At 41.0% G+C, this 65,427-nt stretch overlaps 3 protein-coding genes across 4 annotated transcripts; 1 reads left to right on the forward strand and 2 right to left on the reverse strand.

The window, feature by feature from the left end:
• Positions 1–5,425: 5,425 nt before the first annotated feature.
• On the reverse strand, positions 5,426–6,214 carry LOC108107182. The gene has a single exon (XM_017214600.2). The coding sequence runs from the start codon at positions 6,129–6,131 to the stop codon at positions 5,565–5,567; it is 567 nt and encodes a 188-aa protein (XP_017070089.2). The 5' UTR covers positions 6,132–6,214; the 3' UTR covers positions 5,426–5,564.
• LOC108107183 lies at positions 6,187–7,021 on the forward strand. Its single transcript, XM_017214601.2, has 2 exons — positions 6,187–6,291; positions 6,612–7,021. Exons 1-2 carry the CDS (start codon positions 6,282–6,284, stop codon positions 6,968–6,970), a joined length of 369 nt encoding a protein of 122 aa, XP_017070090.1. The 5' UTR covers positions 6,187–6,281; the 3' UTR covers positions 6,971–7,021.
• A 22,197-nt stretch (positions 7,022–29,218) lies between these two features.
• LOC108107041 (transcription factor hamlet) lies at positions 29,219–59,370 on the reverse strand. 2 transcript variants are annotated; one of them, XM_017214401.2, is made up of 8 exons: positions 58,655–59,370; positions 45,998–46,515; positions 42,655–42,786; positions 42,335–42,560; positions 37,514–37,658; positions 35,272–35,428; positions 31,024–31,965; positions 29,219–30,947 (listed from the first exon to the last, which is right to left on the reverse strand). In XM_017214401.2, the coding sequence occupies exons 1-8, from the start codon at positions 58,713–58,715 to the stop codon at positions 29,796–29,798; spliced, it is 3,333 nt and encodes a 1,110-aa protein (XP_017069890.2). In that variant the 5' UTR covers positions 58,716–59,370; the 3' UTR covers positions 29,219–29,795. The 2 variants fall into 2 exon arrangements, with proteins under 2 accessions (XP_017069890.2, XP_017069891.2); XM_017214402.2 differs by lacking the exon at positions 58,655–59,370 and adding an exon at positions 48,749–49,032.
• Between the last annotated feature and the right edge of the window lie 6,057 nt (positions 59,371–65,427).

Below are 65,427 nucleotides of genomic sequence, written 5' to 3' on the forward strand. Positions count from 1 at the left end.
TTACTAGTTATAGTTGCGGGATTAGTAGTTATCTTACGTTGTGGGAAGGAATAAAATCCTTAAATTATGTTTTATTCTTCCCTGTACCTGAATATTCTTAACTAAATAATAGGGCTTTTAAGTTATTTTATGTCTTAACATTTCTTAAATTCTGTAAAAGATCATAATGACACATAATTTTTCTCTATTTTACTAAACAAGACTACTTGATTTTGCCAAACATCCATTGCTTAGTTCTGAACCATTTTTCTATGTGCAATATCATTTGGGGAATGGGAAAGTTCAACGGGTTCTTTCACTGATCGCAGATTAACATACGGTCAGAGAAGGGTCTCTAGTCTTAAACTTGTGTGTCCTACTTGGCACGAGACTGGAATCGGGCATTTTCAATGTCCATGTCCATGTTCAAGACCATGTCATGTGCCTTCTTCTTGGCCACTTCACACAGCTGCAACTGCAGCAGCAACTGCAACTCTTGATGCTGCTGCAGTGCCTGGCTGTTGTTGGTGCTGCTGTTGTGCTTTTGCTGTTGCTGTTGCTGTTGCACGAAATCGATCAAATCAAAAATGACTTTGTGAAGTGACTAACTGCCTAACTGCCAGCTGCCGTTGCTAGTTGCTGATGTTGCTGGTGGTGCTGCCGCTTCTGCGCCTGTCTAACAGTAGCTTGGCTGCTTTGATTTTTTGGCGCAAGTCCAAGTCCAAGTCCATGGACATACAACACTTCAAAATGAAAGCACATTCCCTTGTAGAAATTTTACCGTTACAGGTACAGCGCACCCCATGCACATCAGGTCGTTTGTCCAACGTCCGATGTCCGCTGTCCATTTTCCACTGCCATCATGCTGATGATCGGCCTGGCCAACACTTGGCAGCTTTATGGCTCAGATATTTGCAAATCTCCAGGTTCCGCAGCGAGCGTCTTGAGCTGTTATTGTAGCTGTTCTCCTCTTGTTATTCTAGCTGATGATCTGCCATCATCTTCATCCCGGCAAGAGGAAGCGGCCGAGGAAGGCCGAGATCTCTTCAGCCGCGTGCCATGGTCGTTGGTTATTTATTTGAGTCAATGAGTTCACAACTATTTTTCTATTTTTCCTTAATGGCTTTTCCTTTTCCACCCGCTCCCGCTTTTCCTGCTTTCCTCGATGCCCCTGCCGCATGCATTTTCCATCCTCTCATTTTGCTTTGCTTTTTCTGGGGAAGGAAGCGCCTTGTTGTCTTCGCTTGATTGATGGTTTGATAATATGAAGTCGGTTGGGCTGTTTTTTGGCCTCTTCGGAGCAGAGGATTGTTATGATGGTCAGTGCTGCAAATGAGTTCAATTGAAGATTATCTTTTATTAATTAGCGTGGCGGGGGAATGTGGGTCAGCTTTGGAATTCAGTTGCTTGATTGGGGCATCCTTTGTCCGGTGATTGGGATTGGGTGGTGGAATGTGCAGGTGATTGACGGTGGTATGTTGTATCTTTCAGTTTGAGTGAGTGTTTGATTAGCAGAGATATGGATTAGGAGAGGAGGCTAGCAAAAAGGAGTTGTATTCACTAAAAGATATTTGGCGATCTCTCTAATTAAGAAATAAATTAAGTCTTATGTGTTACCTAATGATCTGTGATACCAAAGATCGTATAACAACTATGTTGTATGTGAAATTAAGTCCACACCTTGAATAAATACCTTAAGCTGATCTCCCCATAAGTTACTTTTTAATTGCTTAGTTTTTCAAACTAACTCCCATTGAATGTCTATTATTCGATCGATGATCGCCATGTTCGAAACCTTGTCAACACAAATCATGTTCTATGGAGTGAAGAATTTCCTGATTAACTTTGCCCGAGGAATCGGTATACCAATTGACAGCCAAGCAGGTACATAAATACCAACATATTTATAAACACCGCATAGGAACTATATATACATATAGGAAATTAGCATAAGGCCAGTCGATTCCCATAGATCAGACACGATGCCATAGAGATTATGCATAATTAAAATGTTCATATATAATAATTAGCCATAAGCGAATACACATGCAAAGTGCCGCTGTTAAATGGCTAAATAAACGTTTAGTTTATGGCTTATACCTTTTAACTAAACGAGACGACAGTAAAACAAAAATAAACAATTTTCGAAATTTATGCGAAGTGCGACAAGAAAAATAAACTGAAATAGTAGAAATAATAGAAGCGAAAATCGAGCAGCGAAATGAGCCAACCAAAAAGCAAAAACATTTAAGAGTGTTTAGGAGAGCTTTAACACCTCAGAGCCCCCATCGCTGTCCCCTGTTCGACCCCCTTTAACCCTTCAACGGCAGCTGCTGCACATAATTGGCCCGCCGCAACGGGGAAAAAAACAACAACATGAAGCGATCGTAAACAATAATTTTTCGTATACTTGTTGTGCAGGTGTGGCAGTGTGTGTGTGTGTGTGTGTGTGTATATGTGGAAGACCCGCCCGCCTTTGGCCCGCCGATGTTGTTGTTGTTGCTGCTGTTGCCGCTGGCGAGTTTTTGTTTAAACGTTTTCAAATCGCACAGCGAATGAAAACGAAAGAAAAAATGAAACACATCGAAAGTGAGCATATAACGAAGCGCTCCCCGGCAATGTTGTCGACGTATCAGAGCGCTCGTAATGCCCCGATCCGTTCCGATCCCCCATATACTCGCTACAGTACGTACTGACCCCCCTTCTCCCCGCCATCCGATCTACAATTTCCGAGAGACTTTGCATGGCCGGTCGAACGGCCGACGACCATCGCATGGCATGGGCACATCGAGCTAAGGCATCTTACACATGGCAAAAAAAATATCTTATGTATGCATAACAGCAAGAATTTGCAATATAAAAACATGAATTGTATTCAAACCTGGAAATAGGATTTTTTGACTTTTGAGTTTGTAATTCAATTCCCAGTAAAAGCGAATTCACGCTTTCAAGTGTAAAATTTTCACAATTTTTCTCAAAAATATAACTAAAGTTAAGTTCTCTCAAAAAATCCAAAATTTAGTCCACCCTTATTTTACGCCATAAATATCCGCATTTTTTCCATAGCAAGGCCAAAAATGGTAGGAATGTAATAATTCGTTGAAATTGTAATTTAATTTTTAATAAAGCTTATAATTTTTCGAAAAAAGAGCAACAATAGGACAAAAATTTGTATTTTCAAACTCATCATAGCTTTTTCCCCATGCATCCAGGTTGGCACTGTATGCCTTGGTGACCACCATCGTTGTGGGTTCCACATTGCTCTACTGGGCTTTTAAAGTGGAAAGGGGTGGAGATTCAGTTGGGTGGCTATCTGCTAGGAATTCGCAATGGAGGCGAGGAGACGAGCCGTAACGAACGTGGCTATCTTTATGGCTTCCAACACTTTTAACTTTAATGGAAACTCAACTTTACCTCTTTTAGGATATTATCGAAGTCATAATAATATTTTAAAAATATTTCGACTTTTCAACTTTAGATGACAATATATTTTTAGGGAGTTTTTCAAAAATTATAGTAAATATCTTGTGAAAGCTGAGATCATGCACACTCTGAATATTTTTAAAAGGATATTAAAAACAGATAACTTGCCCTTAAACTGAAATCAAAAAAAAAAAATAGGCAGCAGTAACTAAGGAACTATTTTTACTTCATAAACAATTCTACAAATAGTTAAAGTCTGACAAAACCATTCATAGCACGTATTATTCTATTCTTTTTGTTCAACACGAGCTATCTGTTTCTGCAGATCTGTGGCACTATTTGTGTACACAAAAACACTAGACAGACACTAGTACACGTGCAGAACAGCGAGCATTCCACAATTGGCTCATTTGCTGCGTATCCAGAGACCTTCCCCTGTTTTCCAGATACAGATACAGATACATTGAGAGCCATAGATACACAGATACAAAGGCGAACTGCGGCCGTTGTTTGTCGTCGTGTTGTCGTCGTTCGTTTCTAATTATACGATAGGAGCGCTATGAGCCATGAAACGTGCGGGGTCTGACCTTCTCGCAGAGCCTGCCTTCGAGTATATTGTATATACTCGTACATATATATATATATATATATATTGTATCTGGGCCTGGGCCAGCATCTGTATCTGTATACGAGCCTCCGAATGGATCTGGCTGCCTTATACTCGCAGGCGATTATTAAATTTTCAGCGTTTGGCCGGCCAAAAAGGCTTCTGTAGTAGCAGCTGCTATTAACTTGAGCGCTTACCTCTTACATATTTAATTATTTGGGGGCCAGGCCTTTGAATTCTTGGGCGGGCCGGGACACTTGGCCTAATGCTTTTGGCCACAGCCCAGCCCAATGACCAACCTATTGGCCTTAATATCCGATGACGAAGCCATCTTTCTTTGTATAATAAAACCTAATATGTTACATTTTGTTTTTAATGGTTTAAAATAAATTTTTTTATAATTATAAACTTTTACCTTCTCCTTTAATTTAAACATATTTTTTAGCTCTGACAATTTACCATTCAATTGCCTTCCCATCGATCCATCTTTACCCATGTCACCATTTGCCGTTCCCCCACAATCCTCCACTGAAGATTAACCAAAGTGCGCGAGACCAAAAAAAAAATCGAAATCTGATATATTTGTCTAACATCTTCGGCATTAAGCTCACCCCAGCATCAAAAAACGCTAGATTTCCGCATTAGAAACGATTTTTTAATTATTATTTTCAGACGCCTACACGCAAAACCGAAACTCGATGGCTTCGAGTGGATGCTCTGCTCAAATGTCAGGCTTATTAATACAACAGCCCCAACAGATCTCTCGACTCAAGTGCCAGGGGATTTGTGGATTGAGGTTTGAGATCGAGTTGAGGACGCTGTGCATCTTTATGTGGGAGTGCGGGCTCCATTGATGACACGTCATTTGCTGGCATAGACATAGACATCTTCGTCAAATGTGTTAAGTTGCGCTAAGAGGGAAAACAGGTCTTCCAGTTCAACGGGTCTAGAGTGTCAGTAAAATGTCATGGAAAGCCACTTAGCTGAGAGTTTTTCTTCTTAATATTTTTTCGAATTGGAAGCCTCCCAGCATCCGTTGAATGATATGTATGTGAAACAAGAAATCTAAGAGGTAGCGATCAAAACATTTGTCAATTTTCCTGCCCGGAGGTTGGTATTTGGTTTTTGGTGGTGCGATTGGTTCTTGCTCGCGGGCAATGCTCAATTATGGTTTTGATTTAAATCAGTCTACTGACCCCAAAAGTTCAGCTACGGAAATTGCAAATTTAATAATTGACTAGCTCAGAAAACTGTAAAACCCAAACCAGGGGGCTTATTAATGCGATAACCTTGGCTGATTTAATTTCTGCCGTCTGTTCGCCGGGCCTGTGATTATCCAGCAAACAGACAAAAAAAAAAAAAAAATGAGCAACTTCCATAACAACAAAAGGAAAATCAAAACTTGCACAATTTCGACACTAAACGACGATGTCTGGGCCACTCTTCGAGTGCCTCCGAGCTGCCAGTTAGTCGCATATTTAATTAAGAGATTGAGTAGCGCAAATAGTGTTGAACAATGGCCAGCACGAGTCGCATGTACACTGAGAAGAAATTACTAACTGGAATCATCGTCGGGCGTTGTTGTCTCAGAATCCAAGTTTTCGGATTCTATTGTAAAATCAGAATCAATCCACAATGCTGGATCATAGAAATCGGCATATTCCCCGAGTAATTTAAGAGATTCTTTGGTTTCTTCTTTTGGTTTCCCATCGAATTCGGATTTTTCGAAGCATTTCTCGTACATATCTCCAAGGAAGTTTTCATTCTTGGGTACAGCTCGTTTTTCATGAAACAATGCTCTGTCCGAGTTTAAGCTCAACTCGAGGGATGAGAAATGAACTCGGCGGACAAATGGTTCCGGAATGCAGGAAGCCAAGAGCCATTCCTTAACCATGATCAAACATTTCCTTTTTCCCTCCATCACCCCAAAGGCACGACGTGCTCTATCAAAATAAACTATAAAGCCGGTTATCCTTCTTCCGTGGCAAAATTTCAGTAAAAGAGTCTGGAATCCATGACCGGGCATTATATTGTACAACTTAAACTCGGTCCTTAGCACAGGGTTTTTAGATAGTAACAATTCCTCGGGAATATTATGCTCCTTCCTTGATTTTTCGTTCATTTTTAAGGTAATTTAATTTAAATCAGAATATAATGGAAAAAAATACATACAAAATATAAATATTTAAGTGTTTTAATTTTGGGTTCTAGAATTGTCGATCTGCTTGTTTAGTTTAATGTGACTGGCTTGTTATATAAGTGAGATTTATATATGGTGAAGGGTAAGGCAGTGTCTATGCTTCAAAAACTGAGATTTTTAAAGCTCGTTTTCTTCTTAAAAACAAAAGTGCCCTCTGAAATATATAAATGTTAGCTGACAAAATATTTAAACTAAAAAATAACTTTGAGTTTTTAAAGTTTATTATTATTATACAAAAGGTAGTTCCAACGAGTCAGTACAAAAAATATCTAAAACATTGAAAATTAAAAAAAAGTCGCCCTACATCAAGTTTTTTTCCGACATCTTAGAAATTGATCAAACATTTGCTAGAAACATCACAGAATCCATATCCATTTTATTTTCAAAACTTCCATTTTCAAGTCACAAACATGTCGCTGGCATTGGTGCCCCAAGCGGAACCTCAGAAGATCTACCTTGTTACCTATGAAATGAGGGTGTCGGAAGACTGCAGCGAAACTATCCGGACCATTGTGGCCCACAAAGCCACAGAGCTGATGGTATGTGGCTACATCGCTTATACGCACTGTGGCCGCAAAGTGGGCGGCGAACTGGAGGGCACTGAGGCTGTTCTTCAAGCTATGGTCGACTGGCTAGTGGCCAAGAGCCAGGAGAATGATCTAGGGGACGGGGAGAAGATCAAAAGCCAGATGACGGAGCCACGATTCTCGAAGTGGAAGCTGCAATCAGGGGCCAAATACGATGATTTCTTTTGCTGTTGAGTGCTGCCGAGAGGAGTTGATTAAAAATCGCAAATTGCATTGGCCCCAGAATATTGTTTCGAGTGCATTTTCATCTCATAAACCATAACAATCAGTGTCGGCTGCTGCCGCTGCTGCTGCTGCAGTTGGGCCATTGAACAATAGCCCGGCTGACTCGAAGCTGACTTTTCAAAGTCAAAAACGCGATTGTATCATCAGTATTTTTTCGGGGCGCGCTCTCTGCCTCTGATTTTTTCTTCTTTTTTTTGTTTTTTATCCATTTTTAGATTTTTTCCGCTCGGCACTCGCAGATAAAGTTGAGGAGCCCAAGTTGCGGCGAAAAACAATCGAATCAATTCATTTTTCTAGGGCGTACTGTGCCACTTGAACGTTGAACTGCAGACGCCCCAATGCTGACTACCGCTGAGGTTTCGCTTTTCGGTTTGGCTTTTCCATCTCCTCCGGAGTTGCCATTGTCTTCCAAGACGGCAGCACGGTCTTGATCGTGCCCCGGCACTAGTCATTTTAATTTTTCAAGATTTTCCGAGCGCTGTGCTTCTGCGCATTTCGCAATCTGAACTCTATAAATCTCTCGTGCCGGTGTGTTAGATTTATGGGTTATGGGCCAAATGGGAGCGGGCCAAGCCAAATGTTCTATGGAAACCCCACCAAAAAAACAAAAAAAAAGGCCGCCTCGAAAAATCCGCGATCCGGGCGATTCAATTAGATCGAAACGCTGTCAACATCCAGGCACTAATAACCCACAACAGTTCGGGAGAGGGGATATAAAAAAAAAAGTAGAAATAAAACCAAGAGTGTCGTCTGGCCTGTGTCTGTGGCATAATGTTGCATAATATTTTATGCATGCAGAGCTGGCAGATTGCAACATGTTGCCATGTTGCAGCTCCAGCTTCGACGCCGGCTCCGCTGATGATGATGATGATGCATAGCCCCAAGAATCGCTGAGACAGCCAAACGCTGTGGCGCCCCTCCCTGAATCTGAAAATCCTGAAAACCTTTGCGCCGACTTCCAGCTGTGTGCGCGCTGACTGTGTCCCGGGCTCAAAGTGTGTCGAATATTCAAGTGAAAATTTCGCCCCAGCCCCAAAGACCCGCTGCGATATATCGCCGAGTCCTCCAGAGTGCGGCGCTTCGATGACGTTGAGCTTGGATTTGAATTTGGATCCGATCGACCATGTGTTGGTGTCTTTCTGCCCATGCATGCATGCAATCTATCGACACGGAGAAAAATAATGAATGTTCTATAAGGAATTTAATATTGATAAGGTTGGTTATTGGGTATTTATATCAGCAGTTACTACTTAATAACTTAGATACTTAAACTAAAGAGGTTGCCAGATAATTTTGAAGTCAATATTATTTGCATTTCCAAACATTTTGTACATTAACCATTAGTAATTGATAGGATTTATTTTTATGATGAATTAACATTATTTTCTCTGCATATGCATCTCTCTGTTATGGGATATCTCTACGTCTCTACGAGGCTCTATAGGTGGGTAGCTCAGAGTCTCGGTCTCTGGCGTTTTTCGCTGGGTCTTGGTCTGGTATTTGATTAGACGGCAAAAGGCGACGGCGGCAAACTTGATCGCATTGTTGTTGTTGTTGGCCGATGTTGTTGCTCTGGCTCTTTAAGTCGAACAATTACATTTTAAGCGTAGCACAACCTTGGATACCGTTATATTTTTGCAGTTGGTTGGGCGTGTGTTCAGCGAATTACCCAACAAACATTCGCAGCTGGATTATTCGCAAAGGTTTCTGTAAGTTGAAAGGGGTTAGAAGTTGACTTGGTAAGATTGAATTGCATTATAAACATAAAAGTTGCTGAAATAAATATTTTTAAAAATGAATGTATTCTTTGAATACGATTTATCTTTATCATTATACTAAGCTAACATTAAGGCTTCGATTTATTATCTTCAGAATTGATGCCTTTTATCGTTAATTTTAAAAAGTATTACAAGTTATAACTCCTCAAATGCCTGAAACTGCTGATATAAATCATCTTCTTTTTAAGCCAAATATAATCTTAGTTTAAACTAATTTCAAATTTAACAACGGCTAATCGTTTGTGAGCCATATTCAAATTACTCTTCTTCAAGCTCACTTTTGCCAGCTTAGGCTGCCATTTTCTCCCCAAAAAGGGAGCCCCTGAATAAACCTTTACTCCCGCGAAATGTTGATTTGGTTATGGGCCGGAGACACCGCACCGCTGGGCTAAACACGACTCGGCAATCTGCAAACGTCCCAGCGTTCGACAGTCGACAGTCGCCCCGATCGGCCAGTCAGTCTCCGAATCGGGCTGAAATCCAGGCCCAGGTTCAGAGCAAAGAGCCACAACCGTAGACCGAAGACTGAAGACCAGACCTGGCCAAAAGCGAGTCGACCACACCCGCACACTTCATTATTTTTATGTCGCCTGTGGTGGTACGATTTAAACGACAAACGCGGCAGCCGGCGAGCAGACGTTGGCGAATGGATCGCAAGACTGTGGAGCCAGACTTTGGAGACCAAGACACGACATCCACCGAGAACGGCCCCCGCTCACCTGGCCAAAAGACAGAAATAAAGCCCCCCAGTCCCAGAAATACAAAAACAACAAAAAAAAATAGGCACAAAAAGAGCCAAAAGCAAGCCAAGAAATTAGACGCATTCGACGTTTTGGAACGAGCGACAAGTCAAAGTAGCAAAAGACCTGGGCACAAGCTAACTCCCTATACCTCCTGCTCTTCACCTTCCTCACTTCTAGCTCCTAGCCCATCTCTTTTCATTCCAGTATGGCCATCTCTTTCTGCATCTCCGGGCACGTTGCTCCTTTTTGGAGCCAGGGCACATCTCATGTTGATGTTACAATTGCTGCTCCGTTCATTGGATTTTCGGTTTTTTCGGTTTTTTTTTTTTAGCGATCGTGCGCCAGTTCAAATGTGCCTAGTGGGTTTGGAAATTTGTAGCGCCCAAAACAGCAAAAACAACAACAACAACAAGAGCCAGTACAACGGCAACAACAATTACCCACAATTACAACAATAACGAAACAGCAACAAAAACAACGCAGGCAAAAGGAAACTTCGTTAGTGGCCAAAAAGATATCCAATGTGGTACCTCAAAAGTGCACTAAGAAAAGCTGTTAGCTTCTCTTTAATTTTGTCTTTAAATTCGAATTCTTTGCCTTAATGTCATACCTTTTTGTTTTTCTCAGTGCACGATCTTCAGTTACAGCTATGAGCTTCAGCCAAAGTTCCTAAAGGTTCCAACGTGAGGGAGTATGAAGTGCGGGTGGCTCGGGGAGCCGGTGTAATTTATCTTGATGTTTAAATCAATAATAACGCCGTCAGTGTGCGTTTGCTTTTAGCGACTTTTGATAGCTTCACCGGCCAAACGGCCAGGCAGTCAAAAAAAAAAAAAGAAAAAAAAAAACCAAATAAAACCAAAAGCCGGCTAAGTCAGTCAGGGAGTCACAGAGTCAGTCAGTCAGTCAACTCCATCGATATTTTAATAGATGTTGCTGCCGCGCGATTATTGTTATTATTACTGTGGGGAATTTCAATATGCGGCCGCCGTTTGCGCAGATTATTAAGGCACGAACAGGAAAATTACATCGATGACGATGACGTCGACGAGGCGACTCGGAGTGTTTTCATAATTGTTGCCATAGGCTTTTGATCTGGTTTCGTTCTGGCCACATTCGGTGCGAGTGTGTGAGTGTTGCTGGCATGCCGCCGAAGTAGGCCGCTTTTTGGAGACACGGTTCTTGGTCTGGCGTCTACGCCTATTCGTCTGCTGATCTTTACGGGCTTTACTTCAGATTTTCCTACTATTTCCATTGTTCAGTCAGTTTTGGCTGAAGAGCTGCGATTGCCAGAGGTTTTCTGTATTTAGTTGTGGGCCGAATTGTTTCGTAATTGTAAAATATGTTGTTATGCTTTAACTTGTTGTTGCTGCTGCTGCTGCTGTTGCTGCCGCTTGCGATGCGACAAATGTGTGTACAGTTAGCCGAGGGCTGGCGGCATCTGCACAAAATGCGGGGGCGGCGTAATGGTGGGGGCGTGGTACATGCACTGGGAATTTTCACTTACAATTTGATCTGGGAAAGGCAATGTTCCGATTGTGCTCAGGAATTCAACGTCGTTTGGATGAGTAACGATTGGGAAAAACTTGAGATTCAAGTTGAAATCGTTGTAAGACATAAATTGCATTCGAACTAAATTGATTGGACTTAAAGAAATTCACTAGATTGAGGTAAGATAGTGAGGAAAATAATAAAAAAAGGCCTTTGATTCTACTCTTAAGTTTCAAGACTCTAACTTTTATTGAATCTAAGAATAAGCACTATAATTGAAGTAAAGACATTAGTAACTCAAAAGATTGATTAGTATTATAAACTAAATTCTGCTCCACTCCTATACAAGCTGATTCCTCCATCGCCGACGGTGCCACTGTGCGTATGCGCGTTGTCCGAGCTGATTCGTTGCGCATACGCCTCGCATGCCACACGACAGCCATTTCGGCTCGGATTACCGAGCTGTAAAAATGCCGAAAAAAAGCAAGCAAACGATGCAATACAACACACACACAGATGCACCTACACACATATACAGAGAGACACTTACACACGGACACTGGCACGTTTTAGTGCCCATTAACGAGCAATTGCAATTTAAACTGGATCGCTCAGTTAGCAATTTGGAGCGTTGCTTTTATGCAACACACAGCATCGCAGTTGCAGCCTCTCCTGGCTGCACCTCCTCTATCTCTCCTCCTCTCTATATATCTCCTCCACCCGCTCTACAACCCCTCGCAGCTGGCATTTTGTGGTATTTTGGACAAATGTAGATTTTTTCTGCAGTTTGGGGTTGAGTGGCCTGTGGGTCCGGCGAGCATCGCATCGCATTTTTTCGTCTTTAGTTTTATTTTGACTTGCACTATTTGCACAGGGAAAAATATTTCTGAAATAATTTATATGTTTCGGGAAAAGGAAATAAATGTATATTGTTATAAAATTTGATTTTTGGCCTAAAGACTTTTCTGGTTACCATTTGGATAGATTAAGCGCCTATAATCTTTAAGAAACTGACAGCCTTGTTAAATATTACTTCATTTCAATATGTTTTATTAATATTTAAACAGAGAATTTTGATGAGCAGTTACTTTTTCTTTGAGTGTCTATTTGCTTTAATTTTTTTTATTGGGCCGCTGAAGCTGCCGCCCCGAAAGCAAACGCCACGTACGTGCAACTGCAACTGCGGCGGTGGTGCCATGGTGGTGGCGGTGGCTCACAATGCATTTCATCAGAAGTCGGAGCAGCTGCCCGCCTGCCTGGTCCACTGCCGATGTGCCTGGTGGCTCTGGTGGTCCGTTGCCTTACCATGGCTTAGACACACTCTTGATTTTGCGCAGCCGCCGCGTTTTTTTTAACTGTGCTGCCTCTTAGATTATACGTTACGTTTCTTTGCGTTTGCCTGGACCAGACTCAGATATAGATACGTCTGCGAATGCACTGGAAAAATAATGGGGATGTACATCTAAAGGATGTCTCATAATGCGAAAAGCTGTCAATAAATTAAGCACGGCTGTTTTATAAACATATCTGTAAAGGCTTTCCAAGAACGCAGGACTTTCTGAGATCCCGAGTCGGAGATCTTATAATTGAAAATTAAAAACAAATCCTATCAATTGAAAATGCCTAAACATGAAATCAAATATGTTTTCCTCACCCCTTTTCCCTGCGTGTAAGAGTGTTTAGTATTTCTGTTGGCGGCTAATAGCAAAATGTTGGCTATATGGCCCTGCTTCGTTAGATATAGATAGCATTCGATATTCGCCCGGTGCCGGCTGCAGTTGCAGTTGCAGTTTGCAGGCTGCTGGCAGCCCCTCCTCCCGTGGAATACCCCCCTGGAACTCCTCCTCCAAAGTCTGGCATGCCTTCCTTGAGAGATAATCAGGCAGCAGCAGCAGCAGCCGCAGACTTGCGATTCAGTTGCTTCAAGCTGGCCGGATGGCAGTTGGTGCTGCTGCTGCCGCTGCTGCTGCTGCGCCTAATGCAAAAATTCGATCAGCTGCATTTTGCAGATCTCGACCCATATTTTTGCTATATATAAAGTTAGCTGGCTGTTGTAGATGTTGTTGTTGTTGTTGTTGCCGCGACTTAAACTGGTTTTGATTTGCATACACGTTGGACGCAGGAGTGCGCGATGAGTGTGCTTAGTCATATTGGGCGGCCATTAGAATGCACCAAAAAAAAGGCGATGGAAAAAACTCTGCAAAAATCAGCAAAAAACCGAGCAAACTTCAGCTGAAGTCAGCGCAACAGTTGCAACAAAATAGCAGTAAAAGAATATCCATTGGACCCACCTAAACTAGTTTTATATATCGTTGATTTAGAGCACCAGAGCTAGCCACATTCGTTTCGCGTTGATGTTGCTGTTGTTGTTGTTGTTGCTGTTGTTGTTGTTGTTGCTGTTGCTGTTGTTGCCGTGTTGCATGTTGCAATCGATTGCGAAACGAAATGTGCGACCCACTGCGACTAATCTTCACAGAGCCTGGGCAGGCTCAAAATCTTAACTTGGCCCGACTCTTTGTTTTCCCTTGTTCGTAATTAAGCATACGTCGTGTGGCACATGCGCCAGTTGATAGGTTTGCCAGTTGCTAGTTGCCAACTGGGATGCCAACCCCACCCTCCGGCATTCGTATCCATACGGATACTTTCACAATCCGCCGATGCCTATGCAGTTGGTCAGCTTCGGGCCAACAAGCCGCGGCTGCTGCTGCTGCCATTGTCGACAACTTCAAATTGTAACACACAAATTCTAAGGTGTGTCAAGACGGCCATTTAGATTGTGAACAAGAATTATCTGCCAGCCGAGAGTCCAAGAGACAGGGAAGGCCAAGAATTTGTCGGCTAATAGAGAACGGTGTGTGCTGGCACTTAATGATGCCAACTTGTGTCGCCCCGGCAAATAAATCAATAAAAGCACACCAAAACCAAGTCAAATCCACCAGCATACTCGTACATGAAGAAAAATCGCGGCCAGCAGCGTGCAAAGGCATCTAATGAAAACGTGCTAGCGATTTTTACACCCTTGCATGGTGGAAAATTGAAGGAGAGGCTCAGCCTTAACAACTTCTTAAGCCGAACATGGGAATACTCTAAAAGGCTTTTGAAAATATACCAAAGAATGAAACAGATTAAGACCTTCTAAGATATTTTTTTCTTAACTTTTTCTACATTCTAAGATCCTTATTAGAATTCCTTGCTGATTTTAAAACCATTAAAGTTACCTATGTAGCCTTTCAGAAGGGTATAAATCTAGACCATTGGGTGTTGACGCTTGCATGAGTGTTACAAATTTAACAATAATTAAAATAAAGCGTTCTGAAAGGTTAAATGTCATGACAGAAGTTGGAGCCTAATGAATAATAACATTAACAATAAAATACATTTTTATGGGATCTTTAAGAATGATATTGTGTTACCAAAACCTTGAAATTAATATATTAAATATTCTAATTTGTTTCCTTTAAATAGTGTTTTTAAGTAGAGGCCACTGTACTGTAGTTTCCAATGTTTCCTTTTTAATCAGTGTGAATAAATGAAGGCCGCAATGATTGCAATTCATCTTCAAGTCATAAAGTTAACTAAAAAATACCTCCAATCAAAAATGTGAGGTAGCAGGCATCGAAAATGCATTAAGTGTATCACCCCGATAGGAATGCCTTTCAGCAAGTTATATCGCTCGGCCTGTCAGACCTCGGAAGGTTACATACTCGTAGACTCGAAAAGTAACTGGCATCTCATTATAATTTACAAGCAATCTGCGCCGGCCAGACGACATCTCCCCCGAATACCGGGCCAAAAATGCTCCCAACTCGGTTCGAATTGAATAGAGCAACTGATTCCGATTCGATCGGCTGCTTATAAACAAGTCATAAGCGCTTTTTATGAGCTCCTCTCAATTAAACGAGCCTGCGATCGTCGTGGGCTTGAGCAAAGTGTCGCCAGACATCGCTGATATATCCACATATCTGTCTATATAGATAGATTCATCCTTCTCTGTTTAGTATCTTAACCTATCCCTCTCTCTCTCTTTCTCTCTTCCTCTCTGTCCCTCTGGTTATCGCCGCCAATCGAACGCTGCGTTTGACGCAATTAAATTGTCACTTTTCGTTTTGTTGAGACGATTTTTTCCGTTTATTTTTCTGTTTTTTTTGCTCCCACTTTTATTTTTTGTGCGATTTTTGTTAAGTGCACTGGTTTTTCTTGAACCACCTTGTTGTTGCTGTTTTATCTGTAGCGCGACATCGTCTGATCTAAGTTGTCTATGTATATATATATATATATATATGTTTATGTGAGTATATAAAGCAATTTGCCGCCTTCCTGACTTCTTATCGCACGTCTTCTGTGCGCCTGTGCACTTAATATATGTGCAATAATTCTGCTCGCAATTGGCGAATTCTTACTAATTATTTAATCGCTTTATATTTCAATATTGTAGCGGTGAATTTATATCTTGTTTTAGTTCATATCTCACTCGTTGGATCTTTAGTGTGGATGGCATGCTGTTTTTATTGGGAAGCTAGTAAAACTATTTTATGCCAACGGGTTAAGTGGGTTAGGACTAGCGTCAGATATCGAGCTTAATGTCTGTTATTAAATATACATATAAATATCTATTTTCTTATACTAAGCTATGTGAATAAAGTTGTAGTTAGTTAAGGCAATAATGTAAAAAGTGGGAATTATCGATTTGCCTTTCCTTTAAGTTAAATTCATCTTCCAATATTTGGAATCTGCCTTCTTTGCTTGATTTCTTCCACAGAAATCACCTGCTGATCCAGTCAATTAACAATCTCCAACGCCCACACCTTTTTAAACCCCTTTCATTCAATTCGGTTATGTCACTTACTTTCGATTTATCGAGTCACCCCCTTTGGCCTGCGGCTACTTAGCCATCTCAGTTACAGTTGCTATTAACAAAGCCCTAAAACCAAAACGCACAGCAAAAAGGCGAAGAAAAACACGCATGGCACCAAGATACATATAACATAACACCACATGGGCATTTCAAATGCCGACGGCAGTTTTAAACGCCAACCGATCTTTTGTAGTCACTTTTTATGGGCGTGCTAGATCTGTGCAGAGGGGCTTTTACGATCACCTACAGAGCCCAAAACTGAAGCCGAAAGATCGCTCAACTTGGGGTTGAAGTTGTCTTGGGCTGCTAATGCCCAGTGGATGCAGTTTTAACGACTACCGAATTCTAAAATCAACTTACAGAGAAAACAAATGATGGTAAATAAGAAATTACTAAGCATTATTTTGAATAGAAACAATAGTTAAGAATCCATGCAGATAATTTTGATGAATAATTTTGAAAACTCAGCAAAAATCTAAAGTTTTGCTTTGGTTTTCGTTCTTAAGAAAGCAACGCACTTTCGATATAAATTATAATTATATTTTTAACATCACAAAAGAATGATATTGCTTATCACAACTGGTAAATTGACTGACATAATTTCTACATTAACATTTTTAAACACATACTAAGATAAGAAGTTAAAGTTTTAAAGTGACTTTGGTTTTTTTTTAAATAACTAAATAAACTGATAATTCATGTTTTATTCCCTAATCACAAAATGTTTAAGAGTTCCCTTATAATACTAACATTTTACCACTTTAACGATAATTGTTTCTAACAATTTAAGGCTTTGCGGTTTTCGAGCCTTTAGATTTTTCTTTAGGTGAGCGTGGAGTTTGAATGGCAGGCTGCCGCTTGGGATGGATGGAGTAGGAGCAGCTGACACCGTGACACCATGAATCATCCGTCGACGGACGCGTGGGTGATTGGCCTGACATGGTCTGAGCTTCAGTCTGAGTCCCAGGTACCAAGGCTCACAGCATGAAGCTGTTAAAAATTTGCACTAAATTAAGTTGGCTTAATGAGTCGACAGAGGCTAGCTTGGGCAATTACATAACCAAAAGCTAGAAAACAGCAGCAAAACAAACAAATAAACTCAACGATGGACGTTGAGGCGGCAATCACCAAACACGTGGTCGATAAGAATCGTCAAACGAATTTTCGTTACGTATACGACACGTGTGCAGCCATTGTATGATCACCCTCCCTCGTCGTCTCGCCCCTTCAGTCCATCACTCCTTGTGTCAACCTATCTGAATATGTATAACGGACATATATCAGGCCAAAGCCCACGGATTACTCATTCATATCCGCAATTGTGTAACAACAAGCATCGAAGCTTGGGGGGTGGTGGTCGGAGGATATTCGTAGCTGGAACTGGAGCTCTAGTTGGAACTGAAACTGGAGCTGGACAACAGATCACTACCACAGCACCACCACCACACCACGCAGTCATTAAAAAGTGAATTCAGCTGAAGCCAGCTGCCCCACAGAGCCAAACCAATTTCTACACAAAATATTAGAGCAACAAATTAATGGCCACAGCAAATAGAGCAAATAAAAAAAAAAATAAATAAAAGTGGGGAAGACATAAATGGCTTAAATGGATGGAAGTGGGAATACCCTGGCAGGTGGGATTTTATCTATTGTTAAATGGGAAGACCTGGTTATGATGATTGCTTTCTAAAGGAGGCCATGTGAAAGCTTTTGAGCCTGGGAAAGAGGGTAGATTTATGTTCTTAGGAAATATATTAAAACGTGTTTCATTGTGTGTGAAATGGGACATGAATAATAATATTTATGCATTAAAATTTAAATACTCCAAATAGTGTTAACGATTTCCCAACAACAATTTATAGAATATTGGGAAAAGTAGAAAAAGATTTTGTTTTTATTTGCATAAAAATTAAATATTTAATATTAACAATTTGTAAAAGGTTTTCTGAAATGAAAACCACAGTTAATTGACAGCATATCGAATGACATAAATTTGATTCAGACAAAAAGTGTTTTGAAAAATCGTTAAACATGGTTTTTGTTTCTATTACATAAACGAGACTACCCTCAACTCTCTAGAGGGTATAATCAACTACGCCTGGCGACTTTCAATTAAAAAAGAAGCGAACAAAAACAAGAATGACAATCTGATGTCGTCGTTGTTGTGGTCCAAAGAAAAGCAAAAGCTGTCCCAGCCCGCTCGATGCATTTATACACCACACACACACACACAAACACACACTGAACACTGTCTACTGTGTCCACCGTCTAATGTCCGCTGGAAGCCAAGCCCGAGTTTTCGCGTCCAGCAATACAATTTACTAGCTTAGACGCTTTGCCATGAATAAATAAAATAGCCGAGGCACATTAACGCCCCGCTGCAGCTGCCATCTGGGGGCTGGATCCGAAACTCGAATCAGCCCAGAAACAGAAACACACTGAGAGAAAACGGATTATAGATACTTTGATTTCAATATTAGCTTCTCTCCAATGAGGAGTTCATAAATGTTTAGGATATGCTCTTATGTGTACGATTATGGCTTTATTAATGTCCACGACTATAAGAAAACCATAAACTAATATTAAAACCCTTGAAAAATTCCCCAAAGAACCATCTTAAGTGTCCAGTGCATTGAGACAAAAAGAAGTCCAAACCGGACCGATGCGATATGGCCCACAGACCCCTCCACAAAAAATAGCAGAAAATACAAGGCTCAGCCGGAGTCCGAGGCTGATCAAAATAGCAAAGGCACAATTACAAAAGGAGCAGCTGCCCGGGATGAGGGGCTTTTGAGGAGGTGGAAGAGCTAAGGGGGTGGTGGTGCAAGGCGGTGCTGGGTGGTGCAGCCTCTGCGGTTGCGGCGCGAAATGGCTAAAAGCAAATTGACGCCGCAACAAATGCCAGAGCAGCAACGGCAAGGCAGCGGCAGCGGCAGCTGAGGAAAACACAAGACCAACCACGCGAATGGACCAAGGCGATCTTGGCTTATTATACTCTTCTAGGCATTACAAGTATTACACGAACCTTCAATCGAGAAAGCTAATATTCTTTTGTCAAATTTAGATTAGCAAGAAGATCATTTTGTTTTTAGTCAGGACATGGCTTAAGGTTAAAACGAATCATTTTAAAGTTAAAACCATGATAGTCCATATTGGTCCTATAACTTCTAAAAGTATCCTCATTTTCCTCTTATAATATTTGCAATATTTCGCAAGAGTATTCTGAACTTCGTTTTTAAATCCAGTCTTCCTTACTTGTTTTTCTTTTTTTTTTGCTGTAACTTTTTTTCAATTTTTTTTGCAATCCAGTCAAGGGTGTGGTGGCGTCGCAGCTGCAGCGCTGTCTCCGTCGCCGTCGGGAGTCTCGTGCAAAAAAAAAAACAAAATAAAAATAAAAAAGCAAAAAAACGGCTTTAAGAGCCACCAGAAACGAGTCACGCTCAATGCTAAAGACAAAAGACTGGCGACTGGCGGCCTTTGCTACAATTGAGCCACATTTATGGTGCTGCTGCGGCTAAATACGTATTCGTATTCTTGTCTAGTGGTGCTGGTCTAGTCCAGTACTGTGTGTGTGTGTGTGTGTGTGCGGTTCGGAGTGTGGTGTGGTTTTCCTTTGGTGTAGGCACCCGCCCAAGCGGCTACTGCCCATAACGGCTTTGTTAGTAAGCCAAAAGTCGGGCTTTTGCGCATGCGCAGACGTCGATGTCGATGTCGGCGTCGATGTCGACTGCGCAGCCGATTACCGTTAGCGCCAGTCGCGGCTGTCCGTGTATGGGTGTGTGGACTCCATTGGTGACCGCTCTCCTCTCCTCAGCAAATAAAAAACGTTCTCAATGCTCTTCGGAAAAATCAGTATTTTGCTCTCTTTTAACACTATTAAAAGCAAAAGTTTGCAATTAACAAAAAGGGGGGAAATCGTTGGGAGGATTGATATTGGGGGTGCTAAGGGGTTAAGGTGGCTAAGGGGCCTATATCAAATGTTGCTCTGTGGCTTTTGTATTTATGCAACATGACATATAACATGAAATATTAGCAATAAATTTGTACAAATTTTTGCCCAGACCAAAAAGCCATGTGGGCTGGCACTTGTTACAATTTAATCAAAAAGTACAAAAAAAAAATATAAAAAAAATATAAAGAAAATCAAAATTGAGAGAAAAATACTCGTATATTAAAAGATAAATAAAGTTTTGTTTTGTGGGCTGGTTGCGATGTGTTGAGATCGGGTCTGAAGATTAGATGATATACGAGTGTGCTCTGCACGTGGTTGGCTATGCCTCACATTATTTTCAGTTAGTTAGGGGAAGTTGTAGGTTTTTTTATGATCTTACAAAAAAATATTCATTATAAAGTTACTATTAACCATATGTATTAGTTTGTAAATTAAGTGTGGGTGGTAATTTATGCCAATGTTTGCTTGCCTTTAATCGATTTGCATGTTTAACATAGGTTTAACATTTATTGGTTGTAAATTAATGTGGTATATTTCATTCTATTCTTTTTTTATTAACAATTTCAGACCTTTAAGGAAGAATTTATTGCTTGACTTTACTAATTATTGGTAAGAACATTTTATTGCTTAAGAATTTTTGATCGTGTTAAGAATTTTTGATCGTGTTTTCCTTTCAACTATGAAAGCAGAAATAGGTGTACAATTATGTCTTTTTCAATTTAGTAAATTTTTATAGGCATTTTTATAATAACAAATTCCAGACCCTAATCTACTATTTAATTAATAAAAATCAACAGAATATGATTCTTTTATTTAATAGTCATTATATCATTGAAGCTCTAAAGAAAACCTAACTTAAAATTAAGCTTACACCCAAAGTCTAGCTCGATTTTCAAATTCAGATCGGCTGGCTTCCATTTAATTAAAAGTTTTATGAGAACTAATAAGTAGTTGTCTCCCCCGGCAGCCCCGTCGATTATTTTTTCGTTCTCCGACTGACCGGCAATAGGCAAATTGAATTAAGACTTGGCTCAGCTCGGCGGTCTGAGGCTAGAAAATGTGGCTGCAAATGCAACTGCAACTGCAACTTCGGTTTGGTGGTTATAACGATGGCTGGCGGCCAAGTCAGGGCTGCTGATATCGTTTCTGCACAGCTGTGCGACTCGTTTGGGCGTGTTCGCCGGCGGTCGTGGTGGTCCCCTTCCCCTTTCCCAACTGTCTTTACCATCAAACAGCATCCCCCTACCCCCAACTCCCCCTCACAAAAAACTGTAGGTCTGCAACAGTAATTGTTGAAATTGGGTGTAACTTGGGGATTCTTGGAGGGGTGGGGCTGCTCTATCAATGCCAAGTCAGCGGCTACTTTATAGACGCAATCTGTTATCTGGCCCGGGCGAACGCATCATGAGATGGAAAATCTAACCTAGGAACAGAAATTATATAGAGAACACGACCGGAGCGACGCATAAATAAATTAGAAAGTCCACGTCGACCTCTAAACTTTTGTATTATTGCATATTTTATGAACTACAGCCGCTATAGCAAATGCACAATTGCGAGCTTCGGAGCCAAGCGACCACGCCTGTAATTTAAATTAAATTTGTTTCGCTATATTAGGTGCCGCCGCATATATATACTATACACTATATATACCATATAGTATAGGAATATCCGTAACTAGGCGTTGTTAGAGTTTTTTTTTAGTTCGATTTACTGACCGCTTCAATGATGAGTGGTTGTTGTAACACTGGAAGCAAAAATAAAATAAATCTGTTTTCTATTTACATTCGATTTTTTCCGGCTTAGCTTGGCATTATTTTTTGTTGAGAAATGCTTCATTTTAATGGGCAATTGGACATGAAATCCGACAACGACAAATGATTTATATCGTTTTGCGTAAAGTGCGAAATCTCACAGCTGATGTAATGCAAACCGAATTGATTGGATCGCATTTTGTTGGGGGAGTTTAGCCGGAAAGTGATCACTCAAATGGGCGGGGGGGAGGTGGTTTCGAGATCGGAGGAAGGGTAGCCACTCTATATTCAGTATTGGATGTGGGCGACCCTGTTGTCGGATCTAGACGGATGCAGGAACTTGACCACCAGTCAGTCCCAGTCAGAAATTAGCATAGAGAATGTGTTGACTGCTCGGCCCTATGACAATGAAAAATGGGAAATGTTTAGGTGGACAGGGGTCAGTCAGTCGGTTCGGTTGGTTGTTCTGTTTGTTCGGTGGAAATTTATCATTGCCGAGGAGGATGTTAGAGTCACTCAAAATGTGGTTTGATCTATATTTATCTGCCAACTCATTAGTTGTTGATAGGGATGTAGAATAACATTAAGCTATTCCGAGAATATATTGCTACATAAAGCATTTAAAAGCACTAATTAGGATGGGAAAACCTATATGGTTTTTTCAAAATGAAATGCTATCTTTGTATTAAATTCAATAATATTTATTCTTCTCCAAATTGACCAAATGGTTTATTCACATGATGTAGCATAATAGACTTGAAGAATCTTCAACCGCATTTGCATGCAGAAATGAGAAAACGTTCATGTCGAATTTCCCGCCCGATCATTTACTGTGGCCCACGTTCATTAGACCTTCAGATCTTTCTTTCTTTCTTTTTCCCAATAACAGCCACATCACCGCAGTCCAGATCGGGAAAATAGAACTCTTAAGTGCGACCCAATTGCATAGCGAAGGCATCGGCCGAAGAAGACTCCGATGCAGAATCCATTTCCCATTTTCCTCTATTTTTTTTTGTGGCCAGATCAGGGCAATCAGGCGTGGAGAGGGGGGAGATGGGGGGAAAGAGATCAGCACGTAAATACATAGAAACATACACACACAAAAAGGAAAGCACAAATTGCCAATTCGATGCGATGCGATTTCAGGAATTTAGCATAGTTTGTGGCTTTCATTTGCATTCAATTTGGATTTGTTGTTGCTCGGCTTGCATTTTATTGTCATTTTACGTTGTCTGGCAACAACAACAGCAATAGCAACAACAACAAAAGGCAACAGCCACAAAGACAACAATAATCGACAACAATAATGGTAACAACAACACACGAATGCCACGCGCCTACTTATGTTTGCCATGTGGCATGTGGAGTGCAGCTTTAGCCAAGATCCAAGATCCCGTTGCCCTCACACAGGCTATAAACCACCCCCCCCTGCATCCCCCTCCCCCATCTCTTCCTTTTTCTGGCCCAAAAGACGGATCCCCATCCACGAAGTTGCAATGTTGAAGTTGAGTTTTCTGCCTCGGCGTTGCCAGTTAAATTGCAAAACACCTTTGCAGCCACAGCTGAAGTTTGGGGATCCTAAAGGGGTATCAAGAGTAGTCGCAGAGAGCCAGTAGAAAAGATATTGTGGTGGCTGCGGGGCGAGGGGCATCAGCTCTCTGAGCCAGAAATTACACTGCAGCCTTACATATGAGATGCGGGGTATGGTATGGTTTGGTATCTCTATGCTGGTTTGTGGGCCTTTTGATCCGTTTTATTTTGTTGTAGTTGTTGTGGGACACATGGATAATGGTAAGAGGGTGGATTGAAGAGTTGATGAAATATTAAAGAAATTGAAACAAATTTCAATAATAAAATATATATATATCAGATCAGATATGGATGATTTATAGCAAACTTACAAAAATGTTTAATTTTTAATATTAATTTTTATTTCTCAATCAACCCTCCCTTATGCATATGTCTAGATATATCCACTTCTTCCCCTTTCGCCTAAACCTGGCTCATTGTCATCATCATCATAGTCTGTTGTTTTTGGCCTGGCCCGCGATTCAAGCCAACATAGATCCAGCCCCCAAGTCTGCAAGTCTCCCAGTCACTGGCCGCAATCTCTGCGAGATCTCAACTGATAGAGCAATGATGTGTAGCCTGGATGTGGGGCTTATAGCCCCAGATGGAGCTCCTCCATGGCCCCGGCCAATTCAAATACTCCAGTTTTGGTTTCTTTTTTTTTTTTCCTTTCCTTCGATCTCAGCCTGCTTTTGTCTTGAGCTGTTAGCTGTTAGCTGTTAGCGCTGCGAGCTGGCAAGCGCGTTGCCATTTTTGGAGCTGGCAGACGTCCCGTCCACAAGGAGAGTGTGGCGTCTTTCAAACCGAGGCATGGCAACATGTTGGTGGAAATTTATGTCATCCCTTGTTGTCGTGTTGAATCTTACGATGACATTTCCAACATAATTTAGGCCCACGCACATAGAGATCACCGGAGAGAGAGAGTTGGGATGGCAGCCCGAATTGGAGTGTGGCAGAAATCTTGGGAGACATCCGCATCCTCATCCCAAACATCATTCGCATCATGAGCTTTTGGTAATGGGTGTTGAATGGCGGGGAATCTCCACAGACTTCTGATATCCATTACTATTTCGGGGATATTTTGGTTTTTGAAAAATTATTTTCAGTAAAATAAATATTTCATAGGTAAAATCACTAAACAAATCCGAAATCCTTTATAAATAAATCAAGACTTAAATTAAATTGTAGATATAAACGCCAATCAGCAAATTGCAGCTCCATGTGGCGTTGGGAGAAAATTGATTAAATGCAATTAAGCCATTTTCGACTTATGACAGCCAATAAAGACGTAAAGGAGCCCGACTAGCGGGTATCGTATAGCCCAAAAACTTGACTATTTCCCAGTCGCCTCGATCTTGTCTCTTGTCTGCCGTTTGGCATTTTGGCAGCGTTGACGATGACACCAGCTACAGCTATGGATTCAACTCCAGATCCAGCTTCGGATCGGGGCTTTAGCTCTGACATGGCGATAAATTTGTAGCGTGCGTGGATGGCTGCGGCTGATGTTGGATGTTGGATGTTGGCTGTTAGCTGTTGAATGTCGGATGTCTGGAGTCTGATCTCCAGGTGACGCTGAAGACGAGGCGTGGAGTCGTGTACAAATCGTTGGCATTGTAATTTAATGTATCAATTGCTTTGATTTGCCAATTTCAATGCTCGGCGAGTGCGTCGGAGGCGGCGAAGGCAACGAAAATGGCACGAGCAGAGCGGCAAATCGATCTGGGCTACACTTTGAAAATAATTATCATAATTCAGTCATTTATGATATTTTTCCATACCAAACAAGTTCTATTCAAAAGGTTTATTAACAGTTTTCTTTCAGTAGCTATGTTGTCATTAAATCCCCTTAATAAATCATATGCCATTCCATAATTCTCAGATTTTTGTAAACAAAACGAAAAAAAACTGTCATTAATTAACTGAATCTTTAAACGCAATAATCGTTAACAACAACTTTCCCATCTTCAGGACATTTTCGTCTCTGTGTGCCTTAAAAATGTTTATGGACTTGCCGCGTTTTTGGGCAGTAAAATGTTTCGAGTGCACTCGAAAAGCAGCACTTGAGGCTTGATTAGTGTGATTTAGTTACAGGCCGTGTGCCAGGCGCATGACACAAGCTCCTCAGCGCTCAGCTCAGCTCAGCTTCGAAACTATCAAACTACCAAACTACCAAGCTGGCAAAGGCAGAGCTCGACTTCAGATACAGATACAAATGCGGAGCTGGCTCGTCTGACTTACATTCAACATCCCGTTGAACGTTCGATGCCCCTCGGATGCCTCTTGTAGTTTGCACAATATTTGATTCCATCAGTGGCAGTCGTGGCAAAAAGGGGTGGTGGGGATGGGGATGGCCGCCCGGAGGGGGTGGCGGGCGTTTGCTGGGCCCACTGTGCGCAATTTGCTACACGAAACTGTGCCAAACATCTGCGCCTTGAGTACCTTCGGCTGCTTTTCGCCGCTTTTTTTCCCGCTGCCGATGCCAGAGTAGGAAATGAAAACATCTGCTGACTGATTGCCCCCTGGTCGCAGTTTTGCAGCCAGAAAAACGCCAGGAAAGGAGGATCATCCGTCTCACGACGAACATTCAATGCACTCCCCAATCGATCACCTGGGAATGTAAGCTAAAACGATCTTAAATCGATGTCTGTTTACCAAAAGAGACATTCAATTATCTTTTTAGAATGAACAAAAGCAATAACTTGGATCTCAAAAATTGAAATACAATTTAGCTTCTTTATGTTGAGCATTAAAATTAAGTTTAGATTGAAATTAAGGTTTTAATCCAATAAATATTTTATATGTTTTTAATAACAAAAGTCTATTGAAAGTTTCTTAAGCTATGTAATTATAATTTAACGTTTAATACCCCATAGTAGAATATAATTTCATTAATTTTAATAATCTTTCTTAATAAAATGATTAATTAAATTTTTAGTATATCAATTTGTTTAACTAACCTCATTACCTAATGCTGTTTTTATTAAGAATAAAAAAGTGCTCATTAAAAATGAATTCCTTGGCTAATTAAGCCACAAAGCGAGCCGACTGGCGGTAAGTGCATTTGAAAGCCAAAAGTCTGCCCAATCACTCAGCCAAGTTATGAACTACAGTTAGTCGGAGTTAGCCTGGCCGAGTGCCCGGCAATGTGGGTCTTCATGGATCAATGGGATACGCGTGATGTCCTTCGGCTAGATTCTGTTTGCTGCTCTGCGCTTTGCACGTCTTCCGTTTGCCCGATTTCGTTGGCCATAATTGTGCCATTAACGTGGCCGACTGCAGACTGGGCCTCCCTTACTCCTCCAATCTCCCTCTGCCATTTCCATTTCCATTTCCCAACCCTTTCCCCTTTTTGGCTTGTGTCTACATTTGCATCCGTTTAGGCAGGCATTTTTCCTGCCTTTCGAAAGTCGCATTTAACGGTCCCTCCTAATGTGCCCATGGATGCGCTTTTCCACCCACACGAAAAAAAATATTTGTTTTAAGTTTAGTTTAAAGTGTTCGGTTTATTCGGTTAGAATTCTTACATAGATCTATATAAATGCATATCCGATCGTACTAATATATGCTTTGAAAAGAAGTTGAGAAGTTGAAAAACATAACTCCCTCAACGGATGATTTTTAACTTCTAAATTCTGATAACTTTTGAAATTTAAGGATCACATATTTTTCCGAGTGCCTTCCACATTTGAGCGGAGGATTCAGGCCCGATTTGATCCGTTTTTGGGGCGTGTAACTGGGGCGCAACAATGGCCATTTGCGCAACTGGCACATAATCAACAGTTGCTTAGTCAGGGCGTTATGGATAGCGTTCCTTCGAATTTCCACATTTCGATCCAGGCCACAGTCAAGGTTTCCACTACTCTTCAGCTCCAACTTTATCCATGCTCGTTATCATAATGTGTTGGCTCATTTGGATGGGCTGCCTCAGATCCCCTGGATACTAGGGGGATACTCGATGAGGTGGGTGGATCCATGTGCATCGGGAGCTCGACGACTCTGTAATCAGTGAGGTGTGAGTGACCTGGATAAGGTTGGTCAGCAGCGGTCGATGGAGATGGAGCTAGAGTTGGAGTTGGAGGAAATTGCTGGGCCAGCTAACCGAAGAGAATGTTGGGTGAAATACCTCGGTAAAAAGCTACTTGATCCTCTCATATTAAAAAGCATTTCTTGGAGCCATAAACGGTTAGAAAGGTTGAAACTAGTAGAAAACCACTTGCCATGCCCGTTGGGCGGTTGGATGGCATTCCTTGACCTCGGCGATTTCTTTGGGTGGCGATCTGGTTTTGGGAGCCGGAAAAATAACTGAAGGAATGAATCCAAGATAGAAGATACTTAATTGCCAACAGATCCGGTATGATATTGTTACTGTAGCTACCTTAGAAAGTAATAGATAATTACTATGTTTGATTAAAGTATAAAAGATTCACCTTTGATTCCTAATTCTAACCAAAGCTAAGATTATTTGGCCATGCAATGTCTCCTTGAGATATCATGGAAATCACTAATGACCATTCTCATATTTCTACCTAGATAATTGGCCAACATGTTGCCCAAGAATTTGTTCATCCACTCCGGTTGCTCCACTACAAAATTCTGCCGTCTTCAATTAACGCCCAAAGATCAATTTTCGGTCGTAGACTGTGACCAAATAACCGAGTAATGCGCTAAGTCTAGATTCTTTCTGGCCGAGATCAGGGCGGGGCACACTGGATGTGAAACCAATTACCAATTATCTACTGTTTTCCACACAAATTTAACATAATTTGGCCAGTTTTGCGTTCAAATTTGTGGCACAATTTGTGGAAGTTGGCTGTGGTCAGGGCCAGCAAACGGCTATACGACCGAAAAAAAAGAAGGGGCGGTCACACGAGGGGGGAGTTGACTCCGGCTGACTCCAATTGTGGCCGAAGATTATTATTTTGGCTACCGACTGACTGCCAAGCGTATTTCGCATAATCGAAAGTGACCGAACCGCAGCTATTTGACTGATCTTTTGTATGCCACTCGGGTAACGGTCGATCGTTGGTGGTTATGCACAGGTTGAAAAAATATTGAGTATTAACAGGAGAAAAAAGAAGAAAAATAAAAACCGAATAGACTTTGGCAAAAAATGATTGATGCCAATGGCGAGCGCCCCGGCTAATACAATTTAAAATTCAGTTAAAAACAAAAGACCAAACAGAAACAAACGAAATACGGATTGGTAAAATATAAAAGACAAAAAAATCGAAGAAAAAAAAAAAATGAAAAGTATTCATGGATAGATCGCATAGTTTTAACCGCATTTCGCCGAAGGCGTAACACACTCTAAACCGGAAGGGTAATTAACTCGCTTTGCCGATCACGCCTTTGCATTCAGATCAGACTCCGGAGATCGGAGTCGAGATGGATGGATGGATGGATGGATAGATATAGATGACTTGGGTTGGTTGCTGCTGCTTGCCCAGATGGATGGATGGTCGGGCGGGTGTATTAAAAAGCTATAAGTTTCGGGTTTCGTTTCGTTTTGGTCTCTCGATCTCTTTTTTGTTTTTTGTATATTTTATTATATTTTTGCTCTACGGCAATGATTAATATTCGGGCGAGTTGGTTTATAGGCAAATGCGTTCACAATTATGTTTTGGGTCTGCGGCCAGGATTGATGGGTGTATAAAGTCTTCTTTTATGCGGTAATTGAGTGTAGATGAACCAACCTCTTTCAATGGCTTTATTATGCCCACAAAGTTAGGTTTGGCTTGTGCGGTTTTTCCCTGATCTCGATTCAGGAAAGATGAGCCAATAAATTATAGGGAGCGCGGGAAAATTTGACTGATGAATGCTGGATAAGTCTGGAAAATGTTTACTTGCTTTAAAATTGTGAAAAAGTGAAATTAATCGCGACCTAATATTGGAATCATAAAGAAGTTTACCACTTTAACCCATTAAAAACCATTCAGCTTTAATGCGATTGTTTCATTTATTGATTTTTCATATTTCATAACGATCCTTTCTGGTTTTTCATATATATAATAATAATAATATAATTAAACGTTAAGTAAATGTTATAAAATTGATTTTGTTTTTCGGGTTTTTCTTTTTGTTTTTGTGTTTGTTTTTGTTGATTTGTTGGTTGAGAATTGCAATAATTAGCTCTATAAATATGTTAAACTTACATAGAATACGTTATAAATCGATTTACACATATAGATTTATGTATACCATATATAAAGCCTATACACGTACACAATCAAAATATTCATATATCTAAATGTTTATTATGTAATGTATATAATCCACAGAGTTTCAAAGTAGTTGAAATCGAGTCACTAAGTTAAGACTTGCATATGTCTATGTACAGATGTTTAAATTAGCTACACTTTAAAGGTGGTTTTAGAGTGGTTTTAAGTATGTATATATAGTTAGATATATAGTTTATTAAGTTTTTCCCTTTAAATTGTAGTTTAAGTTTTGATGCTTCACCGTCTTTTTCCATTGATTGCATAGCTAATGTTTAGTGTTTCGTTTTTAGTACAAGTTGTGTGGAAATGGTAACTACTTAAAGATAGGTTTTCCCTCTCGGAGGCACGCTTAAGTAAGAGTTAAAGTAAGTTTTTCATTTAACAACAACAAGGATAGGTCTCTCTTCTTCAGGCTTTCTAAGAGCTTATTGTTATGGCCTTGGGGTTGTTGTTGCCCCTGCTGCTGTTGTTGTTGCTGATGTTGCTGATGTTGTTGTTGAAGTTGTTGCTGTCCTTTTCAAGGTTCACGGACTGATCATCGCTATTGGGATACTCCTCGGTATCGCCCTCATTACCGGCCAAACTATTCGGCGTGTAGACTCGGTTCATGAATTTGCGTATATCATCGAAGTACTCTTCCCGCTCGGCAATGCCATTGGAACTGGGCGAATCCCGGAAGTTATTGCCCTCCGACTCGTGCTTCTTCACGTGCCGATCGAGATTCGTCTGCTGGCCAAAGGACCGATCGCAGAGTTCGCAGCGAAAGGGACGCTCCTTGTTGTGGATATTCCTAACGTGACGCTGCAGGTTCGAGGATATACTAAATGCCCGATCGCAGTACTTGCAGGGATACGGTTGCTCCCCTGTGTGGGTTCTCAAGTGGCGTGTCAGATTGGCCGATCGGGGAAATACTTTGCCGCAGAACTTGCAGGAATAACGATCCTTGCTCTTGAGCCCAACGTTGCCCGTTGAGAATTTCACGGGCGGAAGCGGCCGCTTTGGGGCAACTACACTGGCGGCTTCCGCCAGCAGCGCCTCAATGCCGCGCCGTCCGCCCGTTGGGCATAAAAAAGGAAACCTCGTACGGTAGATCTCTTCCAGCAATAGTGGATGTATGGTGGGCTGAGTCTGTGGGTGGGCTAGATGAGCCAAAGCGGTAAAGTCCGCTGGTCCGGCCGCTGCCGATGCCGCTGCTGCTGCCATTGCTGCCGGTAACGCTCCGCCCTCAGATGTGCTGCTTAGCTCACCACCAGCACTTGTGGGCGGGGATGGCGAGGGGGTAAGGCCGGGCGAGGCGGTGGGCGTGGGACTGCTGCCCTTAAAGGATTTGTGCGAGGTGGATGACTCTGCCGAACTGTGTGACTTTCGCATTTTTGGTGGTGGCTCCATTTCAGCATCGAATTCGTGTATCCTGGGCATAAACCTGCTGAACATGAGGTTTTCGTCTTCAGGGGCATGAAGGTAAGCGACCGGAGATGAGCGTTTGCGGCATACTGAAAGATCTAGTGGAGCATCTCCTCCAGAAGGAGTGTCCGCGGGCGGTGGAGTGCTCATAATGTCAATGGATTTCTGAGGATCAAGAAAGTAAAAGATATTTATGAGTATAAAGTTGAAGGACGGAATAGAAGAATTTTCTTTAACTTACCCTATCATCCTCGGTCTGCTGTTGATCCGGACTGCTCACCCTCTCGGGTTCCTGTTTCATCTCGTTTTGCTCCTCAGATTTCGATTCATTTTTCATATCCTCTGGTTTCTTTTTGATATCCAGAGAATTCCGACTCTCTTCGTCTTCTTCTTCGGATACGTTCAGGTGCGGTTCCCTTTTGAGATTTTCCTCCATCTTAAAGGCCAACTCCTTCTCCTTAACTTTGTCATAGACCACCTGCGAATCACTGGCCTCGCCGTTTAGGAAGCCAAAAGGTAGTTTTTGATCAAAGGCGGATATCGGAGACGTAACCTCGGATCCCCCACATCCCATTTCCATGTGAGTTTTCGAGAAAAACATTGGAATGTTTGTAGGATGAAGTGGATTTTGTGGTAGAAAGGCTGGAAATCCATATGGCGAAAATCGGGGAAAGAACGGCGGTGCAGCGCCGAACATTAGGAAGGGATTCGGCGGTGTCGACATAGTGGCGGCTGAGGGCGAAGTTTCCGTGGACTCCCTTGGTGGCGCCGGACAGGTGGATGTGGCAGTTGGGGCCAAATGTGGTTGATGCGGAATAGAATGCGGATGCGGATGGTGGCGATTCACGTGCTGATTCCGATAAACCGGACCCGCTGAATCACAGAACTTTTTGTGCTTGGTTAGGGAGGTCAAGGTGCTGAAACTCTGATGGCACTTGTCGCACTTCATTTGCTGCCGACAGGTGGCATGCATCCGTTTGTGACGGCACAGATTCGAGAATTGAGTATACGCCTTGGCACACACCTCGCAGGCGAAGGGCTTAACGGAACTATGGATGTGCTGGTGCTGCTTCAAGCCCGACGAGGTTCCGAACGTTTTCCCGCACTCCGGACACGGATGACAGCGAGCTCCGACGTGGTAGGCGCGAATATGCCGCTGTAAATTCGAGGGGTCACAAAATACCTGCAAAATACAGATCACAAACGGTGTGAGTTGCGATTGGTTGTCGGCAGTGAAAAAAAAAGTATATACACAGTGAGAAATATATATTTTTTCTATAGATAATAATGAAATAAGACAATTAGTATCAATAAAAATGATTTGAAAGAATATAAAAGAAATGTCCTAAGTCATCTTGTTAATGCAAAATTGGTTGGCAAATTTAATGACCTGCCTTGTTTCTTTCTCTGTATAAAATATGAAACTGGTTGGGTGATCTGGTTCCAAATCAAAATGAAACGAAACTGAAATTAATCAATCATCTGGCGTTGCGCTGTTGCTGCTTTTGCTGCTTTTGCCGCTTAAACGGATCTCTTTTGGGCTAGACAATAACCGACGCTCTCCGAGATTACGCAAAGGTAACCGAAGCAATAACAGCGAATGGCAACAACATCATCTCCACCCACTACTGGCAGCAGCCAAACACCTTCGTCAATTATTAACATCAATTGCTACAATTGTCATTGCATGGCTCGAAGCATCTTACACCCCCTCGAAGGTCTATAAACCAAGATCAGGGCTGGACAATAGAAACCAGTAACATGGCCATCAATAAGTGAAGGGAAAAGGGAACAGAAATGTTGGTCTTGAAATATGAAAGTTACTTAGTAAAAAGAAGAAAATGAAAAAGGATAGTTTGAGTGTAAAATTGTAAAATCTATTTTTTATTAGTCACTAAATGGCTTTGAATAGATGAAGTTGTTTAGTTGTTAAAAAATATATAAAAGGTAATTTAATTTAAATTTAATCGTTTCCCTACCAAACTTTGTGACAAATACAGCGACCAGCCCTAAACCGAAAGTACTCAAGCTCAAGCTCGCACTTTTCGTTTGTCGGAGGGGCTAAGGCAATGACAGATCTGGCTTGGGATTGGGAAGAGGATAAAGGGGAAGTGGGCCGGCGGGGGAGTGTGCGATGGAACAGGGGCAGAGACAGGGGATCCAGCCTGGCATCCAGTTTTGTGTACCCACTTCAAACTTGATTTCGGTCAGCCGTTTCGACTCCCCCGTCGCCTTTTTTTTTTACGAAACTGTTATGCCTAATCATGCTGTCATAATGCGCTACGAATTCATATCAAACGATGATCGAGGCAGCCTTTTTTGTCTATCTCTATGAGCCACACAAAAGATGGAAAATCGGGGGGATAAGGCGGGTGGAGGGAGGACAGAGAGAAAGAGAGGCGACATACAAGAATAGCTCGTGCTATAACTACATCAAATGGATTAGATTCAACTACTCTCCAAAAAACGCCACAAAAGACAACGACAACAACTACAACAAAAGTATATATAACGACAACGACGATCATGGTGTTACAGCAATAACAACAACTTGGGGAATAGCAACTATAGAAGCAGTGAAAAAAATTAGACTAATTAATCAAATTTATAAAGAAAAAGAAGATAAAAGGACATGATTTTAAAAATAACAAAGATTTATAGTCTCCATGTTTTAAGCACAAAGTTTTAAGACCATTTTTTAATTCTAGAAGAATATCTTCATTTTGATTTTTCTCAGTGCCTTGAAAGATGAAAAGCAGTCGCTGCTTCGGTGGGTTGAGTGTAGGTGTTTTGGCATTCGGTGGTGCAGGAGTAAAGAAGTGGAGAAGTGGTGCAGAGTCACCGACGAGATCTCTGTTTTTCTGTGGAATGTGTCTTGGGTGGGGGGCAGCAATAGCAAGGAGGTAGATTATACGGGGAGGCGGGGCTGTGTAAGCCAAGATCTAGGAGCGTACGTGGGGTCAGTGAAGGCATCAGTGCCTGTGGGTCCATGGCCTGAAGATGAGATCAGACTCTGGTAGCCTAATGGAGTTGAAACTTCTGGTTAAAGTTACAGAGAAATAAACTAAGAATGCTCGAATTTCAGATGGAGATTGAGGGGAAATCAGACATTTATTTGGATATTAAGGAAGGAAACTTTTTAAATTTCTTTTAGATAAAAAAGGCAATGTTTTAGGTTTAAAATATAACTTTGTAAATAGAATATAGAAGATAGCCTCACACATTCCTGTGCTACTTTAAGTCCCCGTCAGTTAACCCCCAACGACTTCACTATTGTGCACTCAACTGCCTCATCACGGATTCCAAGCTAAGCCCTCGAACAAAGCCTTGTAGATCCGTGGCAAATCCCTTTGGAAACGCTTTAAGCCGGCTGCTTAAAACAAACAAAGCTGACAGCTGCAGGGCCCCGCTCTTTTTTTTTTGGCCTGTCAGAGGGCCAACAGAAATCTCTAAAAAAAAAAGCTCGGACTCCGGCGAGAAAGTCTCTGGCCCAAAAGATCGATCATCATTTGTTTTGGGCCGAGTGGCTCCCGTTTAGGGATGGGTTTCTTTTTCGGAGATACGTAGATGAAGAACGAGAGTTGGGGAACCACAATGCGTGCTACTTACATGCCACCGAAACAATTACAGAGCGCTAAGTAAACCAACTGTAATGCTCGATAGACATTGAAATACCGTTCGATTTGGAAATGGAAATAGGGAAAAGCCAAGAGAAAAGGCCTGGCTGCGACCACAAGATCGTAATCAACATGCCATTAAAACATCTTTGGAAGATGTCGATGTCGATGTCGAAGTCGCAGTGCCGATGACAATGACGCATGAAACGAATCGTTCGATGGATGGATGATTTTCGATGGCTAGAGATGGATGATGTTGTGCCTCCACTCCACTCCAAGCCCTTTTGATTTCGCTTTGGCATTCAAATGCATCTAGCGAAGATGAACTCAACAAAAGGCGGGCCGTAAAGGGGGCTGCGACAGGGTTTCTTCATTACGGGTCGCTTAAGTGTTTCTGCTTTGGATGAGTACACGCCCTGATTTTTCAGCTATTGCAAGTAAGCCGCTCAGCGCGTGCTCAATAGTGGACCAGGAGCGTGGAGGGCAGCGGTAGATACTCTTAAAAGCCAAGTTAGCAGCCCGCGGCTATTGATCCGCTAGAAATCAAAAGTCTTTTTATGTTGCCAAGCCACCAGAGCACCACGAGCTGATACAATAATTAATGACGGCGTAAGTTTTCGGCCGATCGAAGGTTGTCGGTGGTAACAGAAGCTTTAGCCTGGATGCTCTCTCTTTATCTTAAACTTGGACGTATTTGTAGAAAATGTATCTAACTTTTATTAGCTATTTTATGATACTACTTATTGAGGCCTTTCGTTTGGGTATTCAAATAATTTAAGAACTATTTTCCATTCTTACTTGTCCTTTTTTCCCTAAATTTTCTACACATTTTATAATTTTGGTTTTAAAATTCAAATTAAAAGAGGGCTCACCTTGCTGCAGTTTTCGCAGGAATATTTCCGTATATTATTGTGGGAGATCGCTTCGTGTTTGATCAGCAGAGGACGATGGCAGAATCGCAATGGGCATTGCTTGCAGCTGAACTCGTCCTGCTTGTAATGATGAGCGCCCACCAGGTGATCGTCCAAGCTGTAAAAGAAAAATAATGAAAATGCGCACATAAGTCAAAGGAAAACTCTAGGTTGGAAGGCAATGAAGTACATGCTCCTTTGCCGCCCTTATCTGACTGGCTGTCATCGGAAGTGAAATTAGCATTGTGACATTTTCGTGGGGCTCTCCGCCAAATCGCTGCGGTTCAATCAAAGTCATGTGCGCCAGTTCACACGCCTTTGTTTGCCGACCACCTGGGATAACGCCCCCCTCGACGAAAATCCCACCCACTTTTCTGGACGGGCGTCAATTAGTCAAATGATGTTCAATATTTAATATGCGCGCCCAGCTGATAAGCGATCTCTTTCCAAAAAAAATACAAATACAAAACAGCTGTGGCCAATGAGCAAAGGCGTCCTTGATGGAGGCGAATTGTGGCCAAAAGTGGTGCGTGGTGGTGCGATGCTTATCGGACTTGTATGTGGGTGGAGTAAAATCAGGCAAAAAAAAAATATATATATATAGCAAAGCGATGTCGACAAGAGGCGGCAACGTTTTCATTTTTCTTTGTTTTGTCATCGTCATGGAAGAGTTGATAGTTCCAAGCCCTCCGCAACTCCCCCCAAAAAGCGCCCGCCTTTTCGTTACCTTCACCTGAAGTGTGGGCGTTTGTTTGGCTTACAGTCCATGCATGTTCAACATCAGATAAATGGCAAAAAAAAACAAAATAAAAAAAAATGGGAAAATAGAGAGACAGGCTGGACACGCAGACATTGCTCACATAGCTTCCCTTCCATCTAGAGCTCCTCATGTAAAATTCAATAAATCACCGGCACTGATAAGTGCACCCCAGGGGGGTTGGGGAACCCAACCACCCACACCCACTCTAGTAACGGTAAACATATACCGCTCCACATCTCGGGCCAAACATCAAATCAAAGCTCGCTTTTAGCACTTCAACTTAAATATATGGCTATCTATGATTATAGCCATCGTATGTAGGTACATTTATATCCTCACATATATACGGGGATATAGAAATGTCATTTGCGTGTCGCCTCCAATTGTTGCTCTTGCCTTTGTCGCTGCTTGTGGGTCGGTCATTTATTTATTACAACGCAAAACATTTGTAAATATTGGGACAAAACTTTTGCATTAACCACTTGAGTGGATGGCTGATGGCAATGTTGATTTTTGTGAAGAGGGAAAACTAAATGGCCAGATAGATGTTCAGATATTTGAGGGAAAGCGGACAGTTATTAACTAGGGAAAGTAATGATGTTTCTTAACAATTACGTAACTTCTGAATGATTGAATGAATAAAAATCTTGAAACACTAAGTTCCTAAGCGAAGATTTCACGTTTTTTTTTATGATCACAGCAGGCCAGCGGACTACTGGAGCTCTTAGTCGTAAAACTGAAAACAAACTTTGAAAGAATCGAAATGAAGCCAAATGAAATCGAAATGCCGAACAAATGCAGGAGGCATTAAGGCTCAGTTAACACCTACAGATTGCACATTTGTGCCCATAAAAAACCAATCATGGTACGGGCCAAGCCGTAGTCTACATTAAACTTTAGTGAGCAAAAGCGAACCGAAAGCCAGTCAAATCAAGACCAAGACCATTTCAATTCATTTCGGAGCTCAGAGATCTCAGAGTTTACTCTCACTTTCGGTCGAGCGTCTCTTGGCTATTTAATGGCACTTTTATTTGCCGCACTATTATCGCCATCAACTTTTAATTAAGATCTCCGCCAAAGTTTGGCATTAGACCGCATATCCACTTAGATCCAAAGCGTTTAGCAACATTTGCGGATACTTTGTATCTCGTTCGGATTTCGGTTTTCAGATTTCTCTTTCAACTTCTACAAAGATTTTATTCGCTGCGCACCCATAATTCTTTTGGGTAAGTTGGAAGCTAATTGGTGGCTTGTTTTTTCTTTTTTTTTTTTTTGCTGGCACACAAAATTTGATTTAGATTATTGTCGATGCTGCCTAAATGCCAAAGCAATTTCAGATGCAGACATTCTCCTACGCGAAAATCAGGAGTTGTAGCTGAACCACTGGCGGGGCTCTCCCCGGGGGTCTGATTAATGGCAATTAAGTTGGCCAGTTGTACTCACAGTTCTAAATCCGGAAAGACTTTATCACAGACCTCACAGCGTATATCGAAACCGTTTTCGTCGTCTGTGAAATCGATATCTCCCTGGCTGATTAGCGAGGAGTTTTTCTTATCTTTGGAGAATTCGTCACCACTGTACAAAGAGCCTGGAATAAAGAAAGTAAATTTCGATTAGATTAAAGAAAGACAACTTTGAAAGTATTGTTAACCTATGATTGCTGTTATATAAACTTAAATTGAAGGCCTGTAAATTATAAAGATTTTTGAGATTTTAATAAATAATATAAATAAATTTATTAAAAATAAATTATTTATAAGTTATTTAAAACTTTTAAATTTTGAATTGAAATCCCAAAAATTTTATAAACTGGCGAGAGGTGATCTTAGTAAATCTTTTCTTTATTTTTAAGCTTAGCTCTCCACAAGCACTTACAAAAAGGCTGGCTATCTTTAGCTTTAACTTTGTACGTTCACTATATATCACTTCGATCCTTAAGTTATCACTTGAGCTGGTCACTTGACACACAACCGTCCGGCTTCGCGTTTCTTGAACAAGTGTGTCGTTCGCTGAGCATAATGCCGACGAGCTAATGTTTTGTTTGCCCGCTAACAATCTGCGGCAGGTCCTTTTTTTCTGGCCAGGACGCATTGACATATGACCAACACACTCACTCACTCACACACACACTCTCCAGGAGTAAACACGCAAACACTTAACACAAAATTGGTAGCGGAGACGAAATCGTGTGCACTCATATATGGCACTCGCATAGCTTGACGTTGAATAGATAATTGTCCCAAATGAAAGTAAGGTAAAGGCAAGACACCCCTACCCACCCCACCGCCTCTAGAGGCAATCCTCACCCCTCTCTTAACTTGGCCAACTCCCGACGAGTGCCAAGTGCACAGATACAGGGAGAGAAAAAGCTATAAGTTTAATTTGAATAAGTATTTCGGAAATCGGAAGACAATTAATTATAAAAAAATGTTTTTAAGGGGAATTTTACTACTTCTTGAAATTAAAAAGAACATTAAATAGAAACTATTATTATGAATGATTATGATTAAAGTTTCCTTAACTATTTCTCTCTCTGCATGTTTAAACAATTCCTAGGGGAAATGAGTGTTGAATATGAGCCACTCAACCAGTCGGTTGAGGAGAAAGCTGAGGTGCTCTAGGGGGTGGCTGAGGCAGAGGTAAAGATAGGGCGGGGGTAGGGTACTAGGTATTGGTACTAGTTAGCAGGGGTGGTGGGCAGTGGACAACCACCAGGTGACACAAGCATATCAGCTAAGGGATGATGGCGATGACCAGAGATTATGCATGCAAGCACATCCGAAGGGTCAGCAGTCAACCCCTCAACCTCTGCCACCCTCTGCCTTCCCAGTTCCATTGGACTGATTTCGTTTGAAAAGTCATATGTAGTAGATATGGCACCTTATACTAGCAGGTTTTGCTTCTAAACAGGTGTTGCCTCTCAAGGCAGCCCACCTCCACTGGTCAAGGGGTGATTCCCAAACACCCAAGCCACCCCCTCTCTCAGTACAGTGGTAATTGCTGTTTTGGGTCAAAAGTTAATTTTCAGCGTGTGCAATATGGCCGCAAAGGGCAGCGAAGATTCCCACGTCAAGAGTTTTTCCTTTCGGGCTGCACTTGAACTTTGGCTTGAGTTTTTTTTCAGTTTTGGGTGGGCAAGCGTGGGATAGTAGGAGGGTTGGAAGGTAGTAAGGTAGGAGCTATCCCTAGGGGGTGGGGATGACACATAGGAGTCGAAGTGGGAGTGGGTCGACATATGGTGTTGTGGGCAAATGGGAGGGTAGTTGTAGGTTCCTTGAGCCTGAGAATGTTTGGGAAAACTTATGTTTGGGTGGGTTGCTTTAAGTAGGGAGTAATCCTGGGAACTAACTTCGAAGATAAGTAGAGCAGCTGGTCTTGAAAGTAGTTAAAAGAACTAAAAGAGGAACTAAATTATAAACTTTGTTATTATATACTTCTATTAATATATTTGTTGTTTAATGTTTAGAATGTCAATAAACCTAGGATCAACATACATTACCCTTTTTAATAACCTTTCACCCAATCAATTAATCAAACAGCCAATGATTCATTTGCCCCTCCTCAAAAGCATCTGCTTTGTCTGTTCACCCATCGATTCCTTATCGTTTAGCCATTGCCCAGCCCCCTTGTCATCATCTCCCCCGAAATCCTGAACAATCCGTTCACGCCTTTCACCAGATCTCGCCATTTTGCAAATCTCTTCCTTTCCAGCAGCTGGATTCCCCCTTTCATCTGACAGATTGATACACTCGCCGAATGCAGAATTGACAATTCAATAGATCCATTGTAAGGCTTCAGGATGTGGATTAACCAGATAGAGGGGATGGATGCTGAAGGGGGCGGACTGAAACTCTTTGACATGCCAATTACATATCACGGAATCTGCTTCTGGCTGCCAAAAGCCACCGGCTGACCCTGAATCGGAGGCTATATCTCGCTAAACGGAAGCCGAAACTGTTGACAAATGATTGATTGAATTATTTACACCTTACAGCTTGTGCTCAGGCAAAAAAAAAAGAACGAGGAAAAAATCAAAGTTAGATCCGCCTGCTAATCGATTTGGGAGCAACCGAAATGAAAAATAAAAAACAAAAAAGGGTTAGGTGGCACTCCTAATGATGCCCAAATTGACACCCGATGATCATTTAGCCGAAGACGCGACACGAGCCTTCTATTTAATTTTTTTTTTTTTCTCGTTTCGATTTTTATTTTTTAGCTCATTAATCATCCATCAGCTTTTGCCGGCGACAAAGTGTCAATCGGCGGAGGTCTGTGTTTCTGTTTCGTATCTAACTGAGAGTTAGTTAGGATCTCGTTTATGGGCTTGGTCTATGTGGCGTGTGTTCTGCCAGTCGCCAGTTGCCAGTTGCCAGTTGCCAGTTGCCAGTTGCCGAAACGACGAACATATCTAAATGTGCTTCGTGTATAGTTTGTTCCATTGTTTGATTGGTCGATTGAAGAGTTGCCGCGACTTAAGCCGAAAGCCATCTCAAAAACTGTCTCGGTTTCGTTTTTTTGGGGGAATGGTTTTTCTGTTCTGTTTTTTTGGACTTTTGGGGGCGAGGTGGAGTCAAGGTGAAGGGAGTTTGCTTTGAGTTGACAACTTTGTGGGTTGGTTGCTTATCGAGTGATTGAAGGAATGGTTAGATGTCATTGCTCAGGAGTTGGGGCTATTGTCTAATTGTTAATTATTGTTAATTAGCTAAATTAGAAAAGGGCAAAAATTTGAAATATTTATATAAAATTTAAAAGATATATTGTTTAACTTTTGCTATAGGCAATTAAATAGTTTGTATAATTTTTCAAAAACTTTCCCAGGCTAACAGTTTCACCCCTTGATATTTGCATTTTCCTCACTGAAAACTCTTGAATACGTAAAATTCCCAGCCCAGGCACTCATTAAATATTCCTCGACAAAAGTAACGGTCAAAACTAAGAACTCCCTCTACTGAAAATTCAGCGATCTTTTGCTACCGTTTCAACCACACACTTTCGATCGCTCCTTGCCACCTTTTCCTTTCCGGAACTTCGGGACGGAGCCTTGATCGTGTTGCCACCCCCGTGCTGCACTGGTGGCATTCGCTGGCATATCCTTAAGCCCAGGACATCTGGGACTTGTCTTCTGCCAAAAACGAAAAGGGAATTTCCCTGTTCAACAGCGCGTGAACTGCGAGAAAAGTTGACTGAAAATACGTTAAAAAGTCAAGTCACAGGTGTCCTGTTTAAATGGGAAAGCGGGTTGAATATGGCAAGCTTGGAAAATAGGACTTACGCGGAAACTTTGACAGCTTGGTTTTAATTGAAAAACTTAAAAATAAATACGAGTCTATTGTAATGGAAAATATGATCCGGCAGATAAGCATGTGGAATTAACCATTATGTTGATTACATATTCAAATTTAAAGCCGACTCGACAACGAAAACATATTCGTTGGAGATTTAAATTCGTGATAATCAGAAAAAAAGAGTGTGAAACGCCAAATGAGCTGTCCATAAATCCCACATGTTTATAATCAAACACGCCCCGGCTTCCCAGTTTTCAGTTTCAAAGCATCAGAGGGATGCAGGATTAGGCTTAAATTGAGCGTGTGCCATTTTGACTGTCAGCAACATACACTATATCGCTGACACAATCTCGGACCCTTTGTTTGCTGATGGATCTCTAATGAAATTATCAAACATTTTAATAACAAATGAAAACATGTGCGGTTGCTGGAATATTGCATGGGCGCATGCGCAGCGCACAAATTGATCGCATTTAGGGGATGCAAAAAGGGTGCTCGGTAATATCACAGAAGGGATGTTAGACTGCTTCCGATTCTGTGAGCCCTCATCATATAAGCTGTTCCTGTTCCTTTTCTCTCTCCCTGTTCCCCAGATTGTATCAGAAAGGGCCGACGCTCGTGCCAGGAACTCTGTCACGGGCATTGCCACCGGATTTTTGATAGATTCTGTACCCCCGATTTTGACCTGACCCACAGCGGTTGCGTTGTGTTGCGTTAATTGCCACAGCACCACACAGCTGCAGTTATTAGCCACACCAGCATGGACATAACACATACATTATATTCTCTTCTAATGTCAAATTTAGTAGGAATTGTATGATTTTGTGTCAGGGGTCCTGGTGAATATCCATTGGTGTAGGGAATGATATCTTAATTATGTAGTTGTAGATTGAATAATATATCATTGGAAAAGTAAATAAATTCCATGATAAATATGCATATTTTAAAAGCTAAAAAAAAAATAAAACATATCACTCACCATTATCACGATCGCTGCGATCATCACTGGGCAGGGAGCTGCCACCTCCGCCGCTTTTGGGTCCTGAGGAGGCTGCTGCCACTGCTGCGGCGGCTGCTGCTGCAGCTGCTGCCAGGACTTCACCGCCGTTCATAAAATTTTCATTTAATTGAACAGGACTTTTTGGTCGCCCATCGAGGACCATTTCACTGCCAGCATTCACATACCGATTCGTCTCGTACCACAGCTATTAAAAAATAAGAGAAAATAATTGTAAAAAATTGTAAAAAAAATCGAGTGGCACGTGCTAAGGGTATTTGATAAGGGGAATTAATACTCACATAACCTCCATTAATATAACTCTGTAAATTTGCCTCGCCAACCCCATCGTCCTGAACGTTTCGGATTTTTTTCAACCACGTGGACACATCTTCTGTGGGCTCTAGCCAACCATTATAATGCCTACCACGGGCCTGTAAATATAATATAAGGGTAATTAATTTAAAATATATTTATTTTAGGTTTTTTTTTCGTTTATGTTGAAACTTAATTATAAAAAATGAATTCAATTTCTAAAGATAACTGCTGGCGCCATCTGTTGTCTTACCCTGATAACTGTGCTATTTGTACAAATTTGTCTTTGCTAAGCCAAGGCACACACCTCAAATGTGTTATATAGTGTGTATAATATACATGTACCAAGTAGATATTTAAAACTTAAGGTGTAAGATGGGGTTTTTAATGGGTTTGGAATTAAAAAAATATTTAAAAAAATATCTAAAATTAAAAACTATAGTGCAATTGTTTATCGTGCTTAATTTGTGGTAAAATTTCGATTCCTATTTTATATATGATCCATCTAGGTAAAAAATAAAAACATATTATATGAAAAACGAAAACTATAAATTATTCATAATGTGCCTTCTTACACCATAAGCTTTCTTAAGAGCGCAATATTATTACTTAGCCAATTAATAGGGCCCTTTAAGCACTCTTATGAAAAGCGAACCCAGCAAGACGCCGCCCACAAGTCTGCCCACAACATCAAGGTCACTAACAGAGTACTGGGAAACTGCAGCAACAGTGCGAAAATCCAAGAAAAACAACAGAAAAACTAAACAAAAACCGCCGACAGTTTTTGTGTACAAAATAAAAGCAGCGGCGCCAAGCTGAAATACGCATAATTTAAACAAATCGTTAACGGCGGCTGCGGCAGTCTTTTTTTTCTGTTTTGTTTTTGCGGCTGGAAATGGGGAAAACTGCCTTAGACTTTGCGACGCCGAAAGTTGGAGGTTGCAGCAGCAGCAGCAACCACAAATTAAAATCGAAAAACCAAAAAAACAAAACTCAAAAAAAAAAAAACATAATCCGAAACTCAAATGCTGCGGTTGACTGAATGACTTTGCGTATGCGCAACGTTCAAGTCGCCGCCGTCGAACTCTTGTCTATGAATTCATTTGGAAAAACGGCATTTTACAGTTTGCGATGAAGTGGTATGTGTGTGTGTGCTCCGGTGAGTGTGTGTGTGTTGAGTGGGAGAGTCTGGAGAGAAAGAGAAAGAGAGAGAGAAAGCCATGTGTGCACGCTCCAAAAATTAAGTTAACAACGCCTCAAGTGGCTTCTTCTGCCCCGCGGCATATGCAGAGCAAAAATAGAAAAAAATAAAATAAATACAAAATTATAAGCGCGTATAAATGAAATAAAAACTTTACGTTTTCAGGACGAGGGAGGTTTCCTCGAGTGGTTTGCCAAACAAGTAGGTTGCAGTCTGTGTTTTTGATACGCAGGAGGGCCAACGCAAGTTATAGTTGCAAAAATGTATAATTGGAAGGGTTTAGATTTTTGAAGAGGGATTTCTCTAATTACAGTAATTAGAAGAAGGAGGAGATACCAGGTAAAGGCGATCAAAGGCTTAGAAATTAATAAAAGATTTTACAGAATTCCTATAATCAGCCGATTTCTTTATAAAACATTTTTAAATGAAAGAAGAAATAGTTATTAGATAGTCGTCTGTTACATAAATCATCATCTAAAAATACATATTTCATGGTTTTTTCCCTTATTAATTGACTGAAATTATTGGCTTGATAAATCTTATCTTCGCTCTTAATGACTCCAAAGAAGTAATCAAACAGAAAATGTTCTGTGTTCGGTGATTAGCAACTGTTTTCATGCTTCAAGTCACATAAGTGGGACTCCTGCACGAGTTGATTTTTTATTGATTCATTTAAATACAAAGTCCGGTACTTCAAGAGCCATCATTTCTTTGGGGTAATCTTAAATGTCTTTTTAAAGCATATTTTACTTTTGTAAAGCAAAGAACTAAGTCCTAAGATAATTCAGGTAATCATAAAAATCTTTTTAGAAAACTTCTTCGATTTTCCCTGGTTATTTACAACACCAACGGAAACTGCAATCCGATGCAGCCACTAAAAAGTGATAAGATCATTGGGATATGCCCACATCATACATGGCTAGGAATTGCCGTGACAGTTTGGCAAACAGTTCCAGTTGCTTGTTTTGTCCGCCGATAATCCCCGGACAGACATCATCACACATGTCCTTGCCTATTCATAACTTTATTATTAAAAAGGAGGCCACAAACTCGCAGCACAAAAACACGAAACAGTCAATGGGCAGGGAAAATATTTACGCGCCAGAGATAATCTCAAAGTGTTGGGTTCGTTCGTCCTCTGGCAAGAGAACTGGCTTCGAATTGCCAGATCAGATCCAGATCCTCCAGGAGGATCAACCAGGGAAACGGTGCCAGATAGGTAAAGATACGGCCAATGTATCTGTCAAAACGGAAATGTGAACGATAAAAGTGCGCTTGATTTGAGGATCATCCAGGAATAAAAGGACGGACGCAAAATCAGTAGCAAAAGGGATCTGTGCTCTGTTATTTTTGCAATTTTCGCTCGAGTGGCAGAAACAATATTTTTGTAGCAATACCTGAGTTGTGTAGGTAAAAAGTTGGGATCTCTTCTCGTGTGCGAATTGTCAACAGGACGAGGCGCGATAATTTGATTGGATTGTCTGTGTGTCCCCGAAGAAGGAAAGTGTTTGGATGGAGGAAGGAGGGAGGGAAAGTGTCAGTTGACTGACTGACTGACAACCGATCGAAGGGTTCAGCCTGCGGATCCGATCCTCGTTCCCTAATTGGAATCATCAGCCGGCCTCGACTTAAGCCTCATTTGGGGTGCACTTTGTGGATTTTCGGCCTGGTTTTCCACTCCGTCGAAGGTAAATTAGCTCTGGCCAGGGATTAGGCACATTTGACTGACAATTGATACCCTCGAGGTAGAGCTCTAATCAAATCTCTTTCCAATCGTTTGATTTTCCCTGCGAAAAGCACCCAAAAAAAAATGGGATGACTCAATTCGGTTGCAATTTTCGCACATAAAAATTGGTACGGATCTGATGGGATTAAATTTCCCGACCACCGGAAAAAAAGGCGGAAATTTGAGATTGCCAAAATGCGCACACATGTGAAAGGCTTAAGGTCCGTTTTGGTAATATATTTTTGATATATTTTCGGATATCTGCTAAGGGATTTAAGCCCACTGATTGTTTGGGAAAATATTTGTGGTTGAAACTAACGACTTTTTTGGGTGGAAATATGAGAATTTTATACGAGTTTTAGATTAATATATATATAATGTTATCTTGTAAAAAAAGACTTACCTTCCATGCCAGCTGCGGGTCTTTGGGCTGGTGGCTGAGTTTCATGGGGAAGGGTCCGTAGCGGGTGCCCCTCTGAAGCGACGTCTTGGCATAGACGCCACCGCTATCACGGATGTCCAGATCACAGACGGGTTCGCGCCTTCGCGCCCATTCCTGCAGGATGTGCTCCGCCTGGACGCGATCCTTGAAGAAGGCCTCCATACCGTCGACGGCGGAGGGAGAGGTCTCCAATGACAGTGGCAACGTGGGAGGCGGAGGCTGTTGACGCTGATGCTGCTGCTGAAGATGATTGGGATGATGCAGGAGCTCCTGATCCTGAAGATCAAGATGATCCCGCCTCGTCGGAGATCCTTCAATGGGCTCCTGTTGTGGCAAACGATGGCGGGCGGCGAATGAATCCTCAATAGATTCAGGCAGGGGATTAAAGGCCTGACTCCTGGCACTTAGATCCAGATGATGGAGGTGATGATGATGACGCACAACACTCGCACTTGGATCGAAGTCGTCGCCGCTGGAGCCTGTTTAGGAAACGAATCGAAAAAGAAATAGACACCGATTAGAAATGACTTTTCCGACCGCTGGCACCGCAAGCACTCAAAAAAACACTAATCCTAATCAGTTGTTGGCTGTCAAGTCACTCCCAAAATAAAATAGATAAAGACGACTCTTCAAGAGAGATGACAATCGTTGCCCGGTTCCATTTAAAGGTATCTCTGTGTGATTTGGCAATGCACAGCGCCTATCATTCAGCCACTCTATGTGGCTACTACTACTATCTTCTCGTCAAGACAGGTGTCTCTATTGGCCCCTCTACCCTTACCAATAGATAGGGCATATCCGTTACCTTGCCTATTATTCCAATTTAACCAAGCAGGCTGGGCAAACAATAAATGTGGATAAATATTCCAACTATTTTGTTGACACAATAATTCCGATTTAAGTAACTTCGATTTGTATTCACTTCCGATTGATGTGACTCAATTGTCGTCTGCCGACTGACTAGATAGAAAGACAAGACTAGGTTGTCCCAAACGTAGACTGACAGTAGAGTCAAAGGTAAGTAGTTTTCTAATGGAAATTATAAAAACAGGGAAATGATGGTAGCTAGTCACTTTTATATAGATAATGATATACACTCATACTATATACAGCAGTGCATTCCATAGTTGTTAGTTGGAAAAAGAACAGGCACTCCTTTTAAATACAGATAATCGGTGGGCTAGGAACTTAAGTATACACGCACAAATTACCCGACGATTATTGATATTTGACCAACTACTAGTTGTTGTTTGCTGTTTGGTTTCTTGTCTTGTCCATCCGCCTTGTTCGAACACTTGAAACTAAATCGTAATTTGAGCTGTTAGACAAAATATGACAGCGCTTGGAAAGATAACGAATATCATGGTATGGTAACAGTAACAGTAACAGTAACATTACCCCCGAACCAGATAAGTATCGGCCATATAAATAGACCGCAAAGCAGGCGCAAACAATGGTCAAACAAATATTGCGTTTAAGAGTTCTCGACCCGAACACCCTGAACAACCTGCTGCATTTCGCACATCCTTCGGCACACTCTGTTTGTCCAGAATATCCTTAGACTTCGATCGCGAACCCCGACGGCTGACGGCTTCACACCATTTAGCGAAATCTTTTTGAAGTGGCCTACTTCAAAGACCGCCCTCAAGTGCACTCATCTCGCGTTTATCCTCGGCTCTATTTGACAACCCAATTGGTAATCACTCTAGTTTTCTTTAGTTTTCCCTTTTTTTTTTTAGCCCAAGCGCAAGTGTTTTTGGTGAAGAACCTTCGGCTAATTTGTGTTTTAGGTAATCACATTTGGGACTGGCCTGCTGATAAAACTGGCCATAAACGGTTGATTGCTCGTGTGTGGGGTGGCTTGATAAGTGGGGATCGATTTTAATGGGTTTACTTAGAGCTTACTTCGGTTTTAGTTTGGCCATTAAAAGTTTGCGACAAAGTTTACGGAGGAAACTAGATTAAAAGATGTTTTTGTTTTTGCGGCCTGGTAGACAGAGCTCTTGGGAAAAATGTTTTTGGCTAATTTGGAAAGCACTTGAGTTTTGTAATACTCATTATTAGTAGCTGGTTTTTAACAAGACTTTTATTACTAAATTTATTTGACTAGATGAGGAATGGACTACTATTTATAGTTATTGTGGAATGCTATATGGATTTGAAATATATTCTTCTGCATTATATAGTTTTCTACATTCATCTATTTTATTATAAATTTATGTGTAAAATTGCAGGTCGAAACCAAGAAAATATTTGGGCAAAAAATTTGAAAATAATTATAAACACGTCCATTAAGAGGGCAACATTTTTGATTACTTTTGAATCAGTTAACCAACAAACACTCTGAATTAAACTCTATTCAAAAACATATATTATGTTGAAAAAACACATTCAATGGTCTTATAATATCCGGTACGTTCCAAGGACCAGATTAGTCTCTATTTGATTTATTTTTAACACTTGATGGATAAATCTTCGTACAAATTCTTATCCCATTGATGTTTCAAAACTAAAACACATTGATTAACTGATGAATAGACTTTTTCAAATTGATTCACTTGGCTTCTGTTTAAGCCTAACCCATTGTAAACTGTTTTCAATCCAACTGATTCAGTTCAGAGAACTCCGATTCCCCTGTAAGCCACAGCGCGAGATACCGTTTATATTTATTTATTTTTACATTTTTGTTTATATTCACGTCTTGGAACCAACCTGATATGACATATCGATCGAACAGCATGATTCTGCTTTCAAACGTTACTTGTAATTATCACAATAAACAGATCAGTTGTAAATATTTTCATAACACGCGATGCGACATTTTCCGTTGGCTAACACTGCGTATGCTCGATGTCGCTTAATTTAACTCCGGTTCTAACGATTTTATAAACGACGGATAACTTTGATGAGGTGTCGTCTCTATCTGCCGGTTGTCTTCGCAAGACTGCTGCCAGCCAGTCGGCAAAAGAAGCGGCGATAGCGCAAAAAAATTATATATATATATGTAGAAATGAAGACCAGAAACAGAAATTCTATGGCACGGCAGCGACGTCGACGTCGACGACGACGGCGATGGCTATGGTAACTGAGAATGCAGACGGCGACAGCGAAAAAGCGAGTGTGATTTTCCGATTCCGATTGCCAGCACGCTCAGCAACGAACTGAATTGTCTGGAGGCGATGAGGATTCTCGGATTGCCGGATTCTCGGTTTGAATGGGAATTTTTCGGGCGGCTGGTTGGCTGTCCCATTCGCCATGGTGGTTGTTTCCCTTCCGCTTCTCTCCCATCTCCGTAAAAATCTCATCTCATCTCCCAAAAGGATCGCATCGCCCCGATGTCCTGGCTATCTTTCCCAACAACCAAAAGTCTAGGGGATGAAACTGGAGAGCTAAATAAACCCAAGGAAAGAGAGAGAGCACAGCCTCTGTATCTTTCAGTGGGTTTATATATGTATCTTTAGCCTGCGCTCTCTCATTCTCTCTCTTTTTGTGGGAATGTTTCTCTCTCTTTCTCGGCGAGAACACCTCTCGTTCTTGCCCCTTGAAATCTGTGTCAGTTTGCAGTCATTATTATTATCTGAAAGTTGGTGATTCTGATTCGAATCCTTAGTGCCAGTGGCCACAGAAAGGATAACAGAGGGAGATTTGCCAAAGAGACAGAGACAGAGACTGAGCAACAGAGAGAGATGCCCTTATTTACCCCTCGATTTTTCCTATCAGAATGCGGCTATGTATCTTTGAGATACACAGACAGCCAGCTCGAGTTGAGGGAGGAGTCAGGATAATAGGGCGGGCACATCTTCGCATTCATTATGCACTCGGCTATACGTACTGGGTTCTATATATAAAATGTATCTATATACCGAAATGGAGATATGGTTACAGAGGCCGAAGCAGAAACAGATACAAATGCAACTGCAGATACAGATACAGATAGAGCTACAGATACAGATGCTGTGTTGCTCTCTTTTTCTGACTGCTGGTTGTGTCTCTGTCCCTGTTGCGCTCTTGTGTTTGTTTGTTTGCGGTTGGCCCAGACACCACCCACAGCCAGCCACCCACTGATTTTCCATCCCCTCAGCTTTTATTTGAAACCCAACCCCAACCCCAGCCCTTCCCTCGGGCAGACAAAGTGGCAAGTTGCGGTTGCCATATCCTTAGCATCCATTTTTGGGGGGTTTTGGGTTTTCGGTTTGGGGTTTATGGTTTTCGTTAGCTTTGCGGGCTTTTCCCAACTCACACCCCCAGTTTTGCCCCCTAAATCAACCTGCGTCTGTTCCAAAGCGTGCGCAATAAGCACACATTAAGCTAATGGCTGTGTGTGGGTGTAGACTGGCCACCCATACATATGTATGTTTCTGCCTTGCTGTATCTGTGTTTATGGCTTCCTGCCAACTGTATATGTGTACATGTGTATGTTAGCCGGACAGAGAAAACTCACGGCTATAATTGAAAGCGACGACGACTTTTAGCCTGCGGCTGAAAAGGCAAAGTGTGCCGGGCTGATTTCCTCGACTTTCCCCCACGCTTTTCCTTCTGGTTGCTCTTTTTCCCTGTTCAAAGAACAACAAACCTGGGACTTTTTCGGCTGGTAGTTGGGGGTGACAAGTACATGGGCTTTTTGGCCTTTTGTTTGCAACTTAATTTTGTATCTGTCGTTAAACTTTTTCGCCTTTCGCTGGCTAAAGGGATTTTTTTGTTAGGTTTTGGCTTAAATTAAGTGGGTGGTAAATTATACTGATGAGAAGGGGGATTTTGATGACTGGGCATTAAGTGGAGCTTTTCAGGGGAAACTAAGGAAACTACAGTTATTTATTAAAACCTATTTAATGGGGCTCATAATTATCTTATAAGGCTATTACCAATCATTATCATTTAAACATGGGGATTGGAAATATGCAATTTCTCAGCTTCAACTTGCGTCAGTAAAGATACTTAGTCAGTATTGCAATCACCTTTCTATAAAAAGAATAATTTTTTTTCTTCTCAATAAGAAAGAAGGAATTGTGGTAAGATAAATGTGTGATCAAGAAAAATATTTCTTATATTTCTTGTGACGTGAATTATGATAACTAACATATATTTTTGTCCTATCTGTGATCCATGTAAAGTATAAAAATTTCCATGTTACCAGCGTTATCAGCGGTGCTAAGAGCATTGCAAAGCAATATTATTATTCAATACAAGAATTTATCTTTTGAAGCCAGCACGCGTCAAAATCATGTCACATTATCATAATATTTTATATTCGTTCTAAATAAAGAACTTATTAAATAGAATATTATTTATAAACAAGATGACTTATAAATATTACGGGATTTATTTTTTATCAAAAAAAAAATGTCTTATCTTGAAGTTCTCTCGACGCAAAAAAATACATACGATTTGAAACAAATTTTATTGCGTAAAAAGGCCAAGCTTGTTAGATGAAATAAAATTACTGATAAAATTGTCAAAAACTAATTTGTTTTCAGTTTAATCTTAACTTTTTGCGTGTTTCCTTTTAAACCTTCAAGAAACAATCCAGATCGCTGAGATATGCATAAACCCCGAAAATTTCCCATGAATCATTTTCATTGTGAATTGGGTCATAAATTCCTTCACTTGTTATTTATTTGCATGATCACTTGAGAGTCAGAAAAGCATGGTCTTTCCAATTTCGCAGCGAGGAGGTGCTAAAAAGGGCGCCCATAAAGTACACAAATTTCAATATATCTGTATCTCAACGTGTATCGGTATCTGTATTTGCGTTTGTCAAACAGCAGCACTCAATTAGGAGCTCACAACATACGGGTGAAATATTGGTAGAATGTCACGGCAGTATAAAAAGAAGGGGTGCTTAAGGGTTGAAAAGGTCCCTGACTTTGGACTGCTAATAGCGTTAAATTAAAACAACATAATCGACAACGAGTCACCCCTCCTTCCACACCGCTGTCACATAATTTAACACACGCGAAGACCCAAAAGATACAAAAAAGGATGTATCTTTATTTGCATTTCGCTCTGGTTTCGTTTGCTTTGCTTTGTCGGTGGCTTGTTCCGCATATGATAGGCCATAATTCATTAGCCAACACGCCTTTTGGAAAAACGTCAATAGTTTTATATGGGGCGGAGCCCTGCATAACCATGAATAATCAGGTCAGATCAGACAATCCACTGACAGTCGCTAAAAGGTGATAAAATTTCAATTAAAGGATTGCGATGCATTGTGGTGGAAGAGTTAAAATTATATTTATGGCTTATGACGTCTCGAACGGATGGAATAAATAAAAAGAAGATCAAAAAGCAGGGCAGATGCATATATCAGTCCCAAGAATACATTTGAAGCCATACTCGTATTTTGAACTTGCATGGAAGATAAAACAAAACAGATTGAATAATATCACATACGAAATACAAATTGAAAGACGTAGTGGGATAATAATATACAACTTTGCCATTCAGTAAATACATCATGCAGCTCTCCATTAAATGTTCTATCTTAAAAAACTGAAACCCTTTAAATCCCAGCTGAAATTTGAATTTTAACGCGCCAAAAAAATGAAACGAAAACTGCTTTTAAGATCAACTGAATATCCCGAGGCTGGGAGACTTCCTTTCGGGCAAAAAAGGACTCCATGTGAGTTCCATTCAGAGTCAGTGACTCCGGTTTGTCTCTGTGGAAGTTCTGTCGGCTGTAATTAACTCAGCTGGATGGCTGATCTTTGACTCTGACTGTCTGCGCCGGGACAAAGGACTTGCCCCGGCTTTTGTGAATGGCTTTTACAAGCTGCAGAGTGCAGGGAAATAAAGTTCTTGAAGGAATCAAAAGTCGTCTCGGTCCACATATCGCTACCATTGTTCGAATCTTGAGTGAAGGACCGAATGTGTAGGAATGCCCTTCTTTAGGCATAACACAACCAAGGCATGCTCCTGACATGCATGTGCTACTTAAACAATCGAGGACAGAATATTAGTTCTATTGCAAAAAAGGAGGTCGTATGTTGTAAAGTAAAGGTACTTTTCACAAAATACTATAAAATATCTTTCTGAGTTTAAATTTTATGCAGATTTCGAATTTAAATTTATATTTTTTACTCTTTTTCCCTAAAATAAACACATTTTGTAAGGGTAGAGCATTTAAAATCTATTATACTGCTCAACAAATTTAATTAATATTTTACCCTCTACTGTTTAAATTTGTATATAAAACTCATTTTGTAAGGGTAGAGCATTTAAAATCTATTATACTGCTCAACAAATTTAATTAATATTTTACCCTCTACTGTTTAAATTTGTATATAAAACTCTGCTGATCTTGTAAACCTGGCAACTTCGATGGTATGTGTGTCTCATTGACAGGCCAGGACTCACCACAATTGCTATAGCGATGCCTATTCCCATTCCGATGCCGATTTCGATTCTGATTGCTATTGCGAGGACTGCTGTTCCATTGTTCGGGATTCGAGGCGGAGCGGAAGTCGCTCTTCTCTGCCGAAAAGGACCCCGAAGAAAAAGTGAAGCAGGGCAAGTTCTCAAGTCAAAATCCGCGAGACAGACGACTGGGGTCAGGACTATAATTATGGCAAGGTCAAACCGTTAAGAGTGCCGTTGAAGATCGAGCCAAAAGAGGAGAGGGAAGAGAAGGACGAGGAGGCGTGAACGCAGAGATCGTAACTTAATACGAGCCAAAGCTGCAAACTCGAAATCAGATCGAGATTCAAACCCATCCGTGCAGCACGCGCCCTCAAATCGAGTCTACCAAAGTGCAATTTGCAATGTGCAACGGAAACGGTAGTAGAAGGAGCAGATACCCTCTGCTTCCTGTCGTAGCACACTTTCAACAAAAATCACATCTGCCAGGATCTTCAATTGCAGGGTGGTTTTGTTCACAGATCAGATACACTGCTGACCTCAAAAGATGCACAATTAATTGGAAAATGTCACTCACATGTAACCCTTTGTCACGCCGTTTTCCTTGGGATTTTCTTGGTTTTTTGCCCGAATTTTCAATTAAATCTTTTTCGCACTACACTTTTTAATTAGCGTGAGAATATTGTTTATTTATTTGTGATTCTGTAGTTTCTTCTCATTTATCAATCGAACTCGAGGACTATCTTTTTCCATTTTGCCGACGCTATAAACTCGAACACCGCGGACCAGTAAAAAATGTGATAAACTAAGCCCGAAGCTGGCCGTTCAACAATTAAGTGCCTTTCTCGTTAGTTGGTGCTAAGCAGGCACATTCAGAGAATTCCGAAGAGAATCGGAAAGAAAGAGCGAGCCGGGGGACACAGACCATTAAGTGTATAGAAGAAACATCTACAAGTGAGTCGGAATCTGAGGAGAGACCTCCAAAATCCGAAAAACCTTACTGATAAATAAACGTACTTTTATAAGCTTCGTGTCGGAGGATCGTGTTTCTGATCGTGTCAGGCCGACAAGTTTTTCCGAGCACTTGATCGAAAAAATATAATACTAGCTCGTGTAGTTAGTATCTGTGATGGGGCCCTCATGTGTACTATGCACCCCGCGACTGATATCTGGAGTCTATTTACTATCTATCTATTTACTAACTTAAAAACAATTTATGGAACAGGAAAAAAGCGAAATAGAATCAGCACTGTGAGAAAAATTGGAGCGGAAAGGGGGTTGAATGGGTTGGTGGTATACTGAGCTGTTAGCCACCTCGGATATATGAATGAAATCGAAGCGATAGGCCCTATCTTTATAACTGTCTTTCAAAGCCAATATAAACTTGATTATTAGTTAACAACAATGGCATAAATATGATCTAAGCCTAATTGAACTTTGACGGTATGCCCTATAAATAATAAAGTAAGTGATGATTTCTAATCATAAGTAAAATGTTAGAGGTAAAAAATAATTAAACCAATATTTCTAATTTTAGTGGGAAAAATACATTTTTAGCAGAATAACAGTAAATACCAGGAAAAGGTTCTATTCATTTCATTTTAAGATAGCCTACGTGAGTACTCCCCTTTCTTAACCCATATTTATATTTATACAATACAGTATCAGTACCTCCCGCATATCGGAACTATCTATCAGTAACCGCAGGCTCGTATTCTATACCGAAACATAAACAATGCAGTGGGAGAAGGTCCGCGCTCATAAACAATAGACCTGTGACAAGACACTGACAGTTACGCCGATAAAACAAGGCCCACTCATATACCATACCATGCCCACATACCCTGTAGAATAGGGGATCCATATTCCCATACACACGCCACTCGGTTTCCACTTAATTCGTCATCTAAATAAACAATCTCCACTAGGCGTAGTCCAGTGTCATTTATCTAAAAACAAAAGCCTTGACGTAATGTTGTAAACAAAAGACAATGCTGGGACTAGGTCGTTCAGATAAATTGGATATTTAGAGAAGTCGTTTTATAAGGGATATATAGAAAAGTATAGCACCAACGTAACTGATACTAAAAGTACCAGAAAGACTTGATAAACCGAAGACTCTACGATATAATCCTTTATCAAAAAAGTTCTATATTTATATTGAAAACTCAAGATTCAATAACAAAACGGAATACATATTGGCAATATAAAAACACCAGCCCCCTCTTCGGCCTTTTATACTGAACTACGCCTCATTCAAAAGCCCCCTTGTCTTCGGCCATATAACGTATACGCAGGGTCTGCCCAGGGCTATCATCGGCCGGCTTCTATCTAGACAACAAGGTTGGACTGTGTGCAATAGAGGCGACAAGAAACACTTTTGCTTTCGGACAGTAAAACGTCGAAATGTGTTGAGTCCGAAACGGAATCGAATCGTTGGGTATTGAAACGAGCAAATAAATGTCAAAAGTGTGTATTCGGCAATAAATTGTCGAAATTGGAAGAATAATTCGGGTGTTGTAAATCCATAAAAATATCAGGTGCGATGCATGCGCCATATCCCCGCCCCCTTCTTAACCCTCTAGCACTCCACTCTCGATGATATTTTTCGTTCTTCTGCGATGAAGCAACGCAATCAAAAAAGAACAAATTATTGAAGGAGAAGCAAGACCGCACAAGTGCACAATAAAACCGAAGTGAGACGTGCGCTCCGATAGATGATATCATCAGGAAGTACAAACATAGATTCTCTCTTTTTGAGGAGCGATTTCCATGTGTGCTTAACCCATATTTCTATAGTAGCAGCAGTGGGAGGTTTTTGATTAACCTATAATTTAATGTGCAAATCTTGCATATTAAAACTTTTTTAAGACTTTTAAGAGTAGTCAAGCCAATAGTTTTTCTTTTACATATTATATGTTATATTAAAAGAATACTAACCCGAAAAATAGTTAAGCTCACGTAGCATTAGTAAATTATCAAAGATAATTATTAAAAATTACAATACCAAGACTTACAGTGAGAATACTCTTAATAAAAATGGGTTAACCCACTTTTGGCAGAAAGACATTGGCCAGTCACTCTAAGGAAAGATGAAAACAAAAGTCAAGTAGCTGTGGGGGAACTTCATAAATAACTGCTTTATAGAGTATCCAATAGCACCGGCCATAAAACGTGTCCCACTGATAACCCAGTACACGAACACCAGTCGCATAATCTTGATCCCAATGCTTATCTGGCGTTTATCTCTCTGGCTCTGCCTGGAGCGAAAGGAACTTTTTTTTGGGTTGTGGTAGAAACTTTTGTCTACTGCAAATTGTATCTAGCACCGGCGATCTGACCAAGTTTATTCCCGAATTTAAGACGCCCAATTCGAGTCGAGTCTCCTCCCATTATCCACTCACGAGCTGTAAATTCAACGAGTGCGACACTTTTATTTTGATGTATTTATGACGCCTTAATGTGGTTGAGAAAGAACAACAGTATAGAGGTGATTGGTGTTTGAGTCTTCCATTATCAGGCGACACCGAATGTTATGTTTTATGATCCTATATATAGCTGTTTCTTGCCTAATTGAATGATATGATAGCAGGTTTTAGAAAATATTTTAATAGCTCTTAATACAATCGATTCACAGGTCATAAAAGTGCTGATACTCGGTATCGATAAGGATTTTACCATCGACCACAGGCGACACCAACCGACTGAGTAGCCAGTCGATAGTGATGGAAAGTAGTGATCATGGCAGTGCTCATGATGATGATGATATGATGGTCACGATTGCCAGGAACTTTAGGCTATCGTTTATAGATTAGCATTTTTTGTATTTTTGAGGGGTTTTTGGCAAGTGGTTTTTTGGGAACTAGTTTTAGATAGTGATGGGATTATGCGTATAATATTAAATGTCTGTTCAATAAATAAAAAATACAAATGCTATTCTTATATGAAATCATCATATATCTCGCTATGTACTTTGCACCGGAATCTGCTAACTCTATGTTCAGATCTTATCAAATCTTACTCATAAACACATTTTTCTACATTTATCCGAGTAACATGAAGTTTGCCATAAATATGTCAGCAGGAATTAAATAGAAATCTACATATTTTGAAGAAGGAGAACGAAGCTTGGAATTCCATTTAATTTTTGGCTATGTACACTGCGAAAAAATGACTATAAACTTTTAAAAAGTGTATTTATTATTTTTATAATTTTCAAGGAATATCAATTCCATTTCGTTTGACATAGTTAAGAGTATAAATTATAAACACTATGATCGCCTCAGGAATTGAAGATTTATTGACGTTCAAGTGCAATCTTTGAATCATTTATATTTTAATGCGACGAGCAAATGACGATATTGTAAATTGCATTAGGAAATCCGGCGAACATATAACGAGAATAAGCTAATCAAAAGTTCCGGCAGTTTTCAGTGAGTAATTTTAACAATCTTCTGTTTTCTAGCTAAATGTTTCGTAATCTATCATTTGCTTAACATTCTAATCGAGTACCACACTTTTTCAATGTCAGACTCAAAAACTGAGACTCAGACTCAGATTTTCAACCTACTAACTCTTGTCCTCAAAACATTCCGTTTCCAAAAAATCGCCTTATCTGAATCTTAAAGGAAAGCGTATAAAAATAAAGAATAAAATACACAATCCGAAAAGCAACTTGCCTAATTGAAACAGATGTCTGATATATATTTCAAGATTAATTAAAGTGTACCAGCATAGCCGCGAGTCAGAATATTCCAATAAAAGTCAACGTCTTACTCTGAGACGGGGTTCTCGCTTCGTAAAAGATTAAATCTCTGGGGATTGCCATAACTGCAGTTCTTACTTCCCTTTTTATGTTCCCCAAAGGGTTATGATAAACATTTTCTGAGTTCTGAACGTAACAGCATGCATATATGGTATATCTTTATTCTACAAGGAGTAATAACCACATTTTTTCGCTTATTATCAAATCAGAAATAAAGAATATATGATTGAAATTTTTATATTTACTTTGAAAAGAAACTATGGTTAATTTACTTCTTGGTCTTTTTGGAATGGGTCTCATTGGGATAATTAAAGTGTCGCATTGTATTTCTTGAGAAGAAGTGATTACTCATAAATGACTATTTGATTTAATGAGAAATATATTTAAAAGATTGCATAATTTTATATAAAAAAATCCAGTTAGGTTATCAAAACCTTTTCAGATTCGATCGTCTTTCCTTGAAAACCTTTAAAATCTTTCGGTTAAGAAGACATACTCACCCTGATTGAATTTCCTGGCAATCGCTTTCGATCGCATGATAATCTCCAAGAGTGACGTCATTAAACTAGACTATCTTTATATCCATGGCCAGAAATCAAAGACTCAGGTGAAAATCCTTTACCAATGCAAATGCACTCGGGCCAATGACATTGACATACTCCGCTATGCTTTTTCTCCCTCTTTACTTTCTCTCTGTTTCACTCACTTTTCCGACCTTTTTTGTTCAGTAGCAAGTTAAACCAAGAAGTCGAAACAATTAGAAATCACTTTTGCAAATCAAGAACACAAGTTTTTCCGGGGTGGACAACCGACACAATTGCATTTGCATAAAATCTCGACGTGGGCTTGGGGTTGGTGTTTATAAATTTGTGGCCAAGCCAGCAAAAAATCTTGCCAATGTCTGCCTTTTTTGTTGTTTGTTCTTTTTTTTTTTTTTATTATTTTGCTTGTTGCACACGCGTCTCGAAAAGTCAGTTAGTAGTGGGTAGTGGAAAAATCTCGGAGAAAAACCCAACAAAACCGACGGAAAAAAGGCGCTGTTGTTGTGGTACGAGTTTGAGTGCGAGTTGTTGTGGAAAAACAGTTTAAGGCACACACAGTTGGGAAATGCGAAATGCAAAATGCGAAAAATGGAACTGGAGCTGGAACCGGTGGAACTTGGAGAGCAAAAACCACCTGAACACACCTGCCCCACAAAGCTCCTCGAAAGCGACTGACGACGGAACTCGAGGCAGAAAACAGAGAACAGAAGCGGAAAACTGAAAACGGAAAATAAAGTGAGCGGAGCAGAGAACGTCGACTATTTCGTCTATGCGCTATAGTTTCTTTTTTTTCACTTTTTTTTATTCCACTCCCCCAGCTTTTCCACCATTCTACCGTTTGCTATTTTCCATACCAAGCCAAAAAAGAAGTAAGGAAAACCCGCCAAGGCAAGGAATAAAGGAGACTGACTATCGCGGTGGCAATTATGAAGGAACGGGTGGAGCTCCCGAAACTCCGTCGCACCACCAGCCAACCACACAGGCACGTGCTCGCCGTGGTAGTGGTAATTTCAGGTGTTTCAGTTGCGAGTGTGTGAGTGCGGGCAGCCAAAGGACACTAACGGCAAGGCACGAAAAACGCAACGTAATTCATGCAAATGAAGTCACGCAAGATTCCCCGCTCTGCTGAAGAGAGAGACAAGGGTCTCCCCAGGCCGCCAAATGAGACCTCGACGATTGCCCATCCAATGGGCTTTCACCTGGCCAAAAAAGAGTGGGAGGCAGGTGAAAACCTCATTGGCTGGGAGCTATAAAAAATAACAGTATGATTCCCAAAAATCTACCCAGTGTTAAGAATGAAGATGTTTTTATTATTAAATATATATTAATAACATATCAAATTAGAGATTAAATGAGATATTTCTCAAGATTTTCTTAACAAATCAACCCTTTAACTTATCCCTTTGACTTACCCTAAACCTATATTCCTTTCTTATTCCTTTGGATTACTTTATTTCTCTGATTTCCGAATATTGTTGATCCTTAAGTCTTGCCCAAGCAGCCTTTTTTGCAATTTCCCTCTGGAAGTCAGAGAAAAGTCGCTAACCTTGCTATCTTGGCCATCTATCTATATGGCTGTTATTAAAGCCCAACAGGCCGTGCACATGCCAAGTTTCGGGCCTAGGTCCTAGCTGCTTTGTGACCCCTTCTTAACCCCTCCAGAAACCCTCCTTTAACCTTCTTTATCACCCACTGGGAAAATATATGCAACACCCACTCCATTACCCCCCTTGACAACAGGACCACCCTCTGACCAATGGGCAGGCAAAAGGCACTACTGACGGGGGGGGGAGGAGGGTGTGTCCTGTCACATAGGGGGTGGTGTAGGTGGATGGGGAGTGTAGATTTGTCGCCTGCTCAGTCCGCGTGTCAGTCGTTTGTCATATAGGCCCGACAATGTCGGACGTCTGACGTCGTCGTCTGGAACTCTTTTCAAGTACATGCAATCAATATTTCGCTTGCATTAATTATTCATGCTAGAAGAGAGCCACCCCCTTGCCAAACCCCACCGCTCTCACTCACTCTTCACCCAACGCCCCTGGCCAGTCTGGATAATAATATTTCTGGCTTTAGTTGCGTTCCAATTCCAGCGCATTGCTGGCATTTTTTTGTTATTACCAAGCGAGAGGCGAGCAGGCTAAACCGAAAGAGAAGGAGCTACCCGAGAAGAAAGAGAAACATCCTAAAAAAAAAATGATTGAGAGGTGAATAGGCAGATCGGGTGGGTGGCAGAGCCGTAATAAAAGTAAGTCAGCCGAGGGAAAAACATTTGTTTTTGTTCCATCTCGTAAAATATATGCGAAGACTGTTCGCCAAAGTCCAAATCTTTTAACGATTGCTGTTCAGTTTGGGTCAGCTTTATGGAACGTATAATTGGCCCAAACGGATCTTGGCATCCAAATGCGCTGCGCCTTATTAATAATTGCAGTTTTCATAGCTGTTTATCTAACTCTTTGTACGTCATTTGGGAGGCGCCAAAAGTTTGGATTTTTTTTTTTTTGCAGGGTTGAGGCGGGAGGTGAGTACAAGGGGTGCTGCATTTTCAGGTCCATTGTTCTATTTATGCACTGCACTTGATCTTGCCAAAAACAAATATAAATTTACATAGTACATGCACACTGGAGGGCAGAACTTTGTTGGGATTTTAGCCAATTATTCCAAGGTCGTCTACTTGTGTGAGGAAAATGCCGTAGAGGAAAAAGTGGAACAAGGGGTGGGGTATGCTAAAAATACGATATAACAATGTCTATAATAGGGCATCGCGAAAGGAAATTAAATCATGCACCGGAAAAGTCTATATCAACAGACATTAGCGTGCAATAAAGGGAAAGCCCACTGGAAGATAACTCCTCGTTCCCATAGCTGGTAACGTACTCAAATCATTCGACGTAATACATCTTTTATCGTATAGTAGTAAAAAAGTAGTAGTAATAGTTTGCGCGTAAATAACAATGAGTGAATCATATTACGATTTTCAACGTATTTTTTATATTGTGATAATATTATAAATATTAAGAAATGGTTTTAATCTCATTTTAATGACACCTAGGCCCCGGTTTTTATAAACATGATGCCTAACATTTTAAAAATCCTTCCATTTTTTAACTATTTTAATTATAAACAGTTTAGCAGGAATAGCCAAGCTGACCCCAATAGTAAGACTCCACGTTTCTTAATTAAGAGGTAACTTCAAAATTATGGCCGCCCTACAAGGCAAAGGGAAAGGAAAGTCTTTTCATTATCCCAGTGGCGAGTTTCTCATTAATTTCATAGCTGGGAAAGGGGGGTGCGGATGGAGGAATTGGAGAGTGGCCAGGAGCAAAGTGAAATAATTTTCAGCGCACTTTTAATTATCAGGAAATTACAAACACGCATCGGGTACACAAAAACATATAAACATTTATTTTGTATATAGTTGGGGGGATGCAATTTTCAGTATGAGGTAATCGTGCAGCAGTCTCTGCCACCCATCTACACACACACACCCACACACACACAGACAATGCCACACACGCGCACTAATACAGACAAACGCTGGCTTCTGACTGGCGGGCATTCAATGGAGTTGTTGGTGTTGTTGTCGCCATTTCGCTGTCGTCTCCCTTATCTCTCTGTCATTATCTCTCTCTCTATTTGGGGAAGGGGATGGGTAGTACAGGTGAGGTGATGGGGAAAGCAGAGAGCGACTGTCATTCGTTTGTCATCGTTCGGCTTCGACTGACTGAGCGAAGAACTTTTTGGCGTCCCAGCAGCAGCAACATGCAGCCGCATTCTCTCTCGCTCGCCCCCTCTCTTTCTGCCGCGTCTGCGCTTTAATTTGGGGTGGAGCTTTGTCCAAAAGAGAGCGTTGGAGAAAGAGAGATTGAGTACCGCGGCGAATTCACCAGGTAGCCTTGTTGCTCTCTTGTTGCTGCTGGCATTTGATTAATGAAGTGTGTTAAGAGGTTACCAGCCAAGGACAAAGACTCTCCAAGAGGTCCTTGACTGTGGCAGGAACAAACATACATACGTACATATACATAAAGATATCTCTAGGAACAGACAACTGGGGGCGTGGTCTCTGTCGAAGTTGCTGCCGTGTCGCAGTTACTGCTGCTGTTGCTGTTATCATATCTCTCAGTCGCTGCTCATTTGGCGCTCTCTATCTCATAGGATATGGCCATCCCGCTCGCTCATCTGTTGCTGCTGCTGTTGCTCTTTCGTTTTGGCCCTCGTTGCGTATACGTAATGTGCGCCAAATTGTGTCGCCACACTGTCGTTGGTCCATTGATGTGCGCTGATAGCGACAGTGGGCAGAAGCAGCGACGCAGCAGAAGCAGAAACATCAGGCAGCAACAACTTTTGCACAAAATGGCGTTGGCAGGTACATATATATACAGATATATAAACATAAAAAAAAAAAACACAAACCCACACAGACACAAAGCCACATAGATATACACCTTTTCAAAACACCCCCGTCCAACCATAACTCCACTTTATCATTCGTCGTCGGCGATATCTCCAACTTGGCAGCGCAACTTTCTTGTGACTGTAAAAATAAACAAAGGGAGCAAAAAATAAAGAACAAACAAAAACTCTGCCGCAAAAAGAGGCAACTCTTTGTTGTTGTTGCTCTTGCTGTTGTTGTTGCTGCTGTTGATGTTGCTGCTGCTGTGTTTATTGCCTTCAGCTGCCGTAGCTGCCGAAGCACTGAGTTTTATGTCTTCATTAACTGAAAAAGTTATGAGCCATGGCTGCGGGGATGGCTTAAGGGAAGAAGAAAGGCTGGAAAGTGGCAGCAGAAGTCAGGGAATGGAGGTGGACATAACGAAGGACAGACCTGACCACAGCATCCATCTGTAAAAGTCGTAATTGGACTTGGGCTGATGGTTGACAATATTCCCCTTCCCATTCCATGCAACAACAACGTGGAGTTTAGTAAGTTCTAAAGACATTTTTTGTGATCTGCGTCATGGTAATCAGTTTTAGTCATGTGCAGATTCTATGCTTACAACGATGGTTTCTGAGGTGGCACAGTGGTTGGGAACTGAACTAAATTATTCAAAAAATGAAAATAATAAACAATACAAGAAACGTTTTAAGGTTGGAAGGGAAGGGGAAGCTAAAAAGTTGGGAAATCTCTTACTGTCTTACTATTTATAATATAATAATAATAATATTTATTAATTAGAAATCCTAATGAAAGCTAAAACCTTTTCTTAATATGTTAGTTTAACTTTCTAGCCACTTGCCCCACTGTTTACCGTTGATAACTCATTTCACGTGTCTAGATAGTATTACAGAACGCGTAGCACCGAGCTCTACTTACCGTCTCGAAAATCGTTTGGGTGACGTTCTGAGATATTGGTTTATTTTTTTTTTTTACTACTCGGTACTCGTAAAACTCAGTCACAGTAGCCGTCGTTGTTGTTGGCCCTGCGTGTGTTTTTTGCTGCTTCTGGTCAAGTCATCAGAAAAGCGTTGTCGTTGTCGTGGCTGTCGTCGTTGTCCAATATTGTATGGTTGATTCCACACAGGTCTCACCAGTTAACTTCGCTCCACTGATGCGCTTTTTTTCAATTTGTCACGTACGTTGGACTTTTTCGATTTTCATCTCATTACGTTTGGGAGACAGAGGGTGCGAGTGAGATAGCCCAGGTCTTTGTACCCTGGAAGAGCGGCAGAACGACCCACTTAATTAGTATTTATGAAATTCATAGAAAACTTTGGCTTGGGAATTTCTCAAGTCCTTTACTTTCGCTTGCATGTGCTTAGCCAGTCAAATTATGCATTAAATGGCCATTACTTTTGGCTTATAAAAACAATGTTTGTGAGTTAAGAAATTTGGAATGGCCCCTTACCATTCTTAGATTTTAGTGGACTTACGTTTGAGTTATTGTTAATAGAAAGGTAAAGTAATTGCTTAAGTAAATTAAATGCCACACCTGACGTAATTAAGAGTAATAAATTTAATAAACTTTCTAGTTTTTAAAAAGACGACATACCTATAAAACTGGTTAAAGTTTCTGAACTTTATTTAACTATACATTCTTATATCTACCTAATCCCTATAATATATTAAGCACTCTTTGATCTTAGTTATTATTCATAATCCCGTGATCTCTGGGTTTTCATATACCAGCCACTTTTAAGACAATTCCCTGAAAATCGGAATTTAGGGAAATTATGACGTTGGTCCCTCAGCAAAACTAAAACTTGTGACTTGGAAAACGTGAGCGTGGCACATTTATCATTACTTCTACCACCCCTAAACCCCACCTACTAAAATAGTAAAAGCAATAATAACTTTATGTATTTGACCTGACTTACAACAACAACAACAACAACAAGAGTAAAAGCAAAACAACAAAGGTGGCCAAAGGAACAACATCAAGTCGAGTCCTCGAGTGGCTTCTATGATAGAAAATTGTGTCACGACAGGAAGCGAGATAAGAGCGTAATTTTCTTTCAACGTGCACGGGCCCAAAAGCTTTTCTTGGCCGCGTTTTTTTTTTTTGGTATGTGATTAGTACGTGTATGTAGGTATATTCAGGCCAGGACTTTTGGTCCGGATGTGAGCTATCGTGGTTACCGTTAGTCATTTTCAGTGATTGTTCAACGTCGGACGTTTCAACGTTGTCGTCGTCGTCGTCGGTTGACTTTTAATGATTGTCACGCTCCCGCTTTCTAGCTAACCCCTCGAGTCCTCATTTTTATCCCACTCTAACCACCGCTGACCACAACAGACA

The sequence above is a fragment of the Drosophila eugracilis genome, unplaced genomic scaffold (assembly GCF_018153835.1).
Source record: "Drosophila eugracilis isolate 14026-0451.02 unplaced genomic scaffold, ASM1815383v1 contig_952, whole genome shotgun sequence".
In the NCBI taxonomy this organism is placed as follows: domain Eukaryota; kingdom Metazoa; phylum Arthropoda; class Insecta; order Diptera; family Drosophilidae; genus Drosophila; species Drosophila eugracilis.

What these genes read in the sequence shown, in the direction of transcription:
- LOC108107182 (XM_017214600.2), bottom strand. Translation starts at nt 6,131, where the DNA reads ATGAACGAAAAATCAAGGAAGGAGCATAATATTCCCGAGGAATTGTTA.
- LOC108107041 (XM_017214401.2), bottom strand. Translation starts at nt 58,715, where the DNA reads ATGACGTCACTCTTGGAGATTATCATGCGATCGAAAGCGATTGCCAGG. An exon ending in TGCCAGGAAATTCAATCAGG is followed by an intron (nt 46,516 to 58,654) that starts GTGAGTATGTCT and finishes TTTCCTAAACAG; the next exon opens with GCTCCAGCGGCGACGACTTC. An exon ending in GTTATATTAATGGAGGTTAT is followed by an intron (nt 42,561 to 42,654) that starts GTGAGTATTAAT and finishes ATTTTTTAATAG; the next exon opens with CTGTGGTACGAGACGAATCG.